Source organism: Thamnophis sirtalis, unplaced genomic scaffold (genome assembly GCF_051295495.1).
Source record: "Thamnophis sirtalis isolate CommonGarterSnake01/CBP01778 unplaced genomic scaffold, rThaSir2_p1.2 scaffold_7, whole genome shotgun sequence".
Classification (NCBI taxonomy): domain Eukaryota; kingdom Metazoa; phylum Chordata; class Lepidosauria; order Squamata; family Natricidae; genus Thamnophis; species Thamnophis sirtalis.
In genome coordinates this window covers 15384835-15456923 of record NW_028261387.1, presented here as the reverse complement: position 1 = coordinate 15456923, position 72089 = coordinate 15384835, and the positions used below count along the sequence as shown (strand labels likewise).

Sequence of the window (72089 nt, the reverse complement as noted above, 5' to 3'; positions counted from 1 at the left end):
TTCATGTTGATAACTACGTTGACCCACTTTTCTGAAAAAACAATAAACTTTCCTTAAAAATAATGTTTAAACGTGTTATTCTAAATGCATTTTGCAAACCATTGCCTGTCAGTTATTAATCATACTAATCTCTCTTTCAAAATTAAATACATTTCTTTAAATAAATATATAATTTTAATGACAGAAAACCTTTGTAGAAAACCCTCACAATGGAATCGTACTATATCAAGGTTTTTAATTAAATTACCCAAATAAATGACCAAAATAAATTTGACTTAACTTTGGAATTTTGTATCAGTTTTCAAATTAAATTATTATATATTCATAACATCTTAAATGTATTACAATTATCCCTTTTATTTTATTTTGCAAAATTAGATATGGCGCAGGCATACCAGCAGTTGCCTGTAGATGGCACCATGGCGGAGGCCCAAACCATCATGATGCACAGGGGTGCATTCAAATGCACCCGCCTTCAATTCGGCATTAGTATCGCCCCTGGGCTGTTCCAAAGGGTCATGGAACGGCTTTTGCAGGGGATTCCAGGAGTCATCCCCTATTTTGACGACCTATTGGTATCGGCTGCAAATAAGGCGCAATTATTTAAAAGATTGGGAACTGTTCTGGCCAGAATCAGTGACAAAGGCCTCCATCTCAAAAAAGAAAAATGCCAAATTAACGTGCCAAGGGTTGAATTCCTAGGGTACCTCATTGACAGCTCTGGGATTCACCTGACCAACAAAAAAATTAAGGCAATCCAGGATGCCCCTACACCTCACAATCAGACCAAACTGCAGGCGTTCCTTGGGCTCCTTAACTTTTACAGTGTCTTTCTCAAACAAAAAGCCACAGTTGCTGAGCCAGGAGTCCAGACCAGCTGCCCTATAGGCGCTCGCTAAGGAGTGGGAGCTACCTCAAGCACCATCGTCTAGGGTGCACATAGATTTTGCTGGCCCAGTTCATGGCCAGACCTTTATAGTAGTTGTGAACACGTACTTGAAATGGCTAGAAGTAGTTCTCATGAACTCTACCAAGGGACGACAGAGACTTTTCTCCACTCACGGCCTGCCTGATGTCTTGGTCTCTGACAACGGACCCCAATTTACGGCCATGCAATTCGAGACCTATTTAGCAGCACAGGGAATCAGACATGCCCTGGTCGCCCCATTCCATCCAGCTTCCAATGGTCAGGCGGAGAGAATGGTGAGATCTGCAAAAGAAGCCCTATCCTGGATGTGCCCGGGAGATTGGCAAACACGGGTTGATCAATTCCTCCTCATACAGCACATCACGCCAAGTGCTATTACTGGTAGCCCTTCCGAGCTTCTAATGGGTCGCCTGCTAAGGTCCCACTTACACCCAAACTACTCTGCCGTGTCGCCCCCAGATTCGACTGGCAAAATAAGAAATGTTAGTGTAGGGGATCAAGTTTATGCCCACAACTACACTGGGGGAACTCTTTGAATTCCTGCCACAGTAATAGGCATCACTGGAACTCCCTCTTACCTATTAGAGCTCGAGGATGGTCGAAATTGGAGACAGCACATTGACCAACTCCGTGGCCGCATCTCCAACTCCAGTCTTAGGCAACCAGAGGTAACCCCTGCACGAGTTAGCCAAAGCCCTACCCAAAAGGAGCACGAATTCACTCCTTCCACAGATAACTCAAACCCGAAGGTACTGGGGCACTTATCTGAAATTGTTGCAGGCCCGCAGCAAGTTCCGAGCAAACCGGCTCCAGAAACTGCAGCAGTAGCCTGTGAGAAGTTCCAGGAGCTTTCACCAGGCGAAGCCGCACAGGCAACAGGTCCATCTGACCTGACTGAAGAATACCCACCAACTGAACTGCGCAGGTCTGGGTGAGCCACCAGAAAGCCCGCCTACCTGCGTGACTACGTCACAAGTCGGTTGATCCCATCTAAGATGGGAGGGGTGTTAGATATCAGAAACAGTACTAATGGTTTTCACCAAGGTCCTCTGTTCCGGCGGGAACAGAGATTCATTCTGATTGGTCAAAGGGTCTGACAGCTCCCTATAAAAGGGCTGCTGTCAGATTGAACCTTCGCTGGATTGTACACAGTTGACTTGTACTAATAAAGAGCTGTTCGTTATTCTGAAGCCTGAGTATGCCTTCATTCACCCGATCTAACAGTACCCACCCCTGCAAATCGGGTGAAATGCTACTGGTTCAGGCGAACCAGTATTTCCGATGATCAGCTGTGATGTGTGATTTATATTAGCTAGAATCATCAGATTTCCTGCTTTCTAGCTAATTAAATCATGTGGTACAGGGGATTTCCCCTCCCCAATGTTCTACTTACTTTAGCAGACTCTGAAGACTTCAAAATGTTCCTTTTTAGCGCTGCGTGGGTGCGCCTCAGACAGTAGTAAATTCACCGAACCGGTAGCAGACTTCAGAGGATTTTATCGCTGCTACAAATATACAGTAATCTTGTGAAACCATGGTCTGTTTAGGGAGGAAGAGAAACACTGACCAAATTAGATGTATGTTTCTTACATATTCTTTCTTTGAGGAAAACCAACCAAACCTGCATAATTTTATAGATATGAAATTGTACTTCTAGACTATTGTGTATTTCGAAATTATTCTTAAGGGAATAGGGTAACTCAAAATACACCAATTGGCAATAACGTTAGAAGGATCAATTTAAACTTATCAAGCCAAATGCAAATTTCTGAACTCTTCAGATTTCAGGAGATCCATCATTTCAAAAGAGGGAAAAGCTGTCCAATTATGTAGATGAAGCAGTTGCTCCTACATAAGTAATTTCTGAGTGTTTCTCCCTCTCTGCACGACACCTTAGAGACAGGATGGCGGGGGAGCAAGCTAAAAGGGCAACAGCTGCTTATACATTCTTTCTCTCGCTCAACCTGTGTGTGGTTATTCATTGTTACGAATCACCTACTACTAAAAGTCTCATGTATAACTTTTAACTGGGTGAAATGGTTCATCATAGAGCAAGACGTTTTGAACCAAGATACTTCAGATGGGCTGGCTTATTTAATGTATTCAAAATCTGGAACTCGTGACTCCCGTGGAATTGAAATTTGCAAATTTAATAAAATGTTTTATGATACAAAAGGCATTTTCTGATATATAAAATTTCATAAAGTATTTCCTGTGGTCAGTTCCTGATGTCTGACTATGCTATACAGTTCAACACGAGTGCTTATCAAGGCAGATACTGTATATCTCTGCACATCTAAATTTTTAAGACCTTTTTAAGATCTTAAGGCCTTTCTACATTAGAAGCTCTGCCATTTTTGTTTGTTTTTGTCAAGTTTTTTTTAATGTGAAGAACATAGAAGCTCTGCCATTGTTGAAGGCATTGAGGAACCTTGTAAGAAAATTATCCATCCCCCAGAAAAATGGCAGATGTTCCACAGGTCAGATGAGGATGAGGGGGTTCACCTGGGCTCACCTGAGTATTGTGAGATGAGGGCAAAAATCTATATTATATGTGGAAAGAAGAATTACTAAAAAGGTCACAGGTTGTCTTTAGCATAAACAAGCTGATCTGAATGTTAACTCTTTTACAGAGCAAATTGTTTAATGAAAGCATACATAAAGACAATCTCTGAACATGCTAATACCCCAAACTTTATAATTTTACAGAGATTGTGTGTCAGTAATGTACTAGACAACTTATACTAGGCTGGTGAGGAAATTAGTCATTTGTTCCTTTGATAAGCAGGCTACACTCTGATTCATTCCTGCTACCATGAAGCAGGAGTTTTGGCATAGCAACCAGATGCCTTAAGCATTTTTTATGCAGTTCACACAGTGTGACTCAACTAAATCTGCATTCTGATTTTTGATAAAGGACTGTATGAGGAAGTTACTATTGTTTCTATAGAGCAGTTGCTATAATGGAAATCTCAGATTACAAAATTTTCAGTGAGGTAGTTTATTGTGGAATGAATGTATACATTCATTTCATATGTAATCTCATCTGAGAACAATCAGGTAATATGTAGTAAGGCAATGAATTGGATAGATTAATTTTTTTCTTAAAATTAATTTTCTTGATTCCTATTGCCATCAATCTTTTTGACCTTAACAAATTGTTTTTAATAAGAAAAAGTGGAAAACATGCTAAACTATGATAAAATTCCCAGTTTTAAGGCAATTGCATAAAATAGCTTCATCTTTGGGAGGAGGGAGTCCAGCAAGCTTTGGTGCAGTAAATTATTCATAAAGTTGGGGTCCTTTACAATCAGGTGGCCTATGACTATTAACATTTTTCTCTTTGCATGAGGATTAGAAAAGAGGTCTATATCAGTAACCATTCACTGACTACAAAAGAGGTTCAAGGACAATATAAGGATCATATTAATTAATATAAGGATCATAGAGCGGAGGTGGCGCAGTGGTTAAATGCAGCACTGCAGGCTACTTCAGCTGACTGCAGTTCGGCTGTTCAAATCTCACCGGCTCAGGGTTGACTCAGCCTTCCATCCTTCCGAGGTGGGTAAAATGAGGACCCGGATTGTTGTTGGGGCAATATGCTGACTCTGTAAAACCGCTTAGAGAGGGCTGAAAACCCTTTGAAGCGGTATATAAGTCTAACTGCTATTGCTAACTGCTATATTTTCCTGCTTCATTTACTAGATATATGATAATAAATTCCAGCCTTCTAAAAACATTCACAAAGCTGTCAAGGAAACGGGATTCATCAGCAAAGAAAAACTGACAAGCATTACTTTTTTTATTATTGTTCCTACTGGATAAATGCAAAATGATCTGTACATTAATAAAAGTATATCCTTTAATATTTTTATTAGAAAATGAAACATTTAAGGAAGATGTCTGGGACTACAGGTAGTTCTCAACTTACAACAATTATTTAACAACTATTCAAAATTACAATGGCATACTGAAAAAAGTAACTTGTCCTCTCACTTATTGCATCATCCCCATGGTCACATGATCAAAATTTGGGAGTTTGGCAACTGGCATGAATTTATGACAGGTCATGGATTACTATTTGGAATTTTCCTACCCGGCTTCTGCAAAATCAAGAGAGAAATCCAGGTTCACTTAACGACCACACGACTCACTTAACAACTGCAATGAATCACTTAGCATCTGTGGCAAAAACAGTTATAAAATTGGGCATGACTCACTTAACAGCTGTCTCGCTGAGCAAAGGAAATTCTGGTCCCAATTCTGGTCATATGTTGAGAACTACATCTATGGATTGGGGCTTGAGAAAAAAGGAAGTATCAGTCTATATGGTTTTTTTAAGGGTTTTGATATCTTGCCTGAATAACACATATTTGTGTATATCTGTCACATTGAACTATTATTATGACTTAGGTTCAGATAAAATTTCAAATAAGGCAGCCGGGAGCTAACTGGGAGAGAACAATATATTTAAAAATATTCATTCAAAATAGAGCATAGAAATTAAACCTGCAGTGGAAATTCTCTCTGTTACCACTGGTTTCTGTGCGATCATTCTACAACAGATGCTAAGAAATAATTATACCATTCTCCCCACAGTGCTTATTCAAGCAACAAATGTCAAGCAAATATCCTATTTTAGAAGTGAGGAAATGTCAGTCGCACCATATTTTCCATCTTCATGATCTGACTGTACCATCTGAGGTTTATCTAGATATATCTTCCCCTTCTATTACTGTGCATAAATCTTTCTTCCATGAAATATAAAACAACTAGATATTGAAACAGTAGAGGATCATATAATGGATAAGCAGTAGCTTTTGAGGATTTGCAATCAAATAGCCCCAAAATGTCTATCATGTTTACCTGAATTTACTGTCAAAGCCTGTGTGGCTCAATAGTTCAAGTGTGAGACTAAAGAATTGAGATACAGATTCAAGTCTATCTTCAGGCATGGAAACTCATTAGGTCTCTTCTAATCCAACTTAACTCATAGAACTATTGTGAGCATAAAATTAAGATTCTGTGTAAGCCACATGAGAATTTGAAGGAAAAATTGGATAATCCAATATTATTTCTGCAAAAAAGCAAATGCAGTGAGGGAAAAAGGATGACACTGTCTGGCTAGTTTTTTATACCTACCCATCGGCAAGCACGAGGGAGTACTGATTGCTTCCATGGATGAACATTGGAAGATTGAGTGGAGCAACAGAAAACTGGTGCCAAAGATAAACCGGTACAGCCTGTGGCTGTGTGGAAATTGCCTGAAGTCAAGAAACACTTCTTGCACTCTGCTCTATTGGCTTCCTGATTTATACAAGTCACATGTTCAAGACTACACCTCATTGGTTATTACATGCTGCTCATTAGTTGACTTCCTCCCCACTTGTTGAATGACGCTTTGCAGGTAAGACAAGTAAAACAAGTATTATGACTTTTAAGAGTTTTTTTTTAAATCCTGCAATTAACTTTGAAGGACATTGGCCTAAATCCAGGTCACTTTGGTGTTATTGGAGGAAAGATTTGCTCCCCTGAATTTCTCTCTTCTTTCCAACTCTCAGTATTAGTTCAATCCAAAGCATGATTAAGGCATTTAAAGGCTGATTCTCAAACTTTTTCCATAATTAAAATTACCACTAAAAAAGTGATTTTCATCCACCAATTACTTTAATAGCACTTATATTGAATACAAGTGAGAATTGTGAATTGAATTTTCTAATCTTGTCTCATGGAACTGGTAAAAACATGCGGAATCTCCAGTGTCCCATGGTACAGGGATCAGCTGCCAGAAGATAATCCTTAGAGCTAATGCTTTCCTAGTCATCATTCTTAGAAGTCCTTTCTTGAGCTAATAGGCCTAATGCATCCAGCTCCCAAGCAGCTCCATTAAATGGTCATTGATAACTAAACTTGTAACATGCATTGTTTGAACCAGTCAGTACCAGATGGGAACAATAAGAATTGGTTTGTATGGGAGAATTATTTCTTTCAGGCAAAGAGAATATTAAATGCAACTCACAAATAATTCCTCAACTGAGTGTCAAATTTTCCCCACTGCCATCCCTATCTTTTTGTTCTTCAGCATTGGAGGAGAGCCATCCCTTTTTCCACACTGGAGGGGAGAAAGCCTATCTCCAATCTGTAGGAGTCTTAGATTAATAAATATTTCAGCTTCTAATGTTTCTGGAGGTATTACATTGTTTTTTTGCATGAGAGGTGGTGGGTTTTTTAAACAGCAGTTGAAGAAAACCATAGAAGGAAATGGGGATATTGCCTTGCTGTATATCTTCCCAGCTATCCTTTTGGATACATTTGAAATGGACAAATGCTGCAATAGATCACATTTTAATTTAATTCTGTGGGGGCCTTGATATATTATGAGAAATACATAAAATAGATATAGATGCAAAGGTTCTGAGGTTTGTTTGTTTTTTGTGGACAAATCTTTGTTTAAAAAAAATATTGCAGTCTAATGAAGGCATTGGATGAACCAATGAATTTAAGATTGAAAAAATGTGCACAGGGCTTGAATTGAGAAACTGACAAAAGATTGCTGCAAAGGATCAGAGGCACTAATCCACAATAGATCTGCCCAGGAAATTCTAGCTATTGGGCAGATTAAGAATAAAAAAGAAGCTTGTTACCACTTTTCAAATTTTATGCCATTCAGATATGCTATAAGTACTGAAGAAAGGCATATGAAATAGCTGACATGATGCTGTTTTTCTGTTTTAATCAAGCTGATGGAGACATCTAGTGGCTAAAATTGGAACAAAACAGGATTAAGCACTATAGTTATTATAATACAAGTAGTCCTCAATTTACAACCACAATTGAGCCCAAAATGTTAAGTGAGAAATTTGTTAAGTGAGTTTTTCCTCATTTTATGACTTTTCTTAACATGTTAAATGAATCACTACAGTTGTTAAATTAGTTTACATGGTTGTTAAGCGAGTCCAGTTTGCTCATTGAATTTGCTTGTCAGAAGGTTGCAAAAGAGACATTGCAACTGTCATAAATATGTCAGTTGCCAAATATCTGACTTTTGTTCATGTGACCATGAGGGTGCTGCAACATAAGTGTGAAAAATGTGAAAAATAAGTGTGAAAAATAGTCATGTCACTTTTTTAGTGCCGTCATAACTTCAAACAGTCACTAAACAAACTGTTGTGGGTCGAGGACTACCTGTAATTGTATTTTACAGAGGCATTTTCATTTGTATACTGTAAAACAGTTTTCCTCAGCTCAATGCATTCTAAATATCAAAAGAAAATAATAATACTCTAATTAAAATTTGATATGATATGATGTGAAGACAGTAATACTTAATTTACACCATTTAACATCCTTGCAGCAGTTATTGTATTGTAAGGCTAATTCAGCATATCTTGAGGGATATAGAATCAGATGAGTTTTCATTATAAGTAACTGTTTTCAGTATAATGAAGTTTCAAAACCAGCATTTAGTATACACATTCCAAACTAAGGGGACATAATATTCCCTTCACTGTGTTCATTAAACACAAACAAAAAAGAGATATATTATTAGATGGCAACTGGAAGGAGAAATCACAGCAAAGGTTAATCCTATCCTAACTATGGAAACTCCATTTCTTTTCTCCTTCGTGTTCATGGAACTATTCCTCCATTCACTTGGAGGATCTCCAAATCAGTGGAACAAAAGTGGTGGAGAGCAGGGTATGGGGGAGAGAGAATCTTATTCATTAGTTGTCTGTATTTTTTTCAGAAGATAAGTACAAACTTGTGGTTCCTTTTTTTATTCGCTAAAACTCTTAGTAAACCTCAGAATTAGGCAGAATTCATTAGGAAGACTCTATCTCCATCCTCTCACAGCAATCTCTGTGGGAAATTGCTGAAACTCTAGTTTCTCAGATTAATTACAATGAGGTATCTTAGATTTAAAAACAACAACCTAAATTCATGATTATGCATTGAAAACACATAGGATTTGAATAAACATATTTCAGCCTTAGTTTATTTGTCAAGATCAAAGTTAGTAACAAATCTTCACAAAGTATCCATATGCCAGGAATTGCATCATGCAAGTATAACAGTAAAACTGTGCATCTAAAAAAAACAAGCAACAGCCAGATTTTCATCAGGCAGTTTAATACCTTGTATATTGGATGGCTGAACTCATTTTGACATCTCAAGTAGTAGCTAAGAGATAACATGCACACCATGTAAACAATTCAGATGCCAAGAGTTTTCAAGATGTTCTTTTGTTTGTTCTCCTATAAACGGAGAGGACCACACTCAGTTTCGCTAACTTACAGAGCCTTCAGCCAGAATCCTTTGAAATATCTACACCCAGAAAACAAAAATGTCCATTAGTTATTTATGATTTTAGGAGGTTTATGCAGTTGAATATGGTACCATGATTTTAAATGAGCATTTGTATAAATATTATTAGTGTTGAAATGGGTCTTCTATTCACTCCTAGTGCTTACCTCTCTTTTCTGAAATTTTCTATAGGCAGAAACTAAACTAAAAAAGGGAAATTCAAATTTTGTTTATTCTTCCATCCCTGATCTTGCTTTCCCTAAAGGAATACTTGCAGCTAATGTCTGATTACTTCACTTGGACTTTTTCTTTAAAAAACTTTTTCACTGTACTGCTCTAGAAAAATATTCAGTATCAGTAGAAATTAATAAAATGAACAAATAAACAGAAACCCAAATTCAAGATTTCAACTTACAACCATTCGTTTAGTGACTGTTCAAAGTTACAGTAGCACTGAAAAAATGTCTTACAATCATTTTAAACTTTCATGACCATTGCAGCATCCCCATGGTCACATGATCAAAATTCGGACCACTTGGCAACTGCTATGTATTTATGGCAGTTGCAGTATCCTGGTGTCATGTTATCACCATTTTTGGCTTTCTGTCAAAATTCCTTAATAATCATGTTATTAACAACTGTAGTGATTCACTTAACAAATGTGGCATAAAATGGAGTAAAACTCACTTAGCCACAGAAATTTTGAGTTGTACGTTAAGGATGATCTGTACTGCATAATTGTCTGGGACAAAATACCATAAATTTAGATCTTATTATTAAAACAATACAGTTAGCAACCACATTGATTTTAGTACTGTACTAATTCAAATGCTAGTAATGAAATCTCTTAGAAGTCTCTCTTGAGCTCCAAGGTCTCTGGCAAATACGCTAATGTAAGTCCTCCCACCATCAGAGCTCTGAACTCTCTCTAAAGAAAGGTCTAGCTTGTTGCCTTGCAATTATTTTTTCACTAGCAGGCATTATTGGTCAGGTAGCTATCAGCCACAGTTGTTACTTTGCTGGGAGTTTATGCTTCGTTATTGTTTTAAATACTTTAATTGTTATTTTTTATTATTTAAGTAGCTTGTATACCCATTTCACAGGAACTCTAGGTAGCATAATAACGAATCAAAAACTATCATTTTAAATGGAATAATAATAATATAAGAATGGCAAAGAAAAAGAATAACTATGTGAATGTATACTTATAACTGTATGTAAGAGAATAAATGACAGTAAAAATATAAAGCACAATATAGGTAAATAATATTTGGTCATAAGTAGCTAAGTATAAATAAATAAAGAATTGTACATAAAAATGGATAACGAATAAGGAGATTATGAATGAAAGATAGAAATGTATAGAAGGGAAAACACTAACTGCAAAGAAACCGATTCGGAACTGCTGTATGATATACGATGGAACTTATTGTTCCTATGTTGTTTTTAAGTCATGTGTTTGTTTCTGTTGATGTGCTTATGTGTTTAAAATAAAATTTATATATATAAAAAAAGAAATATGAAATATAAATAAATAAATGTTATAGTCAGCAAAAAATAAATAAATAAAAGAACTATCTCAAAACAGAATAAATTGGCAATTGAAGATGCTAACTAATATACTACAACACTTGCGAGAAATGAATTCATTCAACACTCTGGCCTAATGTGGTTGCTTCCTGAGGAAACAATCAGGCCTTAGGAGGCTCATGAAAGACTATATATATAAAATTAGGATTATCCAAATCTTGGGTACCAATTGTTCCATAGGGAATTTGCATTTGTGCATTTAATTAAAGCTGCCTCTCCCAGTTTGGAGGAGTGGTAAAGGCACTACACTAAAAATCAAGAGACTGTGAGTTCTAGCCCTTCCTTTGGCCAGTCACTTTCTTTCATCCTCAGCCGTCCTGAGTTTTAGTGATAAATTCTGGTTGCTGGTAAATTGATTACCGTACATATCAATTCTGGTAAATTGATTACATATCAATTAAAGAAATAAATAAAGCACATTCTTTAAAAAAATGTCTTGATTTTTGGCCCTGCAAAGTTAAACTAAATTATCCCAGACTTTTCTAGAAGGCAGAAGGAAGGGAGGGAGGGAGGGAGGGAAGGAGGGAAGGAGGGAGGGGGAGGAAAGAAGGAAGGAAGGAAATGAAAATATTGGGTATTCTATAAAAAAAGGAACTTTCTATGACAACCTATTAAAAAGGAAAGATATGTCCCACTGGGACATTCCCCCAACCACTCTCAATGGACATCCTCATTGTCTCATACCTATCCAACAACATTGTATGGTATCTTTATTTTCAGCACTGAATTTTTAAATTTGCTTGCAAATCCGTAACTTACCGCTAATCACTCAAAACCTGGCTATGCTATCAAGCCTGAGAATTCCAGGGGACCGAGAAGGTCTTGCGATATCTCCCTTATGTGACTTATCCTCTCTTGTTTCATAGTTTTTAATAATGATTTTTTAAATATGTATTTATTGATTACCTTTTTAAATTGTATATGCCGCCAAGACTCTTGTGAGATGGATGCAAATATGATAGAACACAAAATTTTCCTCCCACAGTCTCTCTAGGTAGGTCAAACTCTATCAGAAGAGAAATTAGGTTTAGTATGTAGAACATATACTATATACAAAGTGGTTTAGTAGTTTATCTACAGGATGAACACTCCCTGGTAATTAGTTTTGTAGGACATGTCCCCATTACATAGTCTTTGTTTCATCCCCAGCACTCCACAGAAATGGCTTTAAAATAATGTTTTCTCCCCCCCCCCAATAAAATCAATGTTGTAGTTATTATCTCCTTGCTTCAAGAATAAATACAGTAGTTGATAATATACTCAGGGACGACTCAACTCACCAGCAGAAAGAACGGAATAGGTTGCAAAATTACACCTAGTTAACAATCAAATACTTTAATGCATGAACAAGCCGGTTGCTTTCAAAGCATTAGATCACTCAAAGTAAATATTTACTTGTGGTCATTTATTTTCACTTAATGGAGGCAGGGAAATCATCCATATACAGAGATGAAGCATATACAAAAAATGGGAAGGATATGTCAGATAAATGATATGTGTGCACCCTCTAAAACAGTGGATCCTTCAGGGTATTTTTGTTTTTTTAGAATGGCATATTTTTAAAAAAGCACTCAAAAAAAGAAAATAAAGAGGGTCAAAGCTGCACACAAAGAGGATAGTAGGGAACAAATCAAGAAAATGTAGTAGAATAAAAAAGTTTGCCCAAAGTGCTTCATAATATTGTTTGAGAAGGATGAGTGATGTATTTCTTGGGAATGAAATCCAAGGAAGAGCATTTGGGATACTAGCAGAGACTTAAGTATGTCATTTTCTGTATCCTTAAGGGTGGAATACTCTACCACAGTCTTTAAAAATACAGAACTAATTCCTTTGTTTGATAATAGCACAGATGAACCAAATCCCTAATTTCTTAATGCTTAATTTAACTAATGACTTGTATACATTGATAAATGTAAACTTCCTTAAATTTTTCTAATTTATCTCTAAAATTATTGTAATTCATGGGCAATGGACATTGTTGCAACTTACAGTCAGTAACTTCTACCTGTGGTTAACACATTAGTCATCAGACTTAATGGCCTTACAGCAGTCCCACTCAAGATGCAATGGTCTCATGAAGGTTGTTCAAATGGTTGCTTAAATTGTATTTCTTCATGTACTTCAAATACTACTTCAAAATATTATTTTTATGTATCACTTAAAATGTGGTCAGTCAGTTTTGTTGCTTTTGGAGGATCCTTCCTATTCATTCTGCTCTATAGAAACCTGGAGTTCTGCCCTGAAATCCTCCCTGACAGTACCACCCCCATGACACCACTACAGCTGAGTTTTGTTTTGTGTGAAAATATGATTCCTTTGATCTGTCTCAAATATTCCACCATTTCTCTTGTGCCAAACAGTTGAGAATCATTAACTATAACGCTACAAAAGGAGATGCAGAGAAACTACTAAACCATCTTATCATAGAGCAGTGATGACAAGCCTACGACACACGTATCAAAAGGTGGCGTACCACATTTTGGGTGATATGGCAGCATTCACCAACACTCAAGAAATATTCTGGAAAGCATGCCTCATTCACGTGTGGTTTTCAGAGGCTGCAGAGGCTGTGCGAGAGGCCCGGGCTCTCACTCAGACTCCATAGCCTCCAAAAATCATACAAGAACAGACTAGGATTTGCAGAGTTTTCAGCAATGCAGAGGCTGTTGAACAGCATTCTTCAAGGGTGCTTCAAGAACAGTCACCTTGTATGACCCTCAGCAGCCTCAGGCAAGCCACAGGGGCCTGTTAAGAGAAAGAGAGCACCACCTGAAGGTAAGCAAAGCATGGCAAATCCTGGGAAGTACTTGGCTGCAGAGGCAATTCTGCTGCTCCCCAAGGCTCAGGCACCTTAGGAAATGGCAGCCATTTTGAGTGATAGCCGTGGCTCTCAAGCTGAAATCCAGTCTGATGCCTCCAGGCCCAGCCTCAATGCTGCCATTTAGTGGTGTTGTTCTGTGTGGCCTTGCTTGAGGAGGGGAGGGGGAGAGACTTGTTTCTCTTGTTTGGGATGTACAGTATGTGTGATACGCCAGTAGAGTCAAATTAGACATTTTTAATTTTTAACACACTGAGCCCAGGTTAGGGTTTGGGTGTGCTCAGGACAGAGAATACTTCCATTTTGTGAATAATCCTTTGTATAAGTGACAATATAAATATGAATCCTATTTAAAAATCCAGAATAGAATGGTCTGAGCAATCTCTTCAACTGGATTTATTAAGTATCTCAATCAGTGATTGTCATGCATTCAAAGATTACATTGTCTGTAGTTTGGGAAAGACCTAGATTTTTGACTTTGTCAGTTTCCAATTGGACTATTGCAATGTGCGCCACATGGAAAGCTGGTTTGGTCTAGCCGGTTAAGGCACAAGATTAGAAAGCAGGGGACTGTGAGTTCTTGTCCTGCCTTAGACATGAAAAACAGTTGAGTGTCCTTGAGTCAGTCACTCTCTCTCAGCCAAATTCACTTCATTGTGGAAGAAATAGGAGACGGGAGAAGTGTTAGTATTGTTTGTTGTCTTGAGATATTTATAAAAATACTAAAGGTGGGAATAAAACAAGTGGTTAAAATAGCCTGGAACTTACAACTGCAAGTAGAAAATGGAGCAATATGCAGAGCGTGTAATGTCTTTTAGTTTCTCTTTGTTACATTGTTTTGCAAGCTGCAGTAGATCCTAGTTTCTTACTAGATGCAATTCAAGGTGCTGTCCAATGAATTTAAAGCCCTACGTGGCATAGAGCTAGGTCAGCATTTCTCAACCTTGGTAACTACGTTTTGTGGACTTCAAACTTAAAGTGGGGGTGGGGGAATATTCCACAGGGCATGGCCTAGGTTATTTGCAGAACCATCTGGTCCTGAGGACATACTGTATGCCCATCCCACCATGTCAGAAAGAGTGGACTCCTTGAATGTTGCCATCTATTGGGACCCCGAAAGTGTGACTTTTCCATAGTAGTGCATGACCTGCAGAACATCCCCCCCCACCTGGATTCTGCAGCCCCCACTCTTTTATTCTTCCTAGAAGGCCATAAAGTGCTAGCTCTCCTCCCAGGTAGGTTGAAGCCCATTGATGGTTTTGTTGGAGACATCCAAGGATAGCCAAGGTCCAGGTTTTTGTTTTTATAGTTTCTTGGTTTTATTGTTGTGAGCTGCCCAGAATTCTCTAATGGGTGGATCATACAAATATGATAAATATTATCTATTTCAGAAAGACAATTGTAAAAAATCAGACAAGATGTTCATTTCTTGCTTCCAGTCTCCTAGCACATTGATATGAGATAATGCATTGTAATGAAAGTATGTGGCATAACTATGAGAAATAAGTACTGTATTTTTCAGAGTATAAGACAGACCTTTTTTCCTTTAAAAAGAGGCTGAACATCTGGGTGTGTCTTATACACCGAATACAGCATTTTTTGCCTCCCGAAGCCACGCCCCTTCACCAAAATGGCCATACATACCCTTATGGAGGCTTTCAGAGAGCTCCTGGGGGCTGGGGAGGGCAGAAATGAGCAAAAAAATGGGCCATTTTGCCCCCCAGCCCTCAGCAGCACTCTATGAGCCTCCATAAGGCTATGCATGCAATTTTTTGACAAAAAAAATGGAACATTTTTTTGCTCATTTTTGCACCCCATCCCACCCCCATGAACACTCTGCAAGCCCCCCCCCCCCCAAAGGCTATTCTTGCCTTGTTTTAAATGGAATAATATTTGGTCCTCTGGATGGTACTAGTCCCAATATCCCTAACAATGGTCATGTTAATTGACTGAAGCTGCTGGAAATATTTATTCAGGAATTCCTGTGCAGTACTATAATCTTAGCAGTCAAAAGTAAAAGCTTTTAGCAATAACTATGGCTTATAGAAGCCAGTTGATATTCTCCTCTCGTTTTTTTCAGACTTGGTTTTCTGCATTTTAAGCTTTTTACTTGTAGTTTTGTACTTGTGTTTTACTTCTTTGGGACTATAAATAATTTGATCAGATACAAAGGATATACAAAGAGAGAACTGCAGGTTTTTTTTTTAAAGGTAAGGTGCTACAATTGAAAAGAGATAATGACGTTATTTATTTATAAAATTTATATTCTGTCCCTCTCACCGATAAGACTCTGGGCAGCTTGGTAAAAATATGTAGAAAAAAATATATGTAAATGCTAAAAACTAGAACCAAGGATATGGACAGCATGGAAATGAGATTTTGTTCTCATGGAATGCTTATAATGAAAGATACAATAGCAAACAAGAAACTACATACAGGCAGTCCTCATTTAGCAACTGACTTGTTTAGTGAAGTTACAATGTTGATAAAAAAGTAATTTTGCAACAAGTTTCCACATTTATTCACAGCTCTGTGAAGCAACAGAAAGTTGATGTAAGTTCTTAAGTACAATCAGTTTCACTTAGTGACCACTTAATGGCTAAGATGCTGGTCCCAATTGTGCTCACAAACTTAGACTATGTGTATGAGACTTAAAAGAGAGGTTTGGAGAATGATTATACCACTAAGAAGAAAGCTGAAATAAGATTCTGAAACTTTTATTTCTACCGACAATCAGACAGGATATTTTTGTTTCTAGGGTGGCTTGTTATTTTTTAACTGTCTTAAATGTAAAATTATTAAAATCATAAAAATATGTAGCTGTAGCAAACAATAGCAGGTAAGTTGTTTCATCATTATCCGTTCTTAGCCCTTCTAGGAGAACTAGCAACAAATTCTCTCATATTCTTCTGCTGGTTGCAACAGCAGAAAATCCAGAATACAATGTTTTCTTTCATTCTTACAATTAAATTCTTTTAGAAGAAAAAAAAATGCTTTTTCTTTTTAAACAATGAGGCTTACATCTGAGTTAGCCTATCAAGCCCTAATCTGGGCTCTTTCTATTCCTTTTCATGACAGGAACACACAGGAAATGTAAATGGACCTTTTTCTTTCAATACATGATTATTTCCAAACAGAGGCCAAAATATTCATGTTACAGAATAAATGAGTACATACTGTATAAATAACAAATAGTATTTTCCCCTCACCTCGAAAAGCGGCTGTTCCTTGTCCTTTTTTTAATGGGAACAGTTTGGTCATCTTTTTGGAATTTAACCATACATAATCTTAGTGATTGTTTTTTTTTTTTTAGTTGCAGGCAGGATTTTTAAAAGACAATCGCAGCATGAAAAAGAAAGCATAAACCATCCCTCGATAGAAACTATCCATCATTATCCATACATAACGTGATTAAATAAACATGATTCCAATAATGAGATTAACGTCATGTGTGATTTGACGTTCAATATTTCTTCTTTTTAAAAAAAAAAACAGCAACGAGGTGATCAAAATCAAATACAAAGCATTTATTTTAAACACTAGATAATCCACAGGCATTAAACCATTTAAAAAGTAATGTATGAAAAGCAATCTGTACATATTAAGATTTTTTAAAATTAAAATATTGTAATAAAAGTATATACAAATACAAATTCATGCTTTTGCAGAAATCTTTCCAGGATCTTATGCTAACCTGAAAAGATTACTTCTATCAAATACAGCTGATAAATATTGTTGCCTTTTTTTCTTTTTCATCTGGTTATAACATATTACCTTGACTATACTGATAATTCACATGCATTCAAGACATTCAGTTTACTAACAAAATGTCTAATGTTCTTCTGTTAGCAATACACTGGGTTGCATGTACATAAATGATCGTGATGCAGAATCCTTTATATTTTTAATGACATACCACAATAAGTTCACTCTAATTAAATTAGAGTGCTAATATTTTTAGACCTATTAATATGGAATGGGAGCTACATGTGCATGGAATAACTTATTGTGAGGATTTTAGCATGTTCTAAATTTTTTTGGAATGCAACTAAATATTGCCCCTCTGGAGCAGAAAATGCCATTTGTAGAAACTACTACTTTATAGAGACTGGGGGTGGGGTGGTTAAAGAGCAGATAAAGGGCAAATGCAGGTTCTACAGCTCACATTTACAGCCTGAAAAATCTTTATTAAAATGCTTAATTGCAGAACACGTACAATGTTCCACTTATAAAACTAAACAGCCGACTATATTTACTCAGAAGCAAGTCCCACTGAGTTCAGAGCAGCTGTAGGCTGCTACCTAAAGCAAACAATTTAAAAGCCACTCTGAATAACTAAACTAATTCTGACCTAGCTCTTTCCCAAAGAAAGAAATCGGTGTCTGTGCTGTACCACTTCAGACAGAAGAGAGGCAGCAAAACTGACCAAGTACTCTCTATTACAGAAATGATAGTCACAAAAGAGAAAGCCCTTCATGTAAAGAACTGGAACATTGTGGAGAAGCTTGTTTATATTATGCCCTAATAGCTGGTTACCTGTGTGGCTTTTTATTAAAAGGGAACAACCCCAAGTCTGCAATGGTGGTGCAATCCATTTTGCCACCAGAGTGTCTTCTCCTACTTGCTGGGCCACTAAAATGCCATACTTGGCACCATAGACCTAGCCAGCTGCTTTGTTGTGGTGGCAGAAAAGCACTCATTCCTTTTGAGTATTTGCTCAATGCCCAATTCTGAACAGGTGTTCGTCAGAAGGAAGCACTGAGCACTGAGAGAGAATCTGATGTTTGGCAACTGAAGTACTTTTGTGCCAGGCACAAAAAATGTAGCTGAGAATGGCAGCCCTCAAAAGATGTAAAAATAAAGCCTCACTTGAGGATGAGGACCTCCCCCCGTCTACTGAGAAGCTGACCCTGTCACCTCACCACAATTGGCTGTTAAGGTGCAGCCCTGGCACAGTGACATCGCACCACTGCCTAGACCTCTGAGGAAGGAGACTCCATAATGCTGCTTGTACTGTTTCCAGACTTAAAAGGAACACTGCAGAGTTGAAACCACTCCTTCCATTCTTTCATATCCCTTCAAGTACATTTTTTCCTCATCCAGTAATTATTTACAAAGATGTCAGGTAACCCTGGGATCTGGGTTTTGGTACAGAGAACATATTCTTCTGTGGTTTCAGGGTTCAGTGATCTCAGGTGGTTCAGAGATCATTTGGATTGTGGCCTACCCCCGGCGCAGTCCCCATTTGGAGGAGGGGGGGGAGAATTCAGGTATTTTCTTTGCCACTGATAGTCACTTGACTAATGCCATTTTCCAAGTACTGGCTAGAGGAATCTATGCTCCTGCCGAGCACTGCAGAGGGGATCCTCGAAGACCGACGATCCTGGCTTCTCTCCTCAAATGAGCAACAAATCATGCGCCTCATAGTATTTGACATCTCGTCGTCTTTGTAAGAGTAAATTATTGGATTCATGATAGAGTTCAGCAGAGCTAGGAGAAGGAACCACCTTTTCACATTCTGAACTTCACAATGAGTGCAATTCAAACCATCAAGGAGTAGTACAACAAGTCCAGGAGTCCAGCATACAATAAAAGCACCTACCGGGGAGAAGAGAGGAAAGATTTATAAGGATTATTCAAGAACAAGTTTACATTTTCAAAAAAAAAATTATAGGCATAAAACAGTATCACACATACACAATTCACCGACAGATCGTGATGGGCAAGATTCCATTATTTTACCCTCCTGCAAATTATTTTACCTTTAAAGGTGTTTAAAAAGTTTAACACCTGCTTCTAAGGAAAATATACTATACCCACCAATGCTAATTGGAAGCCTTAAATCAGATAACCTGCAGAAGAAGGCTCAATTTACTCTTCCATCAAAATTCTGTTATTATTGCCTAAATTGTTTTAAAATTTCAAGATAGCATGGAGTGCCACAAGATATATTTTATGAATTGATATGAATCAAATGGTTGACCTTTGTTTCACAAAGCACCGGGTAAGAGCATCCACGTGAATTACAATGACTTAAACTTTCTCCTATTGCTGTAATACCCTATATTGTAAATTTTGTTATAACATCTTTTTTTTTATAAAGGGAAAGCGTCTGGAGCCTGGAAAGGGTGAAAGTGCTCTACATGGGGCTGCCCTTGAAGAGCATTCGGCGACTTCAGCTAGTCCAGAATGCGGCCGCGCGAGCGATCGTGGGTGCACCTCGCTTCACCCATGTAACACCTATCCTCCGCGAGCTGCACTGGCTGCCTGTTGATCTCCGGGTGCGCTTCAAGGTGCTACTTATCACCTACAAAGCCCTTCATGGTACTGGACCTGGGTACTTGAGAGACCGCCTACTGCCAATTACCTCCTCTAGAACGATACGATCGCATAGATTAGGCCTCCTCCTAATTCCATCATCCAGTCAGTGTAGACTGGAAACTACCCAGAGAAGAGCCTTCTCGGTGGCTGCTCCGACCCTCTGGAACGAACTCCCCGTGGAGATTCGGACCCTCACCACCCTCCAGTCCTTCCACGCCGCTCTAAAGATCTGGCTGTCCCGGCTGGCCTGGGGTTAAGAGTCTAACCCCACTCAAATTGTGTGACTGTTGTATTTTCTTTTTAATATGTTGTATTGTCTTCATGTTGGAAAATTGTTTGTCCCCCCCCCTTTTTTTTTGAACTGTGAGCCGCCCTGAGGTCCCCCAGGGAAAAGGGCGGCATACAAATAAAGGGAAAATGAAAATGAAATGAAAAATGCACATGGGAATGGGTCACTTGCGCATGCAAGTGGGGGGGGGGTCACCTCTAGAAAAAGGATAGCCATCACTGGTCTAGCCTCTGAATATAAAAAGGTCCCCATTTTATGTTCAGTCTTTATTGCCTTCTAAAGATATTAAGTCTGGGTGAATGCTGGAATTCCTGAGACTTCATAATGTTTAGAAGATACAATACAGGGGGAAAAAACAGCTTAAAACATATACAAAAAAATGCAAGAATATAATTATGGAGTCAGCAGGAATCAAACTTGATTTCCAGGTTGTAGGCAACACAAAATCATCATTGAATTTTTCAAGTAATATAGCACAAGTATGCAAATAGAGTTTGGCTGCAGGCAACTTTCAAGATCTCTTATGGTATCTTATTGAAAACCATAGTTAATGATTTATTTCCTGCTTAGACCTTTAGGGATCTGCCACTTCTTTTACTGTCCAAAACTAAAAATAGACAAAGTAGCTTCCATTGACTCCCCTATTCTCATTACTGTCTTATAACAGTAAAGAAAATAAATAGGGCAAGAAGGTAAAAAATAAATGCAGCAAATCTTATTTACCTGTAATAATTGCACCACCCATTAAAAGATTGGTTGAAGGGGCTTCACAACAGAGTGATTACTAAAACGTAGATGAGCAATTTAGAAAAGCTTAGGCAATACAGCATTTTATTTTATTTACATCCCATTATTAAAATCTCAGTTAGCAGACAGACTATTAAATTAAAAATTAAAACTACCATATTTAAAGATCCTCCTGATACATTAAATAATTATAAAGCAGTTCAGATGTATTATGTCTTCATATCTAGTTGCCAACACTGCAAGTTTGCACTCTAGGATTTCAGTGCAAACAACAGAGGGGAAGAGAGAAAACGGCTACGCATAAACCAAGCGTGTGCTTAGCTGAAGCCACAATTGCAGCCCATCGTATAAAAATAGAAAAATTACAGCTCTGCATAAAAGGCAGGCCGTAGAAATCATAGAGAGGAAAATCTGTTGTATTTTTTGAAAAAAGTCACCGTTTATATTTCAAGTAGTCCTTCCCCTCTTTTCTAAAGTTTACAAATATTTTTGTAAAGTGTTCTTGTGGCAACAAGGAAGTATTCTTCAAGTGGTCTGGATATCTTTTGACTCGGCAGATATGGAAACAAATGATTCAACTACGTGCCTAGAGTTCAACTTACCAGTACACCATCCAACTCACATCCAGTTCAGTAACTCTTACATAGGGAAGGAAGCTGAGTTCAGTTCCTATATTTGTGCCCAACTTGCTGTGCAACTTTAAGGAAGCCCTTCACTTTTCTGATTGCAAAATGTGAATAAAGAGTATATGATCAAGATTGCATGTGTATCTGATATGCTTTCATTATGCAACACATGAGCATGAATTGTAGTTAAAAGAATGCTGTAGCCTCTAAATCAAGCTTGATTCCTGGTGACTCCACAATTATGTTCTTGTGTTTTTTTTAGGAACGGTAGGAAATGGTTTGGCATTTTTTCCTACAGAATGTTTTTCAATGTCCTAATCTAATTTACAGCCCCAAATAATCTAACAATCAAATCACATTCAACACAGAGGGTTTAGTTTGCAACATTTTCAGATGTTGACAAAAGTTCTTATAAGTACTGTAATAATTATAGAAAGTATTGTCAGGACTGCCAACAAATGTGCATATTGTCAAGGCTATGGTTTTTTTCAGTTGCGATGTATGGCTGTGAAACCATAAGAAAGGCTGAGTGCCGAGGGGAGGAGCCGAAGTTGTGATGACACGACGTGCGATCTCAATGCTCTGAGATCGCAGTTGACACTTTTGCCTCTGGGTGGTCCAAACGGACCTAAACTGTCCCGTAGAGACAGTGAACAGGAAGAATACATCTTGCTGATTACAGGGACATCGCAAAGTCTCTGATTGATCCAAGAGAAGCTCTTCAAGCCAGTGACAAAAAATCCAGCCAAATGACTGATGAAGTCATGGCGGCTCCAAAACGGAAGGATATGGAAAGAGAAAGAGTTTTCAGCTGGTGAGAAATTTTTACTGTTTTAAAAGTGACTGCCTATTAAAAAAAACTTAAAATTAATTTAAATTGGAGAACAGAAGAAATAAGCAGCGGAATTAAATTTGGACTGGTTTTGAACAGTGTGTTATCTTACTTTTTAAATGCTATTTTTACGGATGGAATTTATGCAAGCCTTTTAAAACGAACGGACTAAGTTTCCTTCTTCTATTTTTTTTCTTTGACTATTCTCTGTAATCTGTGGACTAAAACTCCTCTTTCATTACTGTGGGTGTTTTTCTAACTCATTTAAGAATCGGACCTTTTTAAAAACTTGAAATACAAAAAGATACAAAAAGAAAGAAAGAAATTGTAACATTGTAATGCTGCTACTCGGAAGTTGATGTTTGTGTATTGGAAACGAAATACTTTTTTCACTGATTATCCTGGTTTGTCACTTCAAGGATTCACAGCTTGTTTATGGAGAGTGATAAGAAGAAGAAGAAAAACACAGAGATGTTCCTTTGAAGTAGATTTTTAACCAGAGAAAGGTGAAATGTTATTGTGATGCTTAATTCTGCTAAAACCTTCTAAGCTAGAGTAGCAGCGTTTGACAGCTGGAAATCATGGCGCAATTTCAAAACCAGAAAGGAGTTTTAAATCTGCAAAAGATATTCTCAGAAATACAGAAATTATCAAATACAAGTGAGAGGATAAAGAAGAAGTTGGATTACTTAGTCCATCTAACAGTAAAATATGACAGAGAAGTTGAAGATGTTCATCAAATGGAAAAAGTGGTGGTTAAAATCCCAAAAATCGAAGAGGAAAGTGAATATAAAGAAATTAAAATTTCTGATATTTTTCTGGTGATTGGTTTGCTTCTGAAAATGGAAAGAGTGGAATACTAAAGAGGAATTAAATGGAGGAGAAACCTACCCCAGATGGGAAGATACAGAAGAGGAAAAATAAAAGAATTTATGGATTTAAAGAGAGAAATCCTATTAGCAATAGTTTTGATAATACGACCGACAATCAAAGATAAGCAGATTAAGGGAACAGAAGAAGGGCATCGAAATTACATGACAGATCTTATAAGCAAAGAGTTGCTAAGAGAAGTCCATACAAAGCTGATTACGGAGATGATTAGAGGACTGACAGAAGATATGACACTGTTTTGTTACTGGAAAGATACAGGTTGATAGATGGAAGAGTATAATTTAAAACTAGCTAAACAGTGAAATTTAGGGATGATAGATATAGTTAAATAAATAATTGATAATGATAATAATGTATACAATGTGTAGTGTTATGATTTCTACAGTATGTAAAAAAGGAAGATTTTATGTGTTTCTGTTTGTTTTGAAAATTAAAAAAAAACTTAAAAAAAAAGAAAGGCTGAGTGCCAAAGAATTGAGGCCTTTGAACTATGATGCTGAAGAAGACTCCTGCGAGTCCCTTGGACTGCAAGAAAATCAAACCGGTCAGTCCTAGAGGAGATCAACCCTGACTGCTCTTTAGAAGGCCAGATCCTGAAGATGAAACTCAAATACTTTGGCCACCTAATTAGAAGGAAAGACTCACTGGAGAAGAGCCTAATGCTGGGAAAGATTGAGGGCAAAAGAAGAATGGGACCACAGAGAATGAGGTGGCTGGATAGAATCACCGAAGCAGTTAGTGTGAGTTTAAATGAACTCCAGGGGATGGTAGAGGACAGGAAGGCCTGGAGGAACGTCCATGGGGTCACGATGGGTCGGACACGACTTCATAACTAACAACAATTGTCAGGATAGGCGATCTTAAGCAACATTTCCCAACTCCTGCTCTTCAATGTATTGGACTACAATTTACATATAATTTCTATTGATGTCATCATCATAGGAGTTTTAATTCCACCATATCTAGACAATACCAAGTTAGGGAAAATTCAACTTTTAAACATAATTACATTCAATTTCATCTATTTTTTTCTGAAATTGCAGCTATAACTGGCAGGTGGCTAGTCTTTTTATGTTTTGCAAATATATAAATAGCAATAGCAATAGCAGTTAGACTTATATACCGCTTCATAGGGCTTTCAGCCCTCTCTAAGCGGTTTACAGAGTCAGCATATTGCCCCCAACAACAATCTGGATCCTCATTTTACCCACCTCAGGAGGATGGAAGGCTGAGTCAACCCTGAGCCGGTGAGATTTGAACAGCCGATCTGCAGAACTGCAGTCAGCTGAAGTAGCCTGCAGTGCTGCATTTAACCACTGCACCACCTTGGCTCAATATTAGTATATTTGGAACAACATTGAACAGGACAAGTAAATAAAGTGTAATGAAGCTTTTTTTATGATTTTCCTAATCTGTCTCTTATTAGTTGCCTAAGTAGCTCAAGGTGACGAACACATATAGTACTCTTTCCTTCTTCCATTTTCCCCAGAACAACCACCCTATGAGTTGGATTGGGCTGAGAGAGAAACTGACTGACCCAAAGTCACCCAGCCAACAATCATGCTTAAGCGGGGACTAGAATTCAGAGACACCTATTTCTGGACCAGCACCTTAAATCACTAAACCAAACTTTCATAAATTTGTAATCCATCAAGGCATAAGATTGTCCCATTTCTTTAATGTATGATACTAAAAATGCAAGTATGTTTGGTTTGCAAGTCTTATTTTCTTCAGAATAAAATTTTGTTAGTTTCTCAGAATATGGATGATTTTGGGGACTTAGAAGATATCCTGTAACATTGCTACAGTCTTTTGAAAGAGTTAACAACCTAGATCCATCTTCTCTTTTAAAGTCTCCCCTTAAAGCATTGATAAATCCTCTAGCTCCAATTATTATTTCCTTCATTCCATCTTCTGGAAAGAACATTTTTAAACAACCACTCAAAACATTTGTATACTATCAATGTAAGCAATGTATGTTTATATGAGGAGAGACTTGAGGGAAATAATAGCATTTCTTCTCGAATATAGGCATGTCACAACAAGGGCTAAGCACACTTCAAATTAGCAAACCAAAAGTCTTGTGCTGGCTTGTCTGGAATGCCATATTCTTTCTTTTCAAAGCAGTGTTTTGAATTTTTAGCCAAGATGCTTTTGTAAAAGTAATCTGAAAACTGAGAAGCTTCTAGAGCAATTTCTCCAACCCAGCAGCTTCTATATACTTTGAACTGCAATCCCATCATCACCCATAAGCACAATGACTGAAGGTATTTGAAATCAGAAAACATCGATCTGAGAATGAAAAAGCATAATATTCAACAGAACTTTATGTGGTATCATTCAAAAGTTTGTACATTTATAGCTTGATACATCATGAATTCAGGACAGTAGTGACTGGTTTTATTTTCTTACCTATAACTTGGTACACATTATAGCAATAGCAGTTAGATTTATATACCGCTTCATAGGGCTTTCAGCCCTCTCTAAGCGGTTTACAGAGTCAGCATATTGCCCCCAACAACAATCCGGGTCCTCATTTTACCCACCTCGGAAGGATGGAAGGCTGAGTCAACCCTGAGCCGGTGAGATTTGAACAGCCAAACTGCAGAACTGCAGTCAGCTGAAGTAGCCTGCAGTGCTGCATTTAACCACTGCGCCACCTCGGCTCTCTTATACAATTACATACTACATATAACATATAATTTGTACATATTTTGACCGTAATTCCAATGTTTTTGTACAGACTACTTAGTCATTCTTTTAACCACATTTTTCTAGTTATGGTTAACTACTTAAAGCTTCATTTCAGAGGAAAGCAGAGAACAGTAAATGAACTAAAGTATCTGACGCAGTTACTAATTTTTTAGGATTTCTCCCTATCTACCCCCACCCTCTCTTCACCAGTTGCCCCCGTTTCCCCTCCAAAACCCCGGCCTTAGCCCCACCGACAGTGGTAAGGCTCATAATAAGAACAATGAGTCTGCCTAGAGAAAAGCAGTACAAGGGCTGTTATTGTAGTGTAAGGAAAATAATCTTGCACTTAACACCCAAAAAACTAAAGAACTTATAATTAACTTCAGGAGGAAGAGAGATGTACATTTACCATTGTACATAAATGGCGAGGAGGTGGAGAGTGTTGATAGTTTTAAATTTCTGGGCATTTATATCTCAGAGGACCTCTCATGGACTATGAATGCTAACATGCTTGTGAAGAAGGCACAAAAGGCTGTTCTTCCTGAGAATGCTCAGGAAGATAAATCTCTCAGCATCTACTTCTGTCCTACTATCACAGCACCATTGAGAGTGTCCTGACATACAACATTCTTGTATGGTATGGGAGCAGCTCTGCAATGGACAAAAAAGGTTTACAGAGAATCATGAAAACTGCCCAGAATATCATCAAGCTCCAGCTATCAGCCTGGGACAACATCTTCGCATCTTAACATCCTCAAAGATTCTTCCCATCCTGCTTACAATCTTTTTGGACTGTTACCTTCTGGCAGAAGATACAGAACAATTAAAACTGGGACCGCACATCTTCTGAATAGTTTTTATCCAGAGCTATAATTGCACTGAACAATGAACTAAAGGACAATCATCAGTGAGCTGTTGGACAGAATTACTTGGTCTGTTGTGTGGATGCTTGGGTGGTTTAGGGGTGGGGAATTTTTGGTGGGTGGGGTGTGTGTTTGGGAATTGTCATATGTGTTGGGCCTGGTCTCTGGGTGTTATGTGAATTTCATTGTATGGGTATACTGTGTATAAAAGAGCCGAGGTGGCGCAGTGGTTAGGGTGCAGTACTGCAGGCCACTTCAGCTGACTGTGATCTGCAGTTCAGCGGTTCAAATCTCACCGGCTCAAGGTCGACTCAGCCTTCCATCCTTCTGAGGTGGGTGAAATGAGGACCCAGACTGTGGGGGCAAGTTGCTGACTCAATTTGCTAAAAAATTTGTAAACCGCTTAGAGAGGGCTGAAAGCCCTATTAAGCGGTATAGAAGTCTAATAATAAATAAATAAAAAATAAATAAATAAAATATATGTACAATAAAAATAAAGTATTCATCTTCTTCTCTTCCACGGCGACTCGTCCAGATTCTGGAGTACAAGCTGACCTGAGTTTTTGGTGGCTCCCAAACAGCTGCCGTTGCTAGGAAGCAGCTGGCAGGCAAAGCAACATCCCAGATGCTGCCTCTTTGAGAAAGAGGCGGCAGTTTGCCGCAGACCGTTGAAAAGTCCTCCGGTTGGCAAAAAAGCTGCTGCCGTCACCATTTTCTTCGCACATGTGCATCCCATTGCCTTACAAGTACGCTTGGAGTTCAAGGCAAAGGGATGTGCATGCGCAAAGAAAATGGCGGCAATGGCAGCAGCTTTTTCACTGACCAGAGGACTTTTCAGCAGCTAGCTGCCACTTCTTTGACAGCCGGTATACAAAGCATGAGTGAGTGGTGACTAGGCAGGCAAGGTGAGCAACCGGCAACAAGGCGACTGGTTCGGGGGTGTGGCCAGCCAGCCATCGCTACTGGTTCGCCAAACTGGGCAAAAACTGAGCTGAATACCATCTCTAGAAGAAGTGAATAAACTGGCCAAAATCAAAACTCTTTGACTTCTTAAAAAAAAAACTTAAATAGAATCAGGGGATATATTTTTTTCAGGTTTCCCTACCTGGCTGCAGATAACAGTTTTTAGTCTGTGAATGTGAAGGTCAAATGTATCAGGCAGAGCCTATTATGCACGATGACATGAAAATTTATAGCAAGGGATCAGAAACAAAGAAAACAGTTTTAAGTCCAATTTTAAGCATCAAGAGCTTGGAATACAGGTGCAGAAATATAAACCCTCATAGACTATTGTTACTTCGAACACTGGTTTACAGCAAACTGAATCTTAGCAGTCAGCATACAATCCAGTTAGTCTTTTATTCTAAAGAATCTATGCCTTTTATTTCCAGTGATGATGGCAGCCATGCTAGCTAATTTGATATAGTGGCTATTCAATCCACTACCCTCTTTCTTAAAAAGTTATCCAAAGACTCTAGATAGCAAAAGAATTTTCAGTCAAGGCTCCCCTAACACTGTTAAACTCTAGCAAACAATTCAAATTCAGGAATTGCAGCATTAGCCATAGGGAAGTTTCCCCATTGGCTTATTGCCATGAATCAATATCTAAGAAATGGAAAACTAGTTTTGGGGAATAAAAATAAGACATTGGACAACTTAGGATAAATGAAAACAGCATAATAATTTTTCAACCACTAAAATATGCAGATACAGGGAGTGGAAACAGTCGTTTAAAAATGTAGGTAGATTGTTATCTCTAAACATAATAGGAGAAAGAATTAGAAACTTCTAAAAAGCAATTGCAATGACGTGCAACCTTAAAGAAAATACTTCCTGACAGGAAAAAAAAATTGCCCGCTGAATTATTGCTGACACACAGCTTTGCAGAATGAAAAAGCTCTGACAAAGAGACAGGGTGTAATCCTATTCAGATTTCAAGGCCTCCCTGCTTGAAGATTTTTAATCTTTAGGCTGCTAAATATCTACTATGCTTTGGAGGTGCAGGTTTATAGGCTTGAATTCCATGAGAAAAAGGCATTAGGATGTTATCTATCACCATAAAGGTTGATCAGAACTCTGAGCATTGAAGTAATTAATGGCAAATTGAATCTTGACACCAAAATGGTGTCCACCAAATATATTTCTTTGTTATCTTCTGTAAAATGGATTAACAGCGTTCCCCTATGGAGGAAAACAACTAAACATTTACATCTCTCAGGTTTACATAGTTTACATGGATGTAGATTCAGATTTAGATTCTGGATTTAGGTAAAATTCAAAAATGTGTGTCAAGAGTCCTTCCCAAAAATACAACTTTGCCCAGAAAGAAAGTGACGGATCCACTTCCTCTATTCAAATGTAGCGGCCAAGATTTTAATTTCACTTGCGTACTAAAAGGAGAAGCATAAATCCACACGCAATGCCACATGAAACTACTGGGGAGAACATCTAAAGTTTTGGAATATGCAGATGATATCAAGATCCAACTTCAAAGAAATAACTGGTATCCTTAGACACTGGTTAAGTTTAATACCGTGTTGGACTAGGGAGAATAAGACTGAGGTTCTACTAATAAACAAGGATCTGGACTTTATTATTATTATTATTATACAATTGTATCACAGCGGCCAGTTGTTTCGCCGGATTTGGCATTGGTTACTAGTCGGACCCCACCCAGGGGCCTAGGACGTCGTAACGTATTTTCGTAATATGCGTGCAGATCCAAGCAGTGCGGCTTTTTGCATTTGACTGATGGTGATTTTGTCAATTTTTAACTGTTTTAAATGTAATTCCAGTGCTTTTGGAATAGCACCCAGTGTGCCAATTACCACTGGAATTATCACTGCTGGTTTGTGCCATAGTCGTTGAATTTCTATTTTTAAGTCCTGGTATCTTGCGATTTTTTCATGTTCCTTCTCGGCGACCCTGCTATCACCTGGTATTGCGATGTCTATGATTGTGACCTTATTTTTCTCAACCAGTGTGATGTCTGGTGTATTATGCGCCAGTATTTTGTCTGTTTGTATACGGAAATCCCACAAGATCTTGACCATCTGATTTTCGGTGACTTTTTCAGGCTGATGTTCCCACCAGTTTGTTGCTGTTTTATTATTATTATTATTATTATTATTATTATTTATTAGACTTCTATACCGCTTAATAGGGCTTTCAGCCCTCTCTAAGCGGTTTACAAATTTTTTAGCAAATTGAGTCAGCAACTTGCCCCCACAGTCTGGGTCCTCATTTCACCCACCTCAGAAGGATGGAAGGCTGAGTCGACCTTGAGCCGGTGAGATTTGAACCGCTGAACTGCAGATCACAGTCAGCTGAAGTGGCCTGCAGTACTGCACCCTAACCACTGCGCCACCTCGGCTCTTTGGGGCAGAGGTTCAGTTTTATATGGATAGGATTGTTCTTCCCCTGAAACAATATGTCCACTGTCTGGGAGTTACAGTAGACTCCCGGATTTTAAATCACTGGATTTGAAAGTAGTACCTGTTGCAGTGTGTGTACTGCATAAAGATAGCTACTAAGCAGCTCAGATTCCTTCTGAGTTGCTTAGATCTGGCAAGTTAACAATGTTTAATTATTGCGTTCCTATCTCACTAACACAACTCTGGGCAGCTAATACAGGTTAGAACCATAATATAAAAATACATATCATGACAAACTTTAAAAAACCCAAAGTGTATGCTGGAAAAAAACATTTCTTACAATCCCAAAGGTGCTTTTCAAAAGGCAACTGGACTTTCTTAGGTTTTTTTTCTTGAAAACATTTCACTTCTCATCCCAAAATCTTCTGCAGTTTTGAAGCTTCTTGGATGAGAAGCAAAATATTTTCAAGAAAAAAACTAAGAAAGTTCAGTTGCCTTTTGAAAAGCAACCTTAGGAAAGCCACAGCCCGGATGATTGAGAATCTCTGCAGACATATACCAACAATGTGGGCTAAATTATTTTCCTGACCCCCATGCTCGGGGAAGCAGCCAGATCCTAAAGCCAAAAGGTAAACAGGATCAGAGCCATCCCCACCTCCAGCAGCATGGTGCTTCAGACACAGCAGCTATGGAAAAGGCACATTGCCTGGTTTCCATCAGATTAACCAGATGCACAACATGCCCCACCTGCCTGAACAATAGCAGTTAGACTTATATACCGCTTCATAGGGCTTCCAGCACTCTCTAAGCGGTTTACAGAGTCAGCATATCGCCCCCAACAATCCGGGTCCTCATTTTACCCACCTCGGAAGGATGGAAGGCTGAGTCAACCTTGAGCTGGTGAGATTTGAACAGCCGAACTGCAGAACTGCAGTCAGCTGAAGTAGCCTGCAGTGCTGCACTCTAACCACTGCGCCACCTTGGCTCAGAGAGAAACAATAGAAGCCAGTTAATTCCTCAAGTACCTCTCGCCCCCCCCCCCCTGCCACCCTGGGCCAAGAAAGGCTTTAAAGTTAATAACCAGTACCGTAAATTGCCATGAAAACAAATAGGGGGCCAGTGTAGCTCATGGAGCATATAGGCATAATGAAGTACATGTGCTGTAATCTATGCAACGGTTGTCTCCAAGATGCTTTTTTTTTTAACAAAAGGGTTTCCCCCCTCCCTTGAGGATGAAAACATTTCACTTCTCATCCGGGAACCTTCATCAGTTCTGATGGTGTGCGGGACGGAAAGATAGGTACTGACAGTTGAGACTGAATGGTAGGGGATGGAAGGATAGGTTCTGATACAGCGATGGTAGGGGATCGAATAATTGCATTTTTTTTGCAGTTATGTGGTTGCTGGGACTCTCTGAGAGCTGTTGAGACCACGTGGGAGGTTAATCTGTGCCCTCAGGGTCGCCTGAATCAGGGCACAATTGGTTGTGGAATATTCTTGGGCCGCCAAGGGCTGCATTGTAAACTGGAGATGTGTGGTTTCCTATTCCTCCCCTTCTGTTGAATTGAAGGTTCAATTTTAACCCAAATGGATTATTTTACACACACCCCTTTCAAACCAAAGGTCCTCTCTATCCAAAATATGGTTGCAACTATGCAATGGGTACACCCTGACTTGATTATTATAATGCAATGCATTCTATACAGGATTTCTTTTGAAAAGCTTCTGGAAGTTAGAGTTAGTGATAAACCCAAATGTATGAATTGCTCCAACGTATAAGAATCATGCTCTGCTAGTACTGAAAGATCTGTTCTGGATGTCAGTTGCTTAGTAGACAAAATTTAACATTACAGCCCTTAATGGCTTGGGTCATGACTCTAGGAAGACTACCTCTGTTGTTGGAAACTTGTCCTGGTGTTATCTACAGAAGAGGCCCTTTTAAAGATACTCTCACTGTCAGAGGTTTGTTTATCTGCTACATAGAAGTTAGCGTTCTGCATTGCTCCCAAGCTATGGAATGAATTAGCGGAGAACTGCATTTGACTCCCCACTCTCGATATCTCAAAAATCTATAAAGATGCATCTCCTACGCGATGCTTTTAAGTATTATTGTTAATTGATGTTATGTTTTAAATGATTGCATAAGTTCCCTTTTTAAAATTTTGGAGTATCCATTTCAGCGAAAAGCTGTATTAAACAGGAATAAATTAAATGTGTCACTATATATCACCTGTGCTGAAACACTGTGTTCAGAAACTATAATCTACCAACAATGGGCTGGCTGGGTGTGAAAAAATTTGCAGTGAAATTTCTGGAGAGCACCAAATTATTTAATAGCTTTCCTTTTATAAATGCAGCAATATGGGTATTTGTTTCGGCTTTACACATAGGAAATGTAATGCTGATATTTTGGATTTCAACCAACTACTACTGGGAAATTCTGCAAGCTTTTGTGAACTGTGTGGTTTAGTTTAATCTTCACTGTGAAAGCTTTATGTTTGATCAAGCACTACTTTTAGAGAGGCTGTATTGGATGTGTCATCCAATAACATCTGTCTCAGATGCCCTGATAGGAAATGAAAACAAGAAGAAATGTATAACCACCTAAAGAAGAAAGAAAAACTCTAGAAGTTTCATATCACATAGCATTATGACTATAATTAAACATAATTTATTGCTTAGGGTAGTAGATTACAATAATACCGAACAATTTATAAACATACAAAATATCCGTATAACAGTGATAACATTAATTTACTTGGCTTAGCCAAGTAACAATTTCTAATTTCAGAAATGAACTACAGTTTTCTACCCGCTAAATAATATCACACAGAAGTGCCAAAAGGATAAAGTAAAACTGTTACCTTTTTTTAACAATAGAAGATTGCACTCCAGGTGCAGAACTCTTTTCTTGATTTGGACTATTGTTGATATTTATTATTATTAAGTATACCACTTTTTATTTAGGTTATTTTCTCCGCTATCCCTCTAAATTCTAATTAAATGAGAAGCAAGCCAGCTGCCAGACTGAATTCACTATGTCCTTGAGTCTAGCTCAGATAAGAATGTTAAACTTGCCTTTTGCATGTTATGGCTATCTCGGAGTGTTAAAATATGGGTGTCCCCAGCAAAACAGAGCAGTGCTTTCTTTTGTTATCTTCTGTTAAGAAGGCAACTCTAAGAAGATTAATGTGGCGCATTTGTAATTATGAAAGAAGGTATTCAGCTTATGACCAAAAGTAGAAAAGTGTGCAAGCAGCCACCCCCAAGCTTCTCAAGGCTGCTTCATCTTCCTTTTCTGAACACCTGCTCAACAGCTTGAGTACCAGATGCTTCTTTGTAACATTACAACTTTCCTATCGGGTGACATTGAATTTGGGGGAAGAAATTATCTTTGTGAAAGTATCTTACCTAAGAAAGGAATCCTAATTAAGTTGCAACAGTTAGGAAATAAGACACAAGCTAAGGAAAGTAGCACTTTTCATTAGCCTTTCCTAATCTGACATCCTTCAAATATGCTAAATTACAGCCAGCATGGTCATAATTGGGCACGATGAGAAATAGAATCCAGATTGTCAAAAAGAAGTAAAAATAAATATCTCAGAACAAGTGATGTTAAAGGGAACAAATTCCCTAAATCCTCTTATAATTTTTGCTCTCAAATCATGCCGGTATTTGGACTAGAATGTTCCGTAGAACACCAAGCTACCCCAATTTTTAAGAATCCATATTAGACATTCAAGCAACTAACAAAGGTGCTCTAAAAGTTTTGTTAACCAATTAATTACATTAAATAATTAAAGATGACTTATTTATGCTTGAAGTACAGAATACATCAATTATCCTCTAAATTAGACAGGTAACTGAGCATATGTGATACCTATCGAATTCAAACCAAACTTCTCCCATTTTTCACTTCAGTGCTTCTATTGCTTATTAACAGACTCATTTATTGCCTTTTGATACTTGTTGTCCTTTGATGGATTCTATCTTTTAACCAAATAGTTCCAATACAGCATCTTAGCAAGATATCCTATGTACAGTAGTTTACTTGTTTCACTGCAATTCCCACATGCCAAGTGAATTGCATGATTATTGCTGATCCTTAAGTAAGTACCCCAGGACTCGCATGGGTAAGAACCGGACCAAATTAAGCTATTATCATAAATATCAAAAAACCTCACAAAGAGTGAATGCTGAAACTACCATCTAAATCAGTCATTTGAGGGGAGACTTTTCTTTTTGCACTAAAACACCAACCTGGGAATTTAGGTGACTCTGAACTGAATCAGTTTTTATCTGCAATTGGAACGTTTTTCACTAATAAAACAATCCATGCATTAAAACTGTGAGGAATTCAAATCTTAGTATTGAGTCAGCAGCTGCATAGTCCCCCTCCCACAACATTACACAACAACCATACAGGTGAAACTCGAAAAATTAGAATATCGTGCAAAAGTTCATTTATTTCAGTAATGCAACTTAAAAGGTGAAACTAATATATGAGATAGACTCATTACAGGCAAAGCAAGATAGTTCAAGCCGTGATTTGTCATAATTGTGATGATTATGGCTTACAGCTCATGAAAACCCCAAATCCACAATCTCAGAAAATTAGAATATTACATGCAATCAATAAAACAAGGATTGTACATAGAACAATATCGGACCTCTGAAAAGTATAAGCATGCATATGTATTCAGTACTTGGTTTGGGCCCCCTTTTGCAGCAATTACTGCCTCAATGCGGCGTGGCATGGAAGCTATCAGCTTGTGGCACTGCTGAGGTGTTATGAAAGACCAGGATGCTTCAATAGTGGCCTTCAGCTTTTCTGCATTGTTCAGTCTCATGTCTCTCATATTTCTCTTGGCAATGCCCCGTAGATTCTCTATGGGGTTCAGGTCAGGCGAGTTTGCTGGCCAATCAAGCACAGTAATCCCACGGTCATTGAACCAGGTTTTGGTACTTTTGGCAGTGTGGGCAGGTGCCACGTCTTGCTGGAAAATGAAGTCAGCATCCCCATAAAACTCTTCTGCAGAAGCATGAAGTGCTCCAGAATCTCCTGGTAGACGGCTGCATTGACCCTGGACTTAATGAAGCACAGTGGACCAACACCAGCAGATGACATGGCTCCCCAAGTCAACACAGACTGTGGAAACTTCACACTGGACTTCAAGCATCTTGCAGTGTGTGCCTCTCCATTCTTCCTCCATACTCTGTGTCCTTGGTTTCCAAATGAGATGCAAAAGTTGCTCTCATCAGAAAAGAGGACTTTGGGCCACTGAGCAGCAGACCAGGTCCCTGAGTCCCCTTCGGGGAAAAGGGCAGCATATAAATGTAATAAATCCTAAATCCAATCCAATGTTTTTCTTTAGCCCAGGTATGACGCTTCTGATGTTGTTTGTTGTTCAGGAGCGGCTTGACAAAAGGAATATGACATTTGAAGCCCATGTCCAGGATCCGTCTGTGTGTGATGGCTCTTGATGCACTGACTCCAGCCTCAGTCCACTCCTTGTGAAAGTCCCCAACACTTTTGAATGGCCTTTTCCTGACTATCCTCTTCAGGCTGCGGTCATCCCTGCTGCTTGTGCACCTTTTTCTTCCACACTTTTCCCTTCCACATACCTTTCTATTAATGTGCTTTGATACAGCACTCTGGGAACATCCAACTTCTTTTGCAATTACCTTTTGAGGCTTTCCCTCCTTATGGAGGGTGTCAATGATGGTTTTCTGCACAACTGTCAGGTCAGCAGTCTTTCCCATGATTGTGATTCCTACTGAACCAGACTGAGAGACCATTTAAAGGCTCAGAAACCCTTTGCAGGTGTTATGGCTTAATTAGCTCATTAGAGTGGAACACTTTGAGCCTAGAATATTGCACCTTTTCACAATATTCTAATTTTCTGAGATTGTGGATTTGGGGTTTTCATGAGCTGTAAGCCATAATCATCCCAATTATGACAAATCAAAGCTTGAGCTATCTTGCTTTGCATGTAATGAGTCTATCTCATATATTAGTTTCACCTTTTAAATTGCATTACTGAAATAAATGAACTTTTGCACGATATTCTAATTTTTCAAGTTTCACCTGTATGTAAATAAGCTGAGTATATTTTTCTGAAGAATGGGACTAAGATTGTGTAATGCATCAGAAGAATACAGGCTGAGTCCTAATTACTTGGAGGATGGAACAACTAATAGAAATGTACATACATACATACATACATACATACATACATACATACATACATACAGGTGCAGAGAAAACTCTTTAAAACTAGATAATAATAGCACAGCTCACTGTATCTTACCTAACACTGCCATGACGGTCTTCATAAGTTTCATCGGAGTTTTCCTACGGCTGATGGATCCACTAGTGTGCGGAGACAAAACATTTGTTTTTCTCTGGACATACATGTAGATTCTTATGTATACAACAACCATGATGAAGAAAACTCCCAGGTTGGAGACTGTCCAAAATATCAAATAACTCCTGCTATAAATAGGAGCTAGAGAAGAGCAGGTGGAAATGTCACACAGGCAGTTCCAGCCCAATGTGGGCACCGCGCCCATGAAAATCGCTATGGCCCAGATCAACAAAATAAAAAACGTGACCCTCTTCTTTGTGAGATTACTGTGAAGCCTCATCTTCACAATAGACATGTGCCGCTCAACAGCAATTACCAGTAAGTTGGCCAGAGAAGCTGTCAAGCTTGTGTCCAAAAGTCCCTGGCGCAAAAACCATCTATTTACACTTAATGTTCTTGACACTGGGCCAGTGTTGAACATCAAAAATACATAAGCAATGCCCGCAAAAAAATCTGCAGCAGCCAGGTTGGCTAGCAAATAATAAAAGGGATAGTGGAACTTCTTGTTTGTTACCACAGCAGCTATGACCAAGGAGTTTGAAAGGAAAATAAAGAAACAAAAAAAAGTGCCAAAGCATAAAACGATTACGAGAGTCGCCCCCGACCATTCGTCTGCCGTATCAGCATTACTCCTATTATAAAAGAAGTCCATGCGTTTATCATAGTGGCATTCGTTCATCCTGGACTTGAGAATTGCATTCTAGAGGTGGGGAAAAGATAAGAAAAAAATGTAATTAGAACAAAGTTTTGCTTCCTTATGCTTTTCATTTGCTGTAACTATTACATTTTCGCTCAAAAATGATATTCACATTAATACCATTAAATCAAGGTTTTTCTTCTACTTTCTGCATTTTTCATACAGGAGTAAACATTTTTCATACAGGAGTAAACATAAAGCCGAGGTTCCCCGAAGGGGACTCAGGGCGGCTCACAATCCAAGTCAGGGAAGGGGGTACAGATAAGGGATAAAAAAGACGAACAGAACAATACACAATTTAAAAGCACACAACAACCATACCATTCGAGGGGTGGGCAAAAGCTCTTTAGCCCCAGGCCTGTTGGAACAGCCAGGTTTTAACGGCTTTGCGGAAGGCCTGGAGGGTGGTGAGGGTTCGAATCTCCATGGGGAGCTCGTTCCAGAGGGTCGGAGCAGCCACAGAGAAGGCTCTCCTCCGGGTGGTCACCAGTCGGCATTGGCTGGCGGATGGAATTCGGAGGAGGCCTAATCTGTGGGATCTAATCAGCCTATTGGAGGTAATTGGCAGCAGGCAGTCTCTCAAGTAATATAATAATATATAATATATGATACAGCTACATCCAGAATGGTAGGAAACCAAAACAGAAGACTTCAGTAGAAATGACTAGTATCTCCATAACTTTTTAGATGATGATGAATAAATGTTTCCTTTTATTCAATTGGTCAATCACATTCAAGCTGAAATTACAAAAAGACTTTTTTTATATAGCCCAGCTAAAAGCACCTCAAAGGGCCTTCAGTACAGAGCCGTTGGTAAAACAAAGAAGAGGGACTGGGAATAATGCCAAAAAGAATAGCTCCAGTTCGTATTTCTTTCCTAAGGTAAAGCAACTGCAGAATACTACAGGAAATATTTGAAAATATTAAATGTATTTTCAGATTCAAATGGAATCTGCCCAAACTTCAAAAAGTAAGAAATCATTTTTATTGTGTACCTTTAAAAAAAAATCCAATACAGTATGCCCAGGGAATAATTAAGGTTGGAGTTAGGGTTCAGTTCTTAAGTACATACACACCTGGACATTACTAAGAATAATTTAAAATGCCATGTTCTCTGTGTTAATGAGAGTAAAATAGTCCTTTTCTACTCTCCTTTGCTTGCAATGAAGATATGATCAGAAAGACATATTTTACTTCAGAAACTTACATCCATAAAGAAAGTTGAAGGAAATGTAAATCCACGAGTCTTAGGTTCAAAAAACATGTAAAAACCTGCATTTATAAAAATAATAGCTGAGTTTGAAGGTAACATCTTGAGTAAGATATACTACAGCTTTGGGAAACAGTAGCAAATCTGTTACAATTAGAAAACCACTTGAGTATAATAACAGCAAACCACACCTATAAACCAAGAACTCTCCATTTTTCTACTTGATTGCTATAGTGTTACTCCTTCCTACCAGTCCAGTCCTGCCCTCTACTTGTTCCTGTCAACAATACATTGGCAAACACAGGAAGATTCGGGTTCCCTGTTAAGAAATCTTTGAATCTGAAGATTAAAGCTCAGCATATTTTTGCAGCCAATTACGTAAACAATCCTTAAGGAACAAAACACACATCCCCAGACTGAGCAACCTCTGTTACAAAATCCTACCAAAGGAAAAGCAAAAATAGAGCAAATGTAGAGAGGATTCGGCGAAGAATTATGAAAATACAACATTATAGACTGCAAGTTGGATTAACTTCCTTTTTGGTGATGAACATACCATTTTATATCAATGAAGAGAGAGATTTCAGCTCATCATGTGCCCTGTGACATTCTTCTTTCAAATGTAGTAATCTGATAAAATAGTGAATATTTGATTATGGAATTATTTGATTATGGAGTTCTCTGACATTGGTCATCATTCATTGGAAATTTCAGCCCTCTTCCTATTACCCAGCTAGACCAGCATTCTGCTCAACCTTGTCCAGCACCACTTCATATTTGGATATAAGATATCAGGGATGATAGGATGCTGCTACAATTGAACCATCATCAGTATTCATCTATGAGCTTGCATCTTGAAGCAAACCATGGAATCCTGAGTTTGTTACAAGTTTGATAAATATGATTTTTTTTTCTTTCTCTGTACTAACTCTGTACTAGTTAGGAGGTTAGGTTAGGATTACAAATTAGTTACTGAACAGCTATATTAACAGGTGCTGTGATTTCTGAGGAAGAGTATGTGATGTGTGGCTATTAACATCAACAAAAACTTAAACCAAACAGCTAGCTTGCTCTAGTGGTTAAGGCACTAGGCTAGAAACTGGGAGACATTGAGTTCTAGTCCTGTCTTAGGCACAAAGTCAACTGGGTTATTTTGGGCCAGTCACTCTTTCTCAACCTACCTCACATCAGAGATTTGTTGTGGTGGTGTAAGTAGGAGGAGGAAAATGTATTAGGTATGTTCGCCATCTTGATTGTTATTGTTATTGTTATATATTAATATTAATATTATTAATAATAATATTAATAGTAATAATAATATTAATATATATATATTAATATTAATATTATATATTAATATTATTATTATTAATATTATATATTAATATTATTATTATTAATATTATATATTATTATTATTATTAATATTATATATTAATATTATTATTATTATTAATATTATATATTAATATTATTATTATTAGTAATATTATTATTATTAATTTATATATTATATTATTATTGATATTAATATTATTATTATTAATATTATTAATATTAATAATATTATTAATATTGACATTGACGTTGACATTGACGTTAACATTAACGTTAATGTTAATATTAATATTAATGTTACTATTAATAGTAATAGTAATAGTAATAGTAATAGTAATAGTAATAGTAATAGTAATATGTTAATCTTTGGTGAGATTCACAGCTCAACAGCTCGAGTCCTAACCAAGGACTTAGTTATTTTTTCTTGCTGTTTATCTTCAATTCGTGCATCTCCAGGTATTGCAATGTCAATGAACCATGCTTTTTTCTTTTCAACTATTGTTATGTCAGGTGTGTTGTGGGCCAAGTGCCTGTCAGTCTGAATTCTGAAGTCCCACAAGATCTTGACTTTCTCATTTTCTAAAACTATTTTCCCAGTAGTTTTTGCGGTACTCAAATCCAAACCTTTGGCACAATTTCCAGTGAATGATCTTAGCAACGCAGTCATGGTGTTGTAGGTAGTCAGTTTGTGAAATTTTGCTGCACCCACTGATCAAGTGGTCAACTGTCTCGTCTTTCTCATTACAGAGGTGCCATTTGCTGTTGGTGGTAACATGTTGAATTTTTGCCTTCATGCAGTTTGTGGCTAAGGCTTGTTCTTGAGCTGCCAAAATAAAGCCTTCTGTTTCTTTTTTCAGTGCTCCTGATCTTAACCAGTTCCAAGTTAGTTTTGGTCAGCTTTGCCTTCAATACTTTTCAAGTATTGGCTATGCATAGCTTTATTTTTCTAATTTTCAGCTCGCTTCTCAATTACTTCTTTCTTATATTCAGCTTTTGACTTAATTGTCTATAAAAGGCCTCCTTTATTTATTTCCTTAAACATTGGTTCTTCACTTTTCTGGATGTAATCATCATCATCATCATCATCATCATTATCACAATTGTATCACAGCGGCCAGTTGTTTCTCCGGATTTGGCATTGATTACTAGTCGGGCCCCACCCAGGGGCCTAGGACATCATAACGTATTTTTGTAATATGCATGCAGATCCAAACAGTGCTGCTTTTTGCATTTGACTGACGGTGATTTTGTCAATTTTTAATTGTTCCAGTGCTTTTGGAATAGCACCCAGTGTGCCGATTACCACTGGAATTATCACTGCTGGTTTGCGCCATAATTGTTGAATTTCGATTTTTAAGTCCTGGTATTTCGCGATTTTTTCATGTTCCTTCTCATTGATTTATCATCATCATCATCATCATCATCATTATTGCAGGATTTTAAAAAAATCTAAAATAAGTCAAGATTGACTTGAAGGAATCTTTTTTTTAAATAGCTATTATTATACTGGAGACTATTAGCAATTGTCCTGTTTTATTTTCAGTCCTCCATATAATTCTGAAAGTTATCATTAAGGAGATTCTTCTCATGACAAAAAGAGTTTGCTTACATTGTTATCTCCAAAGAATAAGAACAGGCTACTTGTTCCATATAGACACCGCGTACTTGCCTCTTCAAGCAGTGGCCTAGCAAAAGACATAATAGAATTTCTGCTGAAGAGTGTGGGTTTCCTGCCCCCCACCTCCTTTAAAACCTCAAGTACAGATGTTCAAAAGATCATCTGCACTTTAAAACCTCATGTTTTAGGAAGGGGAATCCCACACATCATCCACTGCACAAAGTTATGTTCTGGTTAAAAATAACTGCAGTTGACTCATAGCTTGGGAGAAATAAGTCCCTCCTTGTTTCAGGTACCCTCCAAGATGCACAGTGACACATGGAAAGATCATCCTGTCTATTGGGCAAGCCACTAAACTAAAATTTAGAGGAGTGTCCAACCTTGGCAATTTAAAGACTTGTGAATTTCAACTTCCAGAATTCCCCAGCCAACCCAACCCAATTTAGAGAAAGGTACGGCACTTCTAAACACTGCCTAGATTAGTATTGGCCATGAGAATCCAGGAAGCAACTTGTTTAAGGACCATGAATGAAATCAGCTTTATGAGTGACAACTGCAGTTGCAGTATATTTGGTGCCAGACGATGTAGACTAATAGAGATAAAAGTGATTATTGCCCTTCTGAACAAGTCCCTTGTGCGTTGTAACTCGTGGTTATTCGATGCCCTTTTTCAGACATGAGTATTAGGGAGCATACCCAAGCTTTGAAATCATGAAGTGGGCTGCAGAGAAGCAATTTCGAAGATTAACGAATATGCATTTTCAATAAACTTTCAAAACAGCATGATTAGCTTCTCCAAATTGACATTGTCCCTATTTAGAAGCACGGAGGGAAATTCTTGTTTAATCTAATACCTATGGAAGCTATGTTGGTTTGTATCCCGCCTTTATTATTTTCAAAAATAACTCAAGGCAGAAAACATATCCAATACAACTTCCTCCCCCTATTTTCCCCACAACAACAATCCTGTGGGATGGATTGTGCCGAGAGTGTGACTGGCCCAGAATGGCCTCATTGAGAAAAGCTAGCAACTACCCTCAAATGGTTAACTCTAAACAAAGCAGTTGTTTGAGGCTATAGGAGAGAAGAGTGTTGAGAAACTTTGTAAATGAGAAGTGTAAAAACAAACACTGTGATTAGGCGTTGATTATATTCTTGTTAAATTAATCTGGTTGATGTATACACATAACCATGAATCATTAACTGCACATTAGGTAACATTATGCAGTGTAATTTGATTTGCAGAGAAAAGGCTTGCTACCAGATTTCCATCACCAAGTGCGGGTTTGCAAAACTAATGGCCTAGTACGTACTTTGGCAGAGCAACATACAAGCTTACTTAAGAATATTTCAAGAGCAAAAGGAAAACAAAAGCTTTCATGTAATAGAATTGGCAAGAGGTATGCATTTCTGATTAGTATTGAAGATGATCTGATCAGATGATTTTCAATCATCTATATTTTATTGTAATACTTATTGTTTACGAGCATGCACATTTATCCATTAGTATATGGTAGGTATTTGAAATAATTTAGTTCATATGTAAAACAATAAATGAAAGGAACAAATTAGTAGTTACAAAGCATTTGGCATTTAGGATTTCAGCACTTCTAATAAATGATCATACATCATGCTACGTTTTATTAACAATTACTTTTGAATAAGTCACAATTAGCTAAGTTCACACCCTGTATTAAGGCAAAAACTATAGTTTTCATACCATAAAAGCTGCATTCGGATATCAGAGTAAGTCATCAGTAAAACAAAACACATTATGCCTTATATGAATCCATCCATTATTTCACTCCAACCTCAGAAAAGGGAGATGGTAATTATCTCTCAAGAAAGCTTGGTGTGACCATACTGCTGATTTGACAGGCTGGGCTTGTCTGTAATAGGTTATAATGACAGGGCAGAAATATTACTTGTGCACCGCCCATCTTGCTTTATGGCAGGATGTTTTCAGGATCTCTTGAAAGGACTGGTGTTGGAATCTCCTAGGATGCTGGTGGACCTCCAAGCCCTAGGACAGGGGTGTCAAATTGACGGCCCATGGGCTGGAGTCTTCACAGGCAGGTCATGCCCACTCCAGCTCCGCAAATGGGAAAAAGTCATGAAACGTCACATGACGGCAACGTGATGTGGCAAGTTTGACATCCATGCCCTAGGTTCTAGGAAGGTTCAGGAACTCACACTCAACCATGGTAAATAGGGGCTTGTCCCATATAATATCAGGGCTGGCCTATGCAGGCAGTCCTACATTACCTTTGGTCTTTATACCATCTGTAATTTCACTGAAGTACCTTGACCAACTTTTCCAGATTATTCCCAATGAGCCTCTCTCTGAGATGCCTGGAGTTGCAGCAAGAAGACAAGAATAAAACTGCTTGTGTCAAGGCTACACTGTGGGAATAAGAATGGTAAAGTGGTTCTTTGATCTTATGGAATCAACAAAGCATAACCTTGTGGCTGTATTTATATTACCCAAATCCTTTTCAGTGGGGAGGCACAGATTTACCCTAGGATAGCTACAAGATGTTTGGTTAACATACATCTGACATGTTTGACTGATAATATTTCTTCATTCATTCATGTCTAGATACTGGACAATATCTAAGGAGGTAACCAGTCTTCTGAGATTACCTATGATTCCTTTGGGTTTCTGATTCTGAGGAATTGCATAGGGTGACATGTAAAATGAGCTCGGTCACCTGTGGGCTAAATCCATATTCAATCTGGCTTCTACAAGAGGTCAGAGTGAGGTGAATGACTGGATAAGGGAGGTGTCAGTCACCTTGCAGAGAAATAAGGTTATACCAGAGGCCTTAAGAGGTTTACATATGATTTAGCCAATTCAAACAACTATTGCTCAGACTCAAATGTTTTCTTTCGAAGAAAGTAAGTTGAGACAGTGGTAAGGCTTCCATAGAGCACTCTAGGAGAAACTTGTTCTAAATAAGCAACTTGAGGTTGTGACTAGGCAGGGGCTTTTTCTAGTTTCTGCTGCTGCACCTATTGTGGTCCTACTTGAAGGCTGGTTGTGATGGCAGTTACCCATGGCTACATTACTGTAATGTGCTCTCAATCACACTGCCTTCAGAAATACAGCACTTCAAAGCCACAAATGATACAGAATGTATCAACCAGCCTTCTGGAAAAGCTGCCAGAAACATAAAACTCTGGCATTGTGAGCACTGCATTTATGTAATCAAATATTAAATCCAGTATCATCACATTCTTTTTTTTAAAATGTCCTTTGTTGATATAAGGTCACCCACCACAATAAAACATTATATAACATAACTGAGATCAGTTGGATTTGAAAATACAAGTATGTACTGTAGAGAACTACCTCTTTTAAAATAATTATGGAACATGTTAGTGCAACAGGAAGAAGCTGAGTTTAATGCAGAGATGTTATTAACTTCTTTTTTTATTTCCTTTGTCTTAATATATTTTAGACTGTATTTGTTAAAAACCTATACCGTGTACGGGCTCTGGGAAGTCGGGGGGGGAGGGAGGTGGGGTGTTAGGGGGGAGGGGGGATATATAGTATGTGTTAGATTTTAAAGTAGCGCGACTGCACTTGTATACTGTTGCTCTTTAATTTCACTGTAAAAATAGGACAAGCTGAATATATTAATAGATAGTAGAAATACACCGAAGGGAGGAGTAGAGGGATAGAAGAAAGAGGGGTAGAGAGGGTGGGAGAGAGGATGGGAGGGAGGGTGAGAAGGAAGGGAGGGAGTGTACTGGGAGAGAGGAGTGGTAGAGGGGGAGGGGAAGTAGGGTAGAGGGGAATGTTGGAGGGAAGATGGAAAGTTGGAGGGGAGGCGAAAGAAAGGGTATAAAATAATTATGGAACATGTTACAGTTCTATATATATCAACTTTAACTTAAACTAGCACTGAATTGTGTTTCATACCCCCTAAGAAGGTGTGTGTGTGTGTGTGTGTGTGTGTGTGTGTGTGTGTGTGTTTATACATACATACATACATACATACATACATACATACATACATACATACATACATACATACATAATTTCCAGATTCAGTCAAGTAATCTGAGAAACAATGGGTGCCCGAGTTACTACCTACTCAGCTGAACTGGTAGGAACCTACCTCTGGTTAGGGCATATTAAAATTCTGTTTACAGAAAAGAAATATTGGAATGGAATTTAGATTTTAAAAGACAGATATTTAAAAGGTTTATTAATTGAACAGAAGATTTCTAGCAGCAGCAGCAGTTCATAGGAAAATATGGCCACAGTAATTGTCAATATTTGATAGGTTCTTGACTGACATGCCAATCCTTACGCAATTTTATACCACATCTCTATAGATACTAAACTATACTATATTTTATTGTATATTTAGTCTAAGGAAGATATACTTAAACCAGATATTCAAATGTGTTAGTATTCCAGCTGCCAATGATTGTTAACCAAACTACAAAAAGAATCTTAAGCCAAAAAAATCCACAACAAAACGATCAACGGTTGGCAGCACTTTCTTTCAGTGATGATCTAGCCATGAAAAACAAATATAGAAAGAAGCCACAGTTTTTAAAAAGTGTTGTGCAATCCCGTATGATATTATAGGTCACTTTACACTATAGTATATTCTTCCAGTTAAAGTTATTACTTTAAACGTTCTGAAACTTGTTGAAGGCAGACACCCAGTACATCTCTAGTTACCACAAATTTAGGTTATAGAGTCTTTTGTAATTTAAGATCTTCTGAAATTATGGTTTAGGAAGTCTATACATGGGAGTCTAAACTAAAAAGGTCATGGCTAAGCTTTCATTTAGAGATTCCCAGAGTAGGGATCTAAAGGAAGACTTGGCAATTCAGTCTATAATGTGGAAATAATCTCTTAGGCTATCACAAAGCCTTTTGCATGTTACTTCATTTTTCTACAAATGCTGCTTATCATGGAGGAATATTCCGTTTCCGTTCATTGCTATTAAATCCATGTGGCTAGTGCATATAAAACAAAATGAAAAATTCAATTATTTCTTGGTATTTCCAAATATGCTTCACTTTTTATTTTTCTAGTTTCTAGTAAAACACAATTTTTTTTCCTGCACTCAAGGAAGGATAAATGGCAAGATCCAAGGAAGATATCCCAACTTGACAAATAGCATTTGATATTTGGATCCTCCCAAAGAAATACGTAACTACCATGTACATAGCAACTGAGATTACTTGCATCCGTGTTAAAGTAAAATATTATTTTCCTATAATATTCAGACAACTGTCATGGAAGGAACATAGAAGTAGTCCTCTTTTAGACACCACATTTGGGGCCAGCAACTCAGTCATTAAGTGAGGTCACCACTATGTGAAACCATGACTGTGCTTGTGATCTTACTTAAGCTTTCCTTTGCTTTACAGGCCTGCAAAAATCTTAAATGTGAAGATTGTAAAGTACTTTTTAAATTACCACTGTAACCATGAGCATTTGTCAAATCAGGAGTCACTAAATGTATATCTAAAAATATTGGCTCATATTCACACCAACATAGTCCCTCCCTTCCAGTTTTTAACTTCTTTTGGCTTTTTGCATGGTCAACAGATAAAAAGGATTTTTAAAAATAGTCACACTTCTCTTCATATGTTGAAGAATATATTGGTCCATATACTGTGTCTAAAACCTTAAAAGCTAGCAGCTAGATATATATTTTCCAATTGTGTATCCCTAAAATGTATTGATTGGAAAGCTCATGAATTTGGGATTTTATGTGAACGAAAGACATGTGTTTTACTGGGTACAATTCTTGACTCACTTTAAAGAAACTAAATCAGGGAACTAATTGTATTTTACTAAACCTACGTTGCTATAATCTGATTTTATATACATGTGGGACAGTATTCAAAGCTGAATTAACAATGTCAACATGAACTGTTTATATTCTTCAGCCGGAGAAGATCCAAGCAATTTTTGATTTTAGAGGGCTATAAAGAGGCACCCTCAAGGTTCTTAAAATGTCTTGATTACAGTGGGCTGAAAATAAAATAAGAGTCCAAACTAGGCAAATCTAGGATTTGCATCCTACTACAAGGTATATTTTTGTTACAGTTTCCGGTGTTCTTCCAAAACTCAAAGAAAGCAAAGTTAAAAATGCCCATGTTGCTATCAATAGCCAGCAGGCCATAAACAGTATATTTTTCTCATTTCATGCTTTGTACTGAGTACAAAAAAATGAGAGAGATAGCATGATCAGAATATTGTTAATTTACCCTCCCAAGGACTTGGGAATATAATATCTGGCACAGAATGGAAAGATAGAACATTCTTTGTTTGTTTACTTGCATACAGTATTCTAGTTCAACACAGAATGATTTTTTCCCCTAGAAAAAAAAAGCCGAATTCTTATCAGTGATGCAAAATAACAGTCCAATCCTTCAGCTATAGCATTCATAAGTCCTTTTTGACAGATAATTTACTTTCAGGACATCATTTTTATATGCATATAAATGCAACAAGATGATCATTTAATTGTAGCTGACAGTAAAAATTATCCATATTTTAGAAGTCTTATTTTCTAGCATTGAAAAATAACATGTTGCTATGCAAAATATTACTACATATTTATCTTTAAATAATTATCTTTAAATAATCTTTTTTTAAATGTAAATGTTTAATCTGTAAAATGCCTATTTTAAATAAAATAAATGTATTATTTAATTAATCTATCACTTCCTTCTGAATAGTGTGATTTAAATGATGTTTGTGGGGACAGCATTTGCTCTATCCTGAATCCTCTGGTGCATATTTTTCAGAGTATGACGCACTTTTTCCCTTCAAAAAAGAGGCTGAAAATCTAGGTGCATCTTATAACCTGAATACAGCATTTTTGCCTCCTGAAACCCCACCCCCTTCACCAAAATAGCCGTGCATAGCCTTTAGGATGCTTCCAGAGTGCTCCTAGGGGCTGGGGAGGGCAGAAATGAGTGAAAAAGGGGCCATTTTTTGCCCCCCAGCCCCCAGGAGCACTCTGGAAGCCTCCTAAAGGCTATGCATGCCCCCACTTTTTATGAAAAACGGGCACGTTTTTTGTGAAAAATGGGTCGTTTTGGGGAGGTCTGCAGAGTGCAGAAACTTTTTTTTTAATTTGCCTCTTCAAAATCTTGGTGCATCTTATACTCCGAAAAATACAGTATATACCTTTTGAAGAATTTCAAACATTTTCATCTGGCAACATATTCCAGCAAACTTGTCGGATAAAACTTTTTTGGGTGGGACGCTAATTTCATATTTAAAAGTACATAATCAAAATTTAAGTAACATGCAAATATGAAAATATTTCCCAAATTCATATTCAGGTCCATCCGGAGCTGTGATAGTTAGGTTGCATCTAAGACAGTCCTTAGGGGAACTGTGAGATGAAAGAACAAACAAGCAATTATTGTTCTACTATCTTTTTTAAACAGTGTTCACCAAATACTTCCATATACATTAGGGGCAACTCAAGAAACATGTTCAAATCTTAGCATTAAAGACTTGAGTGTATCTGTGTTGAAGTCCCGTCTATATTATTTAATAACCGGAAATGTATTGTTACCACCCACTTTAGCAGCATTTTATCTCTGTGATGCAATTCTATTTCATGCATAATTTGCCCTCTAAAAGTTATTTGTCTACCAGCCTCGGTGACTCTGACTTATAAACTATGCCTTCTCTTGACCATGACCTTTCCATAAACAGTAAATAGAACATATTATTCTGAATTAGTTAGCACCCTCTTTAAAAAAGCCATTCATTTGTGTCTCAATCCCAAATGGATACAGATGTTAATTAGTACAATTGCTTAACTCTGCTTTTCATTACTGACTAAAACACTCGTCCTTTGAAAACTGCTTCTGAAAAGAGCTGTGCCACTCCTTTTGTCAGCAGAGAGATCCATCCTTTACATCTTATCTATGTTCTGGCAATACATGAAAAGCTCCAGCTCACTTGTATAAATCTCACAAGTTTATGGCTGAATCCCGATTGAAAATAAATCAGCTTTCTGCCTATCTAATCACTGTTGCAAACTCACTTCTTACTTTTAATATAAGGCAGGGACATTTTCATGTCTATACAATGTTACTTGCCAGGACTGAAAGCATTATTTTCAAATTCTCTTCTCACCTTTGAATAAACAGATTTCGTCATTCCCCCCCCCCCCCCAACACCAGGGCTTACACATAAAACTTCAAGGGTGCCCAATTCTGCGTATGACTAATGCATCAAGTAACAAAAAGAGACTAGGACAGGACAAAAGAATATACATGCCTCTAAAAAGTAGCACAGTCAAATTTAATTTTTTTTAAAAAAAACCCTGCTTTTTCATAAACAGAAAAGAAAAAGAAACACTTCAAGTGCTGAGCAAATAAAATGAAGTTAAGAGTTTACTCCACTGTAGTTTTTTATTTGATTCATGCACAGTTCACAAAATGAGCAAACCAGCAATTCAATGGGGAGTGGAATGTGAATTAGGATTAAGCTTTCCTGCAAGTGATTGACACTAGAGTAGGAACTACAAACCCAAATATTGGCCTTTGGGAGGCACAATCTGAATCTGTCACAGCTACAGATAGGCAACTAATATGATACTGGCATCAATGTCCCAGTGACTGACTCTTACTTGAAAATTACAGAGTATGACTATCAAGTACATCTTTTTTTTAAAAAACTCACACTTAAGGTTTCCACTTTTATTTTACAGATGAAACACAGATGACAACTCTGTCCAAGGATGCTCATTTCCTAGTGACTTCACGAACCTGAGTATGTATGTGTGCATGTGCGATTTTTATTATAAGAATATTTATGAGTAAAGAAAAGAAAGAACAAAGAAAAAGTCCAAAGTTCAGAAAGAATAAAAAGTAATAGAACTAATTTCCAATTTTATTTGCAACAGTGATACGTAGAAATACAGATTTAATCTGTGGTTTTAACCCCCCCCCCTTTTTTTCCTATTATCCATTTTTTCTAATCATTGAAACTGTAAATCATAAGTTCATTTTTTTTCTGTTTCACCCCAAAAAAACCATAAGGGGAACATGTTAATGTAGCTTTCTTGGTAAGAGTACAACTATTATTAGTCATTTTCTTCTTCTAGATCCCCCTCCCCCTTCTAACCCTAGTTTACAATTCTGGGATTTCCTGGTATCCCATCCAAGTATTAATCACATCCAGCCCTGCTTAGCCAAAGCTAAGAACCTTAGAGATTCCCAAAAACATTGTTTCCTCCTCTTCATTGTGCTGAGTCTGAGTGAAGAGCTTGGAAGATCCAACATTGTTAATCTGCCCCAGATATAAGCATGAATTGGTTCCAAAAATATTCCCCAAGAGAAAACTGAACCAGCTACTCATTCAACCTTTCACCTGGGCAAAATATTATAGAGGGCTGGCCATGAAAAGTGGATCCACCTCACCTGCAGTCTCTTTTGACAGATACAGAGATGAGTTTAGGACCTATTGTACACCAAAGACTGCTTTTCCATGACACACTAAAGCCAAAGCCACACATTTTAAACTGGTGATGTCCTTTGGAAAACCAGCTAATATGGAGAAATGGCTTTCTGAGCAAACCTTTACCAAACATGAAAAGAGGTAGTACTGGCTAATCCCAGCTTCTTTTTCTCTGGGGAGGCAATAAAAGTTTGCTGCAACTTCTATTTATTTCGGGGTTACCTCCTCCAGCAATACTCTACTCACTTTCTGCCGGCGCTGGCTGGTACATATCCATTTACCCAGCCATGCCATCGAGGGAGGAAGGGAGAGAGAAGAAGGCAGAGCAGGAAAACAGGGCTACATCTTTGAAGTCAACCACAGGAACAGCACCTGCTCCTCGATCCCCTTTTGATCCCCGCTCAGGGAACGTGAGGATGGAGGCCCCGACATTCCTCTTGTCTTGCCCTCCAATTTAGGAAGGCTGCGTGTTCGCGCTAGACCCAGAAACTGGGTAAAATCAGAATCATACCCTCTTAAGTTCAGAGGGTCGTGCGAACGCAGCCCGTGGATAATTCACGTTTAGAAATCAGCGCGGATTCGCCTCCCGGCAGAATGAGAGAGGCTCGAAGGGGGAAATCGGAGCCAACAGTAAAGCGCACACCTAAAATCGCACACCCTCCGCGTTTAGCAAAGGAAAAGTCGGCTCAGGCATGTCCCAGTGCCCGGCACGTTGTCCCCATCCAGCCCCTTCTGCGTTGGTGGCAAGTAGACTCAGAGGGCGCCAGCCAGCCAGCCAGTCGCTCACTCATTCACTCACCGCGCTCAGATGCCTGGCATCTACCCGCTCCTCTCCGGCGATGCGTCCCCAACCCGGACCACAGGCAGCCCAAAGCCGGCGGCCAAGGCAACGCCACCAGCTAAATCAGCGGCGGGGCGGGGGCGGGCCCCACCGGCGCCGGGGGCGGGGCGTGTTAACCTTTGCGGAACCGGGGTGCCTTCCCTTGGTAACCCCTGCCCGCCTCTTGCCTCCTTCCGATCGCCTCCCCTGGACAAAGGACTGGCTTTCTTCCCTTCCTTTAGAGTGAGCGCGCTGCTTAAGTTGGGGCGGATGGCTCGGGTTCAATGTTGCAATTATTCCTGTTCCGGGCGGGACAAGGCAAGACAGGGAAACGGGACCCGGTGGCGGCGCTGGCTGCTTTTCAAAGGGACTCGCCGTCGGGGTTCCCTCTCGCTTGTCCTCCGGGGTTACACACAGCTCGAGGATAGCAGCTGTAGAGAGATAGTAGCCTCTCCCTCCTTCTCCTAGTAAGCCTGGCACCTCTCTTATTTGTCCCTTTCGAGAACTTCCTCGCATTAACACGGAACACAAGACTACTCCCGGGCTGGGTGGGCAATCATTGCAATAGAGGTGTATGGAATTCATTATCAGCTCCAAAACGTCACATAATCAGTCGGTGCAAGGCAGGCTAATAACAGAACAAATTAGATCTGGTAAATACCGCACTCATTCCAGATATAAACCATTATAGGTAATACCGTGTTAAATGGAGGGCGATAGTTAAGCAGAAGGTTCCTATGGTCCTGAAGATCAGAAATTAGGGTCCATGTTATTGTAATGCTGAAGTTGTTATATACCCCTCTCTCCCTCTCCCTCTCCCTCTCTCCCTCTCTCCCCCTCCCCCCCTCTCTCTCCATTTATAATAAGTTAGTAAAACCAAACAGAAGTAATTTCTTTAAAAGAAAAAAAGTTTAAACAGGCAATTTACCGTAGTCCTACCTAGAGCAACTGTATACTGGGAATAAAAATGTAGACTATCTGGCACAAGGGATAAGAAATCTTCCACATGTTCCTGATGCACACACTCACGCAGTCCCAGCAATACGAGGGAGGGAGGCTGTGAGATACAATTCTGCCCCATATGAAAGGCTACACATAAGTATAAGCCATCAGAAAACTAATTATATTATTATGATTATTTAAAAAGACCCTTAAACAATCAATTCCAAATAGACTGATCCTTTTCCATATTGGTGCCATCCAAAAGTATTAGAAATATGAAATTCCCAGTGAAATTGGAGATTCTAGTCCCCACACCAGAGGGGGTATTCAGCAGGTTCTGACCAGTTCTGGAAAACCGGCAGTGGAAATTTTCAGTAGTTCGGAGAACTGGTAAATACCACATCTGACTCACCCTCATCTATTCTCTGCCTCCCGAGTCCCAGCTGATCAGGAAGAAATGGAGATTTTACAGTATCTTTCTCCTGGAGTGGGGTGGGCATGGAGATTTTACAGTATCCTTCCCCTGCCACTCCCACAAAGCCATGCCACGCCCACCAAGCCACATCCACAGAACCAGTAGTAAAAAAAATTGAACCCTACTACTGCCCCACACATCTGAAAACTCAAGATTTGGGGAAGGCTGGAGTGCTTAAAAATTATCTCTCAATAATTTCAAGGGTTATGAGAATAAGTCTTTGAACTAAATATACTCTTATTCCTAATTCCTTAAATCATTTTTTTTAAATGATGACTTTCTGTTTTCTTTATTTTGAATAAGAGTTTAGAATAATCTGCTTTAGAATTTAAGGCAATACATTTGATTATCTATATGTGCCTAGACAATGGGCCTTTCCCCATTATTGAGTTATTTCTCTCCACTCATCCCTGAAATTGGCAAAAACCCATACCGCATCAGATCTGCTGCCCAGTTTGATAGGTCAGTAGGCTGCCTTTATTGAAATTGTTTTGACTTATTACCAAATAATTCTGTCTTGATTCTGCACATGTAGCGAGTGATAAACAAAGCAATTAATCAATATCTCTGACTTTATCTGCTTCCCACTGCTGAGTATTGTCCACCATCTAGAACAGTGTTTCTCAACCTTGTCAACTTGAAGATGTCTGGACTTCAACTCCCAGAATTCCCCAGCCGGAACTTGAAGATGTCTGGACTTCAACTCCCAGAATTCCCCAGCCGGAACTTGAAGATGTCTGGACTTCAACTCCCAGAATTCCCCAGCCGGAACTTGAAGATGTCTGGACTTCAACTCCCAGAATTCCCCTGCCGGAACTTGAAGATGTCTGGACTTCAACTCCCAGAATTCCCCAGCCGGAACTTGAAGATGTCTGGACTTCAACTCCCAGAATTCCCCAGCCGGAACTTGAAGATGTCTGGACTTCAACTCCCAGAATTCCCCAGCCGGAACTTGAAGATGTCTGGACTTCAACTCCCAGAATTCCCCAGCCGGAACTTGAAGATGTCTGGACTTCAACTCCCAGAATTCCCCAGCCGGAACTTGAAGATGTCTGGACTTCAACTCCCAGAATTCCCCTGCCGGAACTTGAAGATGTCTGGACTTCAACTCCCAGCATTCGCTGGCTGGGGAATTCTGGGAGCTGAAGTCCAGACATCTTCAAGTTGACAAGGTTGAGAAACACTTACCTAGAAAAACATTTGCAAAGTACAATACTGTAGAAAGAATTAAGTGGGTCTGGCTATGGGACTCTATCGTCTCTAGGCTGTTTCTTTTGCACCAGGGGTGTCAAACTTGATTTCATTGAGGGCTGCATCAGGGTGGTGTTTGACCTCAGGGGGGCATGGTGGGCTTTGTCAGCTTGATGTCCCTCGTGTGAGGGGTCCCTGTGGTGCCTGAGCACTCTGCCAGCAAAAACGGCCTCCCAATCTCCATTTTTGGCTGCGATGGCCACCTACAACCCTCTGTCAGTGAAAACAGAGCTCGGGCGGGCCACACAGGCCTTGGATTTGACACTCCTGTTTTGCACCTGTCTTATACCTTATTCTGTTAAAATTCGAGCCAAAAAATGTTTGTAGAAACTTTATTGCAACCATAAAGGAAGCCGAGTCACAAACAACTGTTTAATTGTTTAAATTATTTTAATTTTTAAATTCTTTTTCCTTCCTTTCTGCCTTTGGGAGATGTTTGTATAGTATCACGGTGAGGTGCAGGCAATGAAAAGCCCATAATCAGCAAATACACCTATTCATTTTTATTTGCTTTCTGATTTTTGCTTTTTCTCATTCATCTGATTCTTTCCCTTTCCTTCCTTCCTTCCTCTTTCCCTCCCTCCCCACCCCCCCCTGGCAATCAAATGAGCCACTTCTGTTTTCTAGGTAATTCAATTTCTCTTCCACTTTTGGGGAAAGACTCCTATAGATATTCAATCAATGAAGGGAAATGCATGTTCATTCTCAGAACAATAGGAGCCATATTGATATTTTCTTGCATTATGAAACAGCTCTTAGTATCTATCAATCCGTTTCTTGGTGTGGGTAGATTTTTTTCTTCTCTCTCTTTTTTTACCACCATAATTAGTTTAGTTTTTTAGTTTTATTATTATTTATAGGCCGCCCTTTTCCCTGAGGGGACTCAGGGCGGCTTACAAAATATAGGGAGGGGGGTACAAAACAGTAAACATAAAACAATACATAAGTAAAAATAGTACACAACATTCATCCATCATTCGGGTGGGGACAGATTACGATCTTTATCCCCAGGCCTGACGGGATAGCCAGGACTTGAGGGCTGTGCGGAAGGTCTGGACGGTGGTGAGGGTACGAATCTCCACGGGGAGATCGTTCCAAAGGGTCGGAGCTACTACTGAAAAGGCTCTCCTCCGTGTGGTTGCCAGTCGACATTGACTGGCGGATGGAACTCGGAGGAGGCCTAATCTATGCGATCTAATAGGTCACAAGGAGGTAATTGGCAGGAGGCGGTCTCTCAAGTACGCAGATCCACTACCATGAAGGGCTTTATGGGTGGTAAGTAGCACCTTGAAGCGCACCCGGAGATCAACAGGTAGCCAGTGCAGCTCGTGGAGGATAGGTGTTATGTGGGTGAACCGAGGTGCACCCACAATCACTCGCGCGGCCGCATTCTGGACTAGCTGAAGTCGCCGGATGCTCTTCAAGGACAGCCCCATGTAGAGCACGTTGCAGTATTCCAGCCTAGAGGTCACAAGGGCCCGAAAACCAAAAAGCTGACAACAACACACTTAGCAGCATAGCACAATCAATTTTATTTTCATCAGCAACCAGGAAGTTACATAAAGCTCAGAATGGCTCTCAATTTTTTTTTCCTTGTTAAGATCAACAGTAAAATAAAAAAGAGAAAGAGGGTTTACAGTAAAGGATTAATTTCTGGGTCTTGCACAGTAAAGCTGAAGTATTCCTCTTGTCAATAAGCAACACTTAGGAGCAAAGTCTCTGGCATCATTTTTCAAAAATTAATTAAGAGACCATTGGGAAAAAAAGCTTGTAAAATAGTTGACCTGCTAGACTCACATCCTGGGTTTTAAAATAAATATTTTAGTCCTTTGGCAGGTGTTAGACACTTAGACATGCTATAGTTCAGTACATCAATTCAAGGTCTTGTCCTCAACCAGAGTAGAAGATACATACTGAAAAACAAGACTGCAGGCTACAGGAGAAATATATATATTTCGAATCCCAGTAAGGATATGGCTAGCTGATGAGAGCTAAATAGCTTGAAATAGATCTATACTAGTCTCCCTTTATTTATTTATCAGCACAAATACTACATTATATATATATATATATATATATATATATATATATATATATATATATATATATATATATATATATATATATATATATATATATATATATATATATATATATATATATATAGCAATAGCAGTAGACTTATATACCGCTTCATAGGCCTTTCAGGCCTCTCTAAGCGGTTTACAGAGAGTCAGCATATTGCCCCAACAATCTGGGTCCTCATTTTACCCACCTCGGAAGGATGGAAGGCTGAGTCAACCCTGAGCCGGTGAGATTTGAACCGCTGACCTGCTGATCTAGCAGTAGCCTGCAGTGCTGCATTTAACCACTGCGCCACCTTGGTTCATATATATATTTGTTATATTTATGCTGATAAATAAATAAAGGGAGACTAGTATAGATCTATTTCAAGCTATTTAGCTCTTATCAGCTAGCCATACCCTATATTGGGAATCGAACCTGTGCTCTATTGCCTCTCAGGCAGATGTGTTAACCATTGAGCTACAAGGCTCGACTCCTTATCAGCCAGCCAGGGTGAGAGGTATATATTTAAAGTCACAACCCCTGGTATGCCCAAATATGGGAGGAAGGTCACACTTCCACTCTCTGTCTTCGGCTCGTCACAAGAGACCATCCAGACAGAAACCCAATATTTTTTTTATTGTTGCCTTTTTGTTACATTTGTTATATTTATATACATACATACATACATACATACATACATACATACACATACACATACACATACACACACACACACACACACACACACACACACACATATATATATTTGTGTGTGCGTGTGTGTGTGCACGCGCACGCCTACGTACATGCATACATACATTAACCTTAGATAAAAATCCCATTTCACTGGGATTTCTCAAAGTCCTCTCATCTTTTGCTTAAAGAGGTTGAGCTAGGTATATGATTAAGCAAATGTGGTTACTGCCTTCACATCCACTTTGAGCAAAGTGGAATAACTGTTGAACTAAACCAGAACCAACTGTAGGCGTCTCCATGAGGCAGAGGAATGGATGCCAAACCTGTTCTTCATGTACTCCTGTGTGATATGGTGGTACAAGTGTTAAAGAGCAGAGCTTGCAATCGTGATGTCACAATGCACATTTTGTCATTATTGTGGTTAGGAACAAAGGCTGTCGGAGCCATCCAAATAGATATTGCATTCTGGAAGCATAGTTTTGTGCCAAGTATCTGAGATCTTGACCTAAATTTACTAACTTATTATCAGCAAACGAACCGGCAAACTAATATTTAGAACTATTTTATAGTTTGTAAATTACTTGTGTGTAAGACACTGAAGTTTTTGCCTATGTCAATTGTACATTTCTTCATTAGACAAGTAACAGGTTAACCCTGACCAGGATACTGGTTTTCTACTTCCATGTTTTAAGGTGTTTTTTAAATCCAAACTAGGAAGTACAACAAAATTGCTTCATGGTTCCATGACTAAGGTATAGTACAACAATATAGTATACTACAACAAGGTTGCTTCATGGCCCAATGAGTAAGGTAACATGAATGCTATCTTTACTAAGGTGACCAGATTTTCAGATTGGTAAAGAGGGACACCATTGACCGGGGGGGGGGGGAGGAAGCTAGGCCGCGGCGGTTAGTGCCAGCCCGCGGCTTCGCTAGGGACGTCTGGTCACCTTGAAGAGCATTCGGAGACTTCAGCTTGTCCAGAATGCAGCCGCGCGAGCGATTGTGGGTGCACCTCGGTTCACCCACGTAACACCTATCCTCCACGAGCTGCACTGGCTGCCTATTGGTCTTCGGATACGCTTCAAGGCGCTAGTCGTCACTTATAAAGCCCTTCATGGTATTGGACCTGGGTACTTGAGAGACCGCCTGCTGCCAATTACCTCCAATAGACCGATCAGATCCCACAGATTAGGCCTCCTCCGAATTCCATCCGCCGGCCAATGCCGACTGGTGACTACCCAGAGGAGAGCCTTCTCTGTGGCTGCTCCGACCCTCTGGAAAGAGCTCCCTGTGGAGATTTGAACCCTCACCACCCTCCAGGCCTTCCGCAAAGCCCTTAAAACCTGGCTGTTCCGACAGGCCTGGGGCTAAAGAGTTTTTGCCCCCCTTCTCGTATGGTATGGTTGTTGTGTGTTTTTAAATTTTGTATTGTTATGTCTCGTCTCTTTATCCCCCTGTCTGTACCTCCTTCCCTGATTGAATTGTGAGCCGCCCTGAGTCCCCTTCGGGGGAAAGGGCGGCATATAAATGTAATCAATCAATCAATCAATCAATCATCCTTAATTATACATATCCTCTCTTTCTCTATCCATCCATCTGTCTGTCTATCTGCCTGCTTATCTGTCTATCTAGTTATGGTATCTGTCTCTCTCTCTCCTTCTGTCAGTCTATCTGCCTGCCTATCTGTCTATCTAGTTATGGTCTCCCTCTCCCTCTCTCCCTCTCTCTCTCTCTGTCCATCTATCTGCCTGCCTATCTATCTATCTCTCTTTCTCTCTATCCATCCGTCTATCTGCCTGCCTATCTGTCTATCTTGTTATGGTATCTCTCTGTCTCTCTCTCTTCTTCTGTCTGTCTATCTGCCTGCCTATTTGTCTATCTAATTATGGTATCCCTCTCCGTCTCTCCTTCTCTCCCACTCTCCCTCTCCCTCCCTCATCTAATTATCATCTATCTCAGTGTTTCTCAACCTTGAAGACTTGAAGATGTCTGGACTTCAACTCCCAGAATTCCCCAGCCAGCGAATGCTGGCTGGGGAATTCTGGGAGTTGAAGTCCAGACATCTTCAAGTTGACAAGGTTGAGAAACACTGATCTATCTCAGTGTTTCTCCACCTTGAAGACTTGAAAGTATGTGGACTTCAACTCCCAGAATTATTTCTCCCTCTCTTTTTCACTCTCTCTCTCTCTCACGCACACACGCAAATGCATAGGGCAGCCCACCTCACACACAGGTAACGCCGGGCGGCTTACAACATTATGATGCACACCCAAAGTGAATAGAGTCAGGTGCCTGTGATCCCAACCCTCCTTTCCCAAGGGGGGAGGGCCGTGGAACACTGCAAAACTCTTCTTGGTGGCGTCACTCTATGGGGCTTTCACTTTCGCTTATCGCCCCCCGCAACCTTTCCAAAGCCAAGCTTCATCCGATTCTAACCAATCCCAGCGCCTCTCGCATCTCTTCTTTGCAAGCGTCACCCTGTCCAGAGGGCTGGGATGGGAGCTGGAGTCCGATGCCACTGGCGATCTGGGGCTGCTGTAAGCAGGTGCAGGGCTTCAGGGGAGCCCCCTTCCTTAATGCTTCTGGCTCTTCTAAAGAAGAGGGTGGGGGAGCTTGTGCAGAAAGGAATCTCTCCTCCCTGCACACACCCCACTGATGCCCGCATCAGAGCTCGGGCGGGATGCAGGCGAAGGAAAGGACTTTTCTTTCGCCGGCATCAGAGCTCGGGAGAGCGAAAGCAAGCATTTTAATCAGTGGGCTGCGCGCAGGGACGAATATCTCCTCTCCTCCCTGCACGCATCCCACTGATTAAAGTGCTTCCTCTCACCCGCCCAATCTCTGCTGCGGGCGAAAGGGAGCTGGGAGGAGAGGAGAGATTCCTCCCAGCACGCACCCCACTGAAAGCGCTTTAATCAGTGGGGTGCGTGCTGGGAGGAATCTCTCCTCTCCTCCTCCCTGCCTAAAGCGCCTCCCCGCCTAAAGCGCTTCCTCTCGCCCGCCCGATCTCTGCTGCGGGCGAAAGGGAGCTGGGAGGAGAGGAGAGATTCCTCCCAGCACGCACCCCATTGAAAGCGCTTTAATCAGTGGGGTACGTGCTGGGAGAAATCTCTCCTCTCCTCCTGGCACGCACCTCCCTGCCTAAAGCACTTCCTCTCGCCCGTCCGATCTCTGCTGCGGGTGAAAGAGAGCAGTTTAATCAGTGGTGTGCGTGCTGGGAGGACAGGAGAGATTCCTCCCAGCATGCACCCCACTGAAAGCGTGTGGATGGGCGGGGGAGCGAGCGACAGCTGATGGGCTGGGGAGCGAGCGAGCTATAAAAGCGGGACTTTTTGAAAACTGTGCGGGGCACGGGACAAATTGTACAAAAGCGTGCCTGTCACGCTGAAAGTGGGACATCTGGTCACCTTATTCATGACTGAGTTGGCACAAAATTCCAAAGGTCAGACACAAAATACTTATTGACATTGAAAAACAAACAAACAAAAATCTTGGGATTCGACACTAGCTAATGTTCCTCCATAAACAGTCTGTGAGACCAAACTTCAACAAGTCATTTCAAGACTTACAATTAACAACTATCATCCTTTTAAAGAAGTACATTGTGTTCAGTGAGGGAGTGGTGCAATGGCCTAGAGGTGGAACTCTTGCCTTACAATCAGGAGGCTATGAGTTTGATCCTAGGTGGAGGCAGATATTTCTCTCTCTGGGCACACTATATCTGCTGAATGAAGCTCCGCATTGGTGACAGGAAAGGCATCTGGCCATTAAACCACTCTGCTAGCTTCATTCAATTGCCCAGACTCCACCCAACAAGGGATTATTAAAAGAAGATGATATTGTGTTCAGTGAACATCTGTAACATTGGACTGAGCTTCAGCTTGCCAGGGATTTTCAAGTTGGATATAGATTTATGGTTTGTGTGTTTTTTTTAATACAATTTAATGCTGGATAGTTTCAAAACCATGGCTGGTGGAATTTCCCCACCATTTTTTCTCTCTCCTGCCAGCAGGAAAACAAACCATCCCTTGTCTCATGAGTGTGTGTGTGTGTGTGTGTGTGTGTGTGTGTGTGTGTGTGTCGGTGTGTAGGGGGGTTTCAAGCCTTTACTTTTTTTTGTCATTTATTCAGCCACAAATTTTATTATTTGCTGTATGCTTCTTCTGACAGTACTATCAATCTCTCAGGACTGATAACCCTATCAGAGAAACAGAAGATCTATATAGCTGGATCAAACAAACCCTTTGCCAAAATCCTGCCTGAATGATTTGGAGAAGCTGTTTGTGAAACAGAAAAGCAGACCAACCCGAACCCCAAAACTTTCAACGCTACTGTGTCTCTGGATATTTCTGGCCCTCCTCATAGCCAGTTTCTCTCTCAAATTTGTTTTGGTGAAGCAAAGACCCTGTCCTGTCTCTTCCACTTCATATTTCATCTGGGTCTCTGTATTTTTGTGGGTTTTATCTGCACTCAGGTATAGGTTTAATTGTATAAGAAATGTCTTGTAGTATGGATTGACATCATCTTGGTTGTGAAAGAGCCACCGATGAATTTGGAGAAAAACACGTGGGATATTCTGAACAAATCCCCTCTTATTGGTATGATTATGATTATCTTTATTCTGTTGCTTTCCATGTACGCTGAGCGCTTCTGCACTGGAGACAAATCCCTTGTGTGTCTTAATCAATTTGATTCAATTCAGGACCATAGTCAGTTGTTTGGTGTTTTGTGAGCTTGGGGAATTCAGCCATCTCTGGTTCCATCGAAAATGGATAAATTCGGCAACCAGGTTTTGTGTGCTGAGTGAACTCAACCAAGGTTACTATAAAACGGCGTTTCTCAGCCCCAGACACTTTAAGATGTGAGGACTTCAACTCCAGAATCCCCCAATCAGAAGCACAGATTACAGTGTTACTATGCCTCAGGTTAGGTTAGATGCTTCTTAATTTAATAATCATGCTGGTTAATTTCTAGGTGTTGCAGAAAATGACAGGCTTTAGACTTCTCAGGATATAGGAAAAGTTTATTTGGCAGCCACGTTCAGAAAGCTAGCCCATGGCTTAGCATTGCAAGTTCTGAACAACCTTCATGATCGAAGCACGCGTTCTTATACATTCTCAAAGGCAGCGTAACACGGAAACACTTAACCCATTTCTTAGAAGTTACCTTGAGGAGAAAGGCTTATAAGGAGATGGGGTCTTACTTCTCCTTTTGTTAAAGGGATGGACGACGTGTCATTAACGAACTTTAATTGAACTTTGTGGTTTGGACTTTTGACATAGGTTTTGACATAGGGACATCTTGTGGTTAGGCACTTGCTTCCTGTTCTTTTGCAAGCTCCAACTCTGTCTATGTGGCTTTTAATATAGAAGTAAAGGGTCCCTGAGAGGCTGTCCAGCCTGACCCAGTAGGTTTCACACTTAATGTCCAAATCTCACTTTACATCCCACTTTAATATAAAAGAGGATTGTCATTGCCTTCTTGTGAGAACTTCCACATCCAAATTAACAGTCAGTTTTCAGCCTTATCTTCATTTTGTCATCAAACAGAATTTGCCTCCTGCTATAAAATAAGGGGAAATGTAACCGCTCCTTCTTCAAACTCAATAACACATTTTTAACAAACAGCCAACGTTTTATAAGCTTCATTTCACTTCATCAAATATGATTTTATGCTACTGTAAGCTATCCCACCTCTGCTACACTAACTGTTGTAGAATTGTGTTAAAACCTTTCCGCAAATTAGGATTTATTGCTACTTCCTTAGATGTGCGGAGTGTTACTTTGGATGGCCAGGCTTCATAATTGTGGATCTGTTTGTATTTATAGCTGTGAGAGGTTTCATATCAAAATATAAAACTCAAGCAGGAGATTATAAAATATAAAAATACAAAGCTCAAACAGGGGACCTTATACCATTCCAGTCTGTTCTTAAAAACCTTCAGTAATGGAGCACCAAAAACTTCTGAAGGCAAGCTATTCCCCCGGTTGATTGTTCTCAGTTAGGATTGTTTTCCCTTAGTTCTATGTTGGATCTCCCTTTGATTAGTTTCCATCCATTGTTTCTTGCCTTATGATGCTTTGGAAATGCTTTCCCGCTTCTTTGTGACAGCCTTTCAAACATTGGAACACTGCTACCAAGTCTCCCCTAGTCCTTCTTTTCTCTGGACAAGCCATACCCAATTTCTGGAGCCATTCATCACATGCTCTTTTTTTTTTTGGATCTTGATTCTATTCAGAGGTAGGTTCCTACCTATTCGGTCCAGATCGTCCGAATACTAGTAACTCCGTTGGACACGTGACCGTAGTACTGGTTCTATCCTCTGCAGGGCCATTTTGGTTTTCTGTTCTGCACATGCGCAGAATAATCTTCATTGAAAAAATATAATTTCCCCCTTTTTAATGTGCGCATGCGCAGACCGTTTTAAGTGCAAATGCCACGCCCACCTGCCCCATTCAGTCACTCCTCACCTCCTGGATGGCTTCACCGGCTCAGGGTTGACTCAGCCTTCCATCCTTCCGAGGTGGGTAAAATGAGGACCCAGATTGTTGGGGGCAATATGCTGACTCTCTGTAAACCGCTTAGAGAGGCCTGAAAGGCCTATGAAGCGGTATATAAGTCTACTGCTATTGCTATTGCTTCCCTACCTAAGCTGCCACTTGGTGCCTACCCTGCGCCCCAACTGAGCTGCCTCCTCCTGCGTACAGGTAAGTCTTGCTAGCCGCCCCCCCCCCCCCCCGAGCTTGCTGCACACACACCCCCATCCCAGTGGTGGGATTCAGCCAGTTTCCACCTATTCGGGAGAACTGGTTGTTAATTTTCTAAGTAGTTCAGAGAATTGATTGTTGGAAGAAATCTCCTTTTGTTTTTTCCCACTTTACAAGGCTAATCCTGAAAGGAAGGCAGGAAGGAAACATTCTGGTGTTGTTTCTAGCCTAATCTTTATTGCCGTGCTTACAGAAACTGCCTCTCCGGTTAACCCTTATTACATTGTAACAGCTAAGGCGAAGCGCCCATTGACGTGAGTCACCTTGAGTTGGCCACGCCCACCCAGTCACATGACCACCAAGCCCCACCTACCCAGCTGGTCATTAGGGCAGAGAACCGGTTGTTAAATTATTTGAATCCCACCACTGCCCCATCCCCACCGGGCTTGCAACCTTCCCTTCCCCTGCCCCTTCCAGGACCCCCATGAGCCATATTTTGGTTCCCAGCAGGCTTCAGGCAGGCCCGCTAGGCCCAAAATAGGGTGTGGGGGCAGGAAGACCCCCCCATACCCATTTTGGCTCACAGCAGGATTCAGGCAGACCCAAAATAGATCGTGGGGTGGGATGGGGGGGGCACACCCATTTTGGCTCCCAGGAGGCTTCAGGGAGGCCTCAGTAGGCCCAAAATAGAGCATTTGGGGGGGGGGGGAACCTAGCAAGCCTCCCGGCAGCCCTCTGGGAACAAAAGCAGGAAGGGGGCTTCAAGAGAGAAAAAAATGAAATAAATCCTCACCATTTGGGGCTCCCCAAGTGCATGGAGCAGAGAGGTCTTCAAACTTGGGAACTTTAAGACTTGTGAACTTCCAACTGTCAGAATTCAAACCTCTACTAGCTGCTGTCCTTAGTCTCGGGCTAAGCTAATCAATAGTGGAGCCCTAAGAATTCCTGATGATCAATGGGCATGTTCTCAGTTTCAAAATGTCTTGCCTTTTCTTCCTCCTACCAAAGACCATCTGGGGTTCTTCACAGGAAGGGAGGAAGGAAGGAAGAGGAAGAAAGGAGAGAGGGAGGGAGGGAAGAGAGGAAAAAGGGAAGGGAAAGTAAATGACATATGGATGGAGGGAGGGAGAGAAAAAGGAGAGGAAACAAGGACCACAAACTTGGCACTAGATGCCAAGCTTCAGAGGATGCTTTGAAACAGCACAGCAATTCAGGGTTGGAAGGGACCTCAGAGGTCATGTAGTCCAACCCCCTGCTGCAGCAGGAGACCTTATATCATCTTGGTTATCTTAGTGCCTCTAACACAGAGGAGAAATCCCCAGGCATTGCCAACCTTTTTCCCTTAGTAAAATATATATATAGAGAGAGCAAAAACTTCATGCAGTATTGAAAAAGAATAGAAAGGGGGGGGGGCTGCTGTGCATTGTTTAATGCAGTGGTCCCCAACCCCCGGTCCGTGGACCGGTGCCGGTCCGTGGAGTACCTGGCACCGGGCCGCGCAGCGGCTGGGGGCCATGATCGCTGCAGCGGCCGGGGGCCATGATCGCTGCAGCGCAAAGGCTCCTGGGCCGTGCGCAAAAGCTCCTGGGCCGTGCGCAAAGGCTCCAGGGAAGAGAGCCCTGCGCAGGTACGCAATCAATGTGTCGTCGCGAACAACGCCCCCTCACCCCTGCGCGCGCTCAGCGGGCCACGGTAAAATTATCAAAGGCTGACTGGTCCGCAGCGATAAAAAGGTTGGGGACCACTGGTTTAATGGACTGCTAAATTAAAATGGATGGCTAAATTGGCCATGCCCTCCCAGACACATGACCATCAAGCCGCTTCCACCCGGTCACATGGCTACGTGTGTGTGTGTGTGTGTGTGTGCGCGCGCACGCACACACACACACACACACACACACACACCGTGATCGTGTAACACAAATTCTAGGGACACTCTGCTTCTGGATATAAATAAGGGGGGGGGGTATTATTTATAAGTACAATGACCCTAGCCTTTATTTGAGAAAGTTGCCCTTTAGATATAATTTAATTATTGATTTCCTTGGTTTTGCTCGAGTTTTCCTTTGTAAAGCAAAGTTACAAACAGAATATTTATTTCTATCCTTATGAACATCTTTTAGTTTTGGCCCCCTTTTAGGTTTGTCTTTTTATTTTTTCCAGGAAGATATGATCACCGCCCTTTGTAAGTTTGTACTTTATTTGCAGATTGCATTTTAACCCCAATTTGTATAATGCCGTACTTAGCGTTTTAAAAAAAGAATTTTTATTCAAGTAATAGGCAGAAGATAGGACCACGGAGGCTTTGGGCAGCCATGATGGCAGCTTCTGGCAGCAGAGAGCTGGCTTTGATGGTCAGATCACTTGGTCATCCCTGACAGTTACAGCCTCCTCTGCCCCCTCCCCTACCTCCATTGTGACATCAGAGCAAAGATGACTCCACACAGGTCACTTGTCTAAGTAACAGTCACTCCATCTTCAGGGAAGTTGCCAGAAGGTGGCACTTTGGCTCAAGTGCTTAGCCAGTTCAGAGGCGTTGGCTCACACAATCTCCCTAAATGAAAACCAATTTTGTTTAGAGATCAAGATAGTGGATTAGAAACCAGGAGACAGGGTAACTCTTAAGTCCTGTAATAGGCAGAAGAACCAGCTATTGGGGACTTTGGGCTAATCACCAGGAGACAGTGAGTTCCCGCCCCGCAATAGGTGTAGTAAGTTCTAGTCTTGAAAAACAAAGAGCCGAGGTGGCGCAGTGGTTAGGGTGCAGTACTGCAGGCCACTTCAGCTGACTGTTATCTGCAGTTCAGCGGTTCAAATCTCACCGGCTCAAGGTTGACACAGCCTTCCATCCTTCCGAGGTGGGTGAAATGAGGACCCAGACTATGGGGGCGATATGCTGACTCTGTAAACCGCTTAGAGAGGGCTGAAAGCCTTATGAAGCGGTATATAAGTCGAACTCCTATTGCTATTGCTAAATGACAATCAGCTGAGTGACTGAACCAATCGGAAGTAGAGGGCGAGTTCAAGACAAACCTTATACAAGAGAGCCAGCTTCGTGAGTTTCAGCCAATAAGCAGAAAGCAGTGAGCTCGAATTTTGCAATACATGCTACAGGTGGGTGAATCACTTTCAAATTGCCTATAAACTAATGCTCAAAGTTTAGGGAGCAAACAGGGTGAACTTGAAGTATTAGTACATGAAGGCAGATATGATATAGTTACCATTAATGAAACTTGATGGGATGAAACAAACTATTCAAAAGAAATAGACCCAACAAAAGAGGAGCTGGAATCGCATTATATATAAAAGATCACTACATCTCTATAGAAGTATGAAAACCACCTAGAATCCATATGGGTCAATATAAAAGGGAAAAATGGCATTGCTATATGCATATAGTACAGGCTACCCAACCAAGCAGAAGAAATAGATGAACACTTTGCTAATTAACAAATATATGTAGGAAAATACCACAGTAGTAATGAGAGACTTTAACTACCCTGATATCAACTGGTGGACAAATTCTATAGCAAATGGGAGATTGAACAAATTCCTAACCAATGTAGCTGACAACTTTGTCACCCAAAAGGTAGAGGACAGAACTAGAGGAAAAATTAGACTAGAACTAATTCTTATTAATAGAGAAGAAGTGATAGAGGGAGTTGAAGTTGCCAGAATCTTGAGTGAGATTGATGGCATCATATTGGAATTCAATATAATGCAAACACAAGCAATATAATATAATCCAACCAGTGACTTAACTTTAAAAGAGCTGATTTTAACAATCTCAGAGGTAGCCTAAGAAAAAATCAATGAATAAAAATCCTAAAGGAAAAACAACTCAAGCAGCATGGGAAACTCTGAAAAATATTATCATAAAATCCCAGTCCAACACAATACCACTGAAAAGGGAAAACAAGCAATTCAGGAAGAAACCAGCAATGTATCTCTGAAAGACAAAAAGAATAAGTACAACAAATGGAAAGAGGGACGCATAACTAAGGCAGAATATCAGCAGATAGCCTGAATCTGCAAAGATTAAGTCAGGAAAGCAAAATCTCAAAATGAACAAAGACTTGCAACAAAAGTCAAAGATAATTAAAACAAACCTTTCAACATATAAATAACAAGAAAAAACTCAAGAAAACAGTTCGTCCACTAAAGAGAGAACATGGCAAAGAAGTAACAGGCAGTATAGGGAAAGCAGAGCTGCTTAACTCATTTTTTGCATCAGTTTTCGTGCAAAAAGAAAGCCCAACTTAGGAAAAACATAACTTTAAAGGAAAGTCTAGAACTAAAAATTAAAATAAACAAGAAAATGGTAAGATAACACTTGTCTGATTTTGATGAATATGAATCACTGGGCCTGATAGATTACATCACAGAGTTCTGAAGGAACTGGCAGATGTTATCTCAGAACTGTTGTACCATATCTTTAAAAAATTCTGAAAAGCAGAGGACTACCAGAGGATTGGAAAAGAGCTGATGTGGTTCCCATCTTCAAAATAGGAAACAAAAATAGACCCAGAAAACTACAGACCAATCAACCTAACATCAATACTTGGGAAGATACTGGGCAGGGGGACGGACGGACCCCAGATCTATGAATATCTAGAAACAAAGTTATAGCTAGTAGCCAGCAATGGTTTGTTAAAAACAGACCATGTCAAACCAATCTTATTTCATTCTTTGACAGAGTAACTAGATTAGTAGACCAGAGAAATGCTGTGGGCATAGTATACTTAGACTTCAGCAAGGCATTTGACAAAGTAGACCACAACATATCTCTTGCAAAACCAGAAAAATGTGGGATAGACAGTATCACCATCAGATGTATCTGTAACTGGCTGACAAACCATATTCAACCAGTAGTTCTTACATCTACCCAGAGGGAAGTAAGCAGTTGGATACCACAAGAATCCATCTTAGACCAGTACGGTACTCTTCAATAACTGCATAAATGACTTAGATGAGGGAATAGAAGGGAAACTCATCAATTTTGCAGATGACACTAAACTGGCAAGAATAGCCCGGAAGACAAGATCAGGATCCAAAAAGGTCTTGACAGACTTGAACAATGGACCCTAGCTAACAACATGAAATTTAATTGGGAGAAAAGCAAGGTTTTACACCTAGGTAGGAAAACCAAAGGTACAAGTACAGATGAAGTGAAACCTGTTGTGGCCCTGCAGGAGTCGTTGGAGCTGCCGCCCGACTCCGACAGCGAGGGGTCTTATGAGTCGGCCCTGGAGGAGGTGGAGGACAGGGTGTCGACTCTGAGCAGGGCGATGAGAGACTGGTTGGCCACCAGGTGGCGGCAGAGCATTGGATCAGAGGGAGTGTTCAGGAAAACACTTGTGAGTTGTTTCAGGATGCACCCCGTCGAAGGGCTACTCGACAGAAGGAACAACTGCGTAATTGTAGGAGATGACTGCGCTTAGCTGATGGTGATTAAGATCCTCTCCTGATTATAAAAGAGACTGTTTGTGCCACGCCCTGTTTGCAGGTGTCAACGTTCACGTTCACGAATTAAGGGAAACCAACTTGGAGAAGTGGTTTGCTGTGAGAAGCGTGTTTGCAGTGCTGTGTCGGTGTGTAGGACTTTTTGCCAGAGTGATTATCTCTGTTTATTTTGGGCTTGCAGCCAACAAGAGTCTGGACTGATTAAAACATTCTTTTGTACGTCTGTTTTGGCTTTCGTTCCTGATGGAGAAGGCGGGTCAGAACAGAAACCTTAACGTAACAGTGAGAGAAACCTTGAGGTCCTAGTGGACGATCACTTAAACATGAAACAGCAGTATGCGGCAGCAGCCAAAAAAGCTAAATCAATGGTTGGTTGTACAAACAGAGGCACAGATTCAAAATCATTTCAAGTATTAGTACTCCTTCAAAATCCTTAGTAAGAGCACACTAGTGTTGGTTGCCACATTACAAAAAAGATGTGCAAAGAACAACAACTGAGATTATTAAGGGCCTGAAGATGAAAACATGAAGAACAGTTGCAAGAATTGGATATGGCTAGTCTACAGAAAAGAAGAACTAGGGGTGATATGATAGCAGTAGTTCAGGATTTGAGGGGCTTACATAAAGAAGAGGGAGTCAACTTATTATCCAAAGTACCACAAGGTGAGACGGGAAACAATAGATGGAAACTAATGAAGAAGGGAAGCAACCTGGAATTAACTAGAAACTGCCTAACACTAAGGACAATTAACCAATGGAAGAGCTTGCCGTCAGAAGTTGTAACTAGCAATAGCAATAGCAGTTAGACTTATATACCGCTTCATAGGGCTTTCAGCCCTCTCTAAGCAGTTTACAGAATCAGCATATTGCCCCCAACAACAATCCGGGTCCTCATTTTACCCACCTCGGAAGGATGGAAGGCTGAGTCAACCTTGAGCCGGTGAGATTTGAACAGCCAAACTGCAGAACTGCAGTCATAAATGATAAATGCTTCATCACTGGAGATTTTTAAGAAAAAAATGGAAAACCGCCTATCTGAAATGATATAGAGTTTCCTGTTTGAACAGGGGGATAGACTAGAAGACCTCCAAGATCCCTTTCAGCTCTATATTGATTGATTGATTATTCCTGCAATAGGAATTATGAGTTCTCCTACTGCAATTCCCACGACAAGAAGCAAGGTGACTTGGAAAAATTACCAGTGCGCCTACTGACATTGGACAAATAGCAAAGAGACGATAACTTTTATTCCTCCATAGACATGGAGAGTTCTACTTCTGTAATACCCACGACAGTGGCTGAATGACTTTGGGCTGATCACCAGGCAAAGATGAGTGTTATTCCCACAGCACTATAGCAATAGCAATAGCAGTAGACTTATATACCGCTTCATAGGGCTTTCAGCCCTCTCTAAGCGGTTTACAGAAAGTCAGCATATTGCCCCCAACAATCTGGGTCCTCATTTTACCCACCTCGGAAGGATGGAAGGCTGAGTCAACCCTGAGCCGGTGAGATTTGAACCGCTGAATTGCTGATCTAGCAGTAGCCTGCAGTGCTGCATTTAACCACTGCGCCACCTCGGCTCTCTTACTGACAACAGTTCAGCTGAGTGATTTTGTCTAGAGCACCAGGAAAAGATAAGTCCTCCTCCTAAAATAAGCACAATAGTTGGCTTAGTGATGTTGGGTCAATAACCTAGCAATGTCAATTTTGATTCCTGAAAAAGGCATTTGACCTGTATTTCTGCAAAACCCATAACAATGACGGAGTGGCTTTGGGCTGATAACCAGAAATGGAGAGCTTTACTCCTGCAATACGGAGCACGGAAAGCTGAATGATGTTGTCTGGAACACCAAGAAAAGATAAGTTCCACTCATTCAATATGGATCACAGGTGTCTGAAAAACCTTGGCTGTTCACCAGGAAAAGGTGAGTTTTAGTCCTGTAGTAGAGATGAGAGGAGGCTGAATGATGTTATCCAGAGCACCAGAAAAAGGTAAGTTCTCTTTTTCCAAGATGGTTCACAGGTGTATGAGTGACCTGGGCCTGTTCCCCAAGAAAAGATGAGTTAGATGACACGAAGATGAATGTTGTTCTTTTGGGCACCTGGAAGACCAAACTTATTCCGCTATCTGGAGGTCAAGTGTCTGAATGACTTTCTCCAATTTCCCAGGAAAAGGTGAGTTTTATTCCCGCAGTAGAAATGAGAGGAGGCTGAATGATGTTATCCAGAGCACCGGAAAAAGGTAAGTTCTCTTTTTCCAAGATGATTCACAGGTGTATGAGTGACCTGGGCTTGTTCCCCAAGAAAAGATGAGTTAGATGACACGAAGCTGAATGTTGTTCTTTTGGGCACCTGGAAGACCAAACTTATTCCGCTATCTGGATGTCAAGTGTCTGAATGACTTTCTCCAATTTCCCAGGAAAAGGTGAGTTTTATTCCCGCAGTAGAAATGAGAGGAGGCTGAATGATGTTATCCAGAGCACCGGAAAAAGGTAAGTTCTCTTTTTCCAAGATGATTCACAGGTGTATGAGTGACCTGGGCCTGTTCCCCAAGAAAAGATGAGTTAGATGACACGAAGATGAATGTTGTTCTTTTGGGCACCTGGAAGACCAAACTTATTCCGCTATCTGGAGGTCAAGTGTCTGAACGACTTTCTCCAATTTCCCAGGAAAAGGTGAGTTTTTAATCTGGC

At 39.8% G+C, this 72089-nt stretch overlaps 1 protein-coding gene across 1 annotated transcript; it reads right to left on the bottom strand.

Annotated features, from left to right (window-relative positions):
* Positions 1–17193: 17193 nt before the first annotated feature.
* On the bottom strand, positions 17194–51897 carry LPAR3 (lysophosphatidic acid receptor 3). Its single transcript, XM_014053050.2, has 3 exons — positions 51772–51897; positions 36589–37345; positions 17194–19238 (listed from the first exon to the last, which is right to left on the bottom strand). The coding sequence occupies exons 2-3, from the start codon at positions 37322–37324 to the stop codon at positions 18907–18909; spliced, it is 1068 nt and encodes a 355-aa protein (XP_013908525.2). The 5' UTR covers positions 37325–37345; positions 51772–51897; the 3' UTR covers positions 17194–18906.
* Positions 51898–72089: the final 20192 nt, after the last annotated feature.

Excerpts from the sequence above, each read along its gene's own strand:
- LPAR3 (XM_014053050.2), bottom strand. The coding sequence starts at position 37,324 with ATGAACGAATGCCACTATGATAAACGCATGGACTTCTTTTATAATAGG. Across the intron at positions 19,239-36,588 it reads GACCGTCATGGCAGTGTTAG|GTGCTTTTATTGTATGCTGG; the intron begins GTAAGATACAGT and ends TCTCCCCGGTAG.